At 44.0% G+C, this 71,622-nt stretch overlaps 4 protein-coding genes, 1 long non-coding RNA gene and 1 pseudogene across 5 annotated transcripts; 5 read left to right on the plus strand and 1 right to left on the minus strand.

The window, feature by feature from the left end:
* Positions 1-3,544: 3,544 nt before the first annotated feature.
* On the minus strand, positions 3,545-8,052 carry LOC120107746 (peroxidase 5-like). Its single transcript, XM_039121173.1, has 2 exons — positions 7,815-8,052; positions 3,545-4,523 (listed from the first exon to the last, which is right to left on the minus strand). The coding sequence occupies exons 1-2, from the start codon at positions 8,016-8,018 to the stop codon at positions 3,693-3,695; spliced, it is 1,035 nt and encodes a 344-aa protein (XP_038977101.1). The 5' UTR covers positions 8,019-8,052; the 3' UTR covers positions 3,545-3,692.
* Positions 8,053-18,675: 10,623 nt separating this feature from the next.
* Positions 18,676-20,637, plus strand: LOC120107748 (putative disease resistance RPP13-like protein 3). Its single transcript, XM_039121174.1, has one exon. The coding sequence runs from the start codon at positions 18,676-18,678 to the stop codon at positions 20,635-20,637; it is 1,962 nt and encodes a 653-aa protein (XP_038977102.1).
* An 8,036-nt stretch (positions 20,638-28,673) lies between these two features.
* LOC103699107 (disease resistance RPP8-like protein 3) lies at positions 28,674-32,711 on the plus strand. The gene is made up of 2 exons (XM_008781160.4): positions 28,674-31,271; positions 32,413-32,711. Exon 1 carries the CDS (start codon positions 28,699-28,701, stop codon positions 31,255-31,257), a length of 2,559 nt encoding a protein of 852 aa, XP_008779382.4. The 5' UTR covers positions 28,674-28,698; the 3' UTR covers positions 31,258-31,271; positions 32,413-32,711.
* Positions 32,712-34,661: 1,950 nt separating this feature from the next.
* On the plus strand, positions 34,662-37,429 carry LOC103721598 (annotated as a pseudogene).
* Positions 37,430-41,173: 3,744 nt separating this feature from the next.
* LOC120107747 lies at positions 41,174-41,696 on the plus strand. The gene is made up of 2 exons (XR_005509408.1): positions 41,174-41,345; positions 41,453-41,696. It is a non-coding gene; the product is annotated as an uncharacterized LOC120107747 (long non-coding RNA).
* Positions 41,697-63,783: 22,087 nt separating this feature from the next.
* LOC108511827 (putative disease resistance protein At1g50180) lies at positions 63,784-67,987 on the plus strand. The gene is made up of 2 exons (XM_026810308.2): positions 63,784-66,623; positions 67,771-67,987. The coding sequence occupies exon 1, from the start codon at positions 63,908-63,910 to the stop codon at positions 66,596-66,598; it is 2,691 nt and encodes an 896-aa protein (XP_026666109.2). The 5' UTR covers positions 63,784-63,907; the 3' UTR covers positions 66,599-66,623; positions 67,771-67,987.
* The last annotated feature ends 3,635 nt before the right edge of the window (positions 67,988-71,622 follow it).

Here is a 71,622-nt window from a genome sequence, read left to right on the forward strand (position 1 = left end):
CGTCAAGCTTCTCCTTCAATCGGGAGAAAGGAAGGAGAAGAGAGAGAGAGAGAGAAAGGAGAGCCTCTCTCCTCTCTCTTTCTCTTTCCTCTCTTGGTTTCTCTCTACTGAATTTTCTCTCTCTACTAGATTTTCTCTCTCTATGGGCTTTCTTTCTCTACTAGAATTGTTTCTCGCTCTAGATTTTCTCTCTAGTTGGGATTTCTCTCTCCAGCTTGATTCGGAGAGATCATTGTTTTTGGAGGATTGCTAGATAGTCCTAGGATGCTAGGTGCTGGTGGACCCTTTAGATGATCAATAGAGGATTCTAGGTTGTCGATACCCCGGATAGTTTTAATGTTGACTTGGTTCTGTAGGAGAACAATCTCTTGGACGAGAGGATGTTGAGCAGGGTTCTGTGCATCTTGCTTCATAGATCGTCGTATGAGCGGGTGATTAGTCTCCTTAAGTTTTTAGCAAAGAGGTAAGAATTCTTGTACACCGACCTGCATGATATAAATACTTTTATACCTATAAATGTATGATATGCTATGATCCAGATAAGTAAGAAGCAAAATCTTATATTAAATTATATTTTTCGTATGTGCTTGTGATTGGTATCATGATGGATGCATGTATGCACATAACCTACACTTGTATAATCAGATTTATGGATGTGGTGCTATATACTAACCTTGTTATTACTGGTTCGTCCTGTCACAGGCTAGAAACGTGACCATGGTTAGTCTAAAGCTAAAAATAAAAAGGGATTGATGTGTAGATGTAATTTTAATTAAATGAACATGGACTTTAGGTCGTCTCGTTATTATTGGTTTGCCCCATCACAGGCTCTAAATATAACACCATTGGTTTGCCCGTCATAGACTCTAAGTGTGACACTATTGGTTTGCCCGTTACAGGCTCTACGTGTGACAGTATTGGTTTGTCCGTCACAGGCTCTAAGTATGATACTATTGGTTTGTCCGTCATGGGCTGGAGATGTGACCGAGATTTGGCCTAAAGTTCGAAAGATAATCGATCTGGATCAAGTTAATAAGGAATGGAATGAAAGGCATTAAAAACACTAATGAAGATTTATGAGCTATCATATGCTATATCACTCTTAAGTGACTGGATTTTTATCAATGTTTGATGTACATACTTATATTGATTATTCGAGCCTTATTGGTAGCCGGTTTGTGATTTTATGATATGTGCATCGATTTCTTGCATATTTCAACTTATATTACTATGTTGGTATGGATGTGTGGAAATTCTTACTAGGCTGTAAAGCTTACCACCCCTTTTTTTTTTTCTTTTACAGAGTCGCAGGATGCATAGTTCCATATGGGTTGGACACGGAGCGCGAATATCAGAGTTATTAGCTAGCTAGTTAGTTTATTTTGATGTCGATGGACATTGCAGGCTCTTATAATTGAATCAATTTGATTATTTGGATATGCTGGATTTTTTTATATGAATTAATTAATTAATTGTAGAGTTATCGAAGTTTTGTTCATCTTAGACCTTGCATGATTTTTAGGGCACTGCTTTAGGGCTCATGCGGCTGGTCGCATACTGGACCCGGGTGTTGGATTCGGGGCGTGACATACAGAGAGACCAATAAAGTTGTGGATTAGGTATTAGGTGACCTCGTATGTGGCTGACCACTCTAGGGGGCCTTATGAGTTGGTGAGGGAGAGCTGCTTAGAGCGCTCCATGACTTGTTATCTTTTGATTTTTTTAAATGTATTAATACTAGAGGTGCATGAATCATCCGTTGTAGCAAAAAAAAAAAAAAAATATGTGATATTGAAGCTATTTGGGATTCAATGTATAGTAAAAGTTAGCAGAGGTATGTTCATGAGGGACATACATAAATTGGATCCAGATCTCTGTGATAAACAATTGTGCAGGAGGGTGCTCTTTTCACACTTCTGAGCTGCCTAAATAGTTGTTAGATAAAAAGGGAGAGACAGCAAACACATCCACATCCAAATGTGGTTGTGAGTCGTCGATCCAAAAAAAGGCTGCTGATGGGGTAGGTGTATGATCCTGTGATGGTGATTGAGCTGGAGATGGTGCCTGTTCAAAGCCTTTCTAATCCTCATAATATGCAGTATAATCATGTTTGCTAAGCCATACACCAAGTGAGAATCTATGCAGAATCATGATAGCTGAGCCATATATGAAATGAACAATCTGGTTTAATGCAAGATTGCTACAACTTGATATATATTCTCTTAGGGATATTGCAAAACTTCATAAGAGCTCATTCATTATAATTCTTAATTCTATTTTGACAATGTTCGAGTGCTTATATACTCGACATTGTGCCATGTAGATTTTGTGAGATGCAATCTAGTCTATGAAGCTAATGCTATTGTTGAAAGAAAAAGGGGATATTATACTTCTCGAAAACGAAGGCAAAAAGAGAGAGGAGATATTGGACTTCGTAATATAGCATCTGATCAGTTGTAATAGCTGAGGTACCAAAAGGAAAGAAAATTAAAACCTCATGTTGAGGCCCTTCACTCAATTATTCATGGCGGGGACCTCCAAATGAAGGAGATATTGTGTTTGTTCAGTTCCTAAAAGACACTTCATGCAGTAGCATTGACATTTCACCAGCCCATGATGGTTATTGGTGGGTGGCAGTTTCTCCATAAATGAATTCTTTTTCATGAGGCTGTGATCATTAAGTTATGAAGTTGAGTCTACAATCTGAGTTTATATGGCTAACTCAAAAGTCCATTAGGTGATTAATGCTAAAATTTTTCAAGTTATAATGACCAAGATAATCAAGTCTCAATCCAAATAGCATATTAAGTGCAACAATATCCAAATATTAGTCCCATGAAATAGTTTAAACCCACTTTGGATGCCGGCTTGCATTGGTTATCCACTGATGACTCTTCATACATTCCGTAAACTGACTTTTCTAGTTTTTACTTCGAGTAGATCAATCAAAGAGGTAAAATTATATAAAAGAAGTCACTTCACAAGACTCCACATACTATCTGTAAGTTTACAAAGGTGCAGATTATATAGCCAGATATATATTCATCTCTTTCTTCAGAAATTAACTTCAAAAAAAAGTCCTTTTTGGGATGATTTATTTTAAATTTTTTTTGCATAAATATCCTTCCTAAATTGATATTTGCATATATACTTTCGTAAAATACTTGTTTTGTTATTCTACTTATTTTTTATCCTTATTTTTGCATATATACCTATGCCATCTAACACCATTAAAAAATTAATAATTTTAAATTAAAATAATTAAAATATTTTTAATAGGTAGATGTAAAAAAGAAATATTTATAAGGCGATCAAAAAAAGTGATGTCAAATTTCTATTTTATTTTTAATTAAAATAAATATAGTTTTCAGTAACGGTGTTAGAAGAATCGTTATATTAGAGATATTTGCGCACAAATAGTATGTTATGAAGAAATAGAAATAAATATAAATTTTAAAAGAGTATTCATGCAAATTTAAATTTTTTAGAAAAGTATTCATGCAAAAAAAAAAAATATTTTATCTTCTAAAGAGAAAAGAAAAAAAAATCGCAAAGATATTAGATTTTTCTTACTTGTCTTTAAATAGCAAGCAGAACACGTCTTTTATTTATTCATATCCACGCACACAACACGCAGCATCCGAAACCCATTGCAAACGCAAGCAACACACGTCCGAGGGCGGGGAATCGCATCAACTAGTCGCCACCTCCGAGGGGTGACCAGATCCCATCCCAACGTATCCGAGACCCCCGCTATTCACCACGCTGCAATTCGTTCTTATCTCCCCCTGGGTCCCGGTCAACACCTGGATCTGCCCCATCTTCACCATCGCCAGCGCGAACTTGGAAGCCCACGCCGTCAGGTTATTCGCGTTATTGTTCACCGCGGCGCTCAGATTGGCCTGGGTCACCAAGGCCTGGTCCGAGGTCAGGAGGCCCAGGGTGAGCTGCACCCCGGTGTAGTACATGTTGTCTAAAACCGCGGGGGTGATGATATCCAGCGACGCCGTGATCGGCGTGAACCGGGTGCTGTTGGCGGGGCATTTGGCCTTGAGGAGATCCGCGTACGCCGAACTCAGCGTGGGGTCCACATCGCTGGTGTTGCTGAAATTGTAGATCCGGTTGAGGAAGGAGGCGCAGTGGGATATGCCGATGCTGTGGGCCCCGCTGAGGGTGACCATCTCGTCGGCGGTGAGGCTCTTGTTGGCGAAGCTGTTGATCAGCTGCGTGGCGTTGAAGGTCGGCGCCGGGATGTTGGCGAGCGCCTCGCTGGCGAGGGAGACCGTGCCGTCGCGGCGGCCGGAGGGGACCTGGTAGGTGATGTTGCCGGTGAGGTTGGCGCTGTCGCGGGCCGCGAAGGCGAGGATGTCGGCGCAGGAGACGGTCTGCGGGCACGCCGCCTCCACGGCGGACTTGGCGGCGTCGATGACTTCGAAGCCGCGGAGGCTGGGGTTGTTCGGGGCTGCATCCCTTTCGGCTGTGTTATTCGCAGTTGAGTTTAGGAGGACGGAAGCATCACAGCCCTGCAAGTGCATTCTAAATAGTTAAATTTCTTTTGTTGCAATTTAGGAGTTGGAAGCTTTTGAATACAATTATGACCAAGAAAATTTACTAATTAAATACTTCTTTTCCTTCTCCTTAAAACAGTCCAATGGAATAGAACCATAACCATCTCCTAGCCAATGTCTTTGACAGTAATAATCTTGTAAGCCACCTATTCTAGGCACTAGATAATGCCTACTAACAAACAAGTGACTTGTGGATATACGCAGTTGAAGATAATTGATCAGTAGCCTAGAAAATGGGAAGTTAAAAGAAAATCTGTATCTGATTGGCTCGAAAGCTGGCCCTTGTTCAACTACCAGTATTGAATCATTTTCAGTAAGCGGTGTGAAGTGGAACCAATGTCTTTGATGGTAATAATCTTGTAAGCCACCTATTCTGGGCACTAAATAATGCCTAATAACAAACAAGTGACTTGTGGATATACACAGTTGAAGATAGTTGATCAGTAGCCTAGAAAATGGGAAGTTAAAAGAAAATCTTCATCTAATTGGCTCGAAAGCTGGCCCTTGCTCAACTGCCAGTATTGAATCATTTCCAGTGAGCCGTGTGAAGCGGGACCACGTATATTCTTCGGGTTTCTTACCAACAGAAGAGTCTGATGTTGATGCATCTTCTTCATCAATCCAACTGCTATTTGAACATTGTGCTGTTCCTATTGAAAGGACAGCTCTCTACAAGACTGGAGCTAGCTACTAGTTCCGCTACTACAGCTCTTCTAAAATAAAAAAAATTACAGAACTAATGGACAACACTAGTATGTTTTTTAATTTTTTTTTAAAAGTAATATAGAACACTAATACTCAATAGGAGGATCATATAACAGCTATGTATACATGATTTATGTGTTACACGAGCACTAATGACACAAATTGCTCATTAGAAAAGGATCCCTAAAGATCCAATGTTTACTCAATTGGCTGGGACAGATATCCTTTTTGTGTTTTTATATATTTTATTTTACCAAAAAAAATGTTTACTCAACCTAATACTTTCAATATTATGCAGACTAAATCTCATAAAAAACAAAAAAGAGACTATATTGCGTGTTAGAAGAGCTTCTGAGAGAACATATCTTTCTGAGGAATTCTTGAGAGAGGATGTCACTGGACTAATTTAGACATTTTAACCTTAGGTTACACCAAATGGCAGCCACATCGATCTTGCAAAGTATGCTTTCTTTCATCTTTTATTTACCAAAGAGGTTCATGGACTTGTTCAAGGCACCAACCTTTGCTAATAGATTCGAATAATCAAGTAATATTCCACTGCAGCAAACCCATTCCATTACTGCTGCTTATGTAAATTAAAAGCTTATATTTTGTCATGTAGGGGAAATTAAACAAGTCAATTATGTCGGCCCTCCTGGAATCAGGTTGTTATCAAATCGATATCTAGTTATGGCTGTCACAATTTTTTCAGAAGCCGTGAGCTGGGATTCCGGGAATATCACTGTCGATGGCTGTAGCTACAGTGAAATTAAATTAAAGTCGAGACAAAGAGAGCAGAGGAAGGCCACTCTCCGTGCCAATGAGTGGAAGAGCAATAAAAAAAATGTCACACTTGTGAGCCCGAACTTCCAAGTCACACAAGCAGTGCCCTTGACTTCAGGCTGATGCAATTTCGTTTTATGATTTAGGTGTGACCTGTGGGTCATTGTGTCGTTTCCTCTCTCTTTTTTTTGCTACAGTTTTGTAGTTTCCTCTTGGCCTTGCATGAAAGTAATTTGATACCGACTAACAGACCTTCTGTTTTTATCTCTTTTTTTGTAAAAATTGGCAATCAAAGTAAACCTCCTGCCATTATCTTCTTTTTGAAGGCACACATATATACTTTAATACATACTTTATTAAAGCCTGCTGTAACAATGCAAAACAAATTCTTTATTACTCTCCTCCTTTATTCTGCCAATTATTATGATTCTTGCATACGTATTTTCTATTCAAGTTGGAGACTAATCCTATCCTTTGGTCTAAAAGGAAAAGACTGCTTTGTATTATAAATTCAGATTCTTATCTGATCCACCGTCCGACCATCAGTCTAATTTAAACATATTATTGTACATTTGAATGATAACAAACCAATCCTTCTTTGTGGTCCTTGAGTCAATGTAACTTTTAGAGAGAGAGAGAGAGAGAGAGAGAGAGAGAGAATAAGAAGCAGAGCAATGATTTTTTTTTAATTAAAGAAAGGTAAAGTGTATCAATCAAATTGGTTTGCTTTATATTTCAAACGTACTGTTTTGAATTAATAATGAACCAATCATCCTTTGCTACTTTGAGTCCTCGAGTCAATGCACTATTTCGAAAGGAGATAACAAGTGCAGTAATAAAAGGAAGAGCATCTATCAATTTGGCCTATTTTATCTTTCGAGACATATATTTTTTTGCATGCATCTGCAAATCTTTTTTTTTTTAAGTAATATCCAGGATTTGAACTCTGGACATCCTCCAAAGATGCCAACCAAGCTAATAGTTGGTAGGATATGTGAGCAATTTTGTTATGGAAAAACTTGGCATGGCATTCAACTTATTAAAAGGAAACTGCTAATGCACCTAAAAAAGAAAAAGAGAAATGCTAAAGGCACTCTTCTCTTGGTGTTAAACTCTCTCTCTCTCTCTCTCTCTCTCTCTCTCTCTCTCTCTCTCTCTCTCTCTATATATATATATATATATATATATATATATATATATATAAAATCAGTTTTCCTTACGGTGCCATCCTACGTACATATGTTTACATCATAGTATATGGCCATCATTATACAGTAGACAAACTCATTTTTTGATCAAAGAAGATGAGTTTATCTGCAACTAACGTGGGGAATGGTCTGTGAAGTAGCTATCTTCCTTCACAATTTATACCTATATTTAGTGGCTTATAAATGCTTGTCTTATATATCACGTGACCAGATTCAAGAATGGCCAGCTTCCCATCCACTAATACTCATGACCTTATCTTCTTTCATTGAAGAACCATGGGCACACCCCCTAACATCTCTAGCAACCAGGTCCCACCAGAGAGAATGGTAGACCCGTGAACTCCTCAAGATAAAGAAAGAAAGAAACAGAAGTGAAGATTCACAGCTTAAATGACTACAGTTTTTCAAGAACATGCATGTTTGTGTGGGGTGTTGGTGTGTACATGTGCGTGCGTGCGTGTGTCCATGCGTGCGTGTTAGTTTCATGGCCTTAAGATGATACTTGGCCCGGTCTTTTTAAACATATTATGTAGAGTAGAGAACCACTTACCCTCACAAAGCAGTCATGGAAGTGCATGCGAATGAGACCAGGGGCAATGCCTGAATTGTTGGCAAAAGCAGCAGCAACGGCCTGCTGCACCAGCGACTCCGCGGTTGGGCAGCTCTGGTTGTAGAACCCAATTTGTAGTTGGCCATGAACTTCTGCCAGAAGAGCAAGGAAGGCCAAGAAGAAGAGCTTCACTGGAGGGGACATGGTGGCCTTTCTTGCTGGAGATCTTTGGGTGCAAGAGGAAAGGGAGGGTTATTTATAGGAGAAACTTGGGAAAGGAAACTGGGGCCCATTCTTGTCACAAAATTTCATTAATGCCACGTGGTTGCGTGTGTGTTTGTGTGTGCATGTTTTTTTTGGGGGTCAGAGGTTACGCCTTGCTTCTGAATTTTCGCAGAGGAATGCTAAAAATTAGTAAGTGGTCCAAGGATGCTAGGCTTTATCTAAGACCGTTCCTATCCCACAGTCTAATAAGGTAAAGGTTTTATCCCATTAAGATAATGAGGTAAAGCATCATTATCACCGCTTTGGATTGTTCATGGGAAATATAAAAATTGAGAGCCATAAAGTTCGGGAGCAGTTGGACAGCTCACATCAGTGGAGTAATGCTTAAATGAGGATTTCAAATTATTCTGATATATTGCTCATTTTGAAAATTATTGATTGTATGAGTTCAGTAAATAAAGATTGCTGTGATAATCTATACAGACGTATGTTTAGTCTCACATCGGTTATATACTAGGTAGATCTTGGATATTTATATAGAACCAAAAAATCCAAATAATACCATTTGACTACTTTTTTTTTTGATGAGGTCCTGTATTATTACAATTGGTTTTCACAAATTAATCTTAAAATTAATAAAAGTAATTCACGGGTGTGCTATGATTCTATATGTGCATAGACACTGTTATCATGCATCCATGTTCAAGCATATCAATTATGTAGGACTATGCAATTTGATATTAGTGTTCCTTCTAGAAACTGCCCCTATCACCCTAAAATTTTAATTAAGTCTCTAGTTGTTGAAAACACAACGCAAAAAAACACACCACAGGAAAAGTTGGCTATCCTAACATTTACATGCCGACACTAGGTAGAAGTATTGGTAATTTTGGCTCCAGCGCTAATTTTGCTAATGCTTTTAAATTGTATCGGCATGTATGATATTACGATGATGCTTATTACACTACAAGAAACTTGAATATTAGCGACGCTTTTTTTGGCTATTAGCGACGCTTTTAAGCGTCGGTAGAAACCATCCCGACGCTTTACAAAGCGTCGGTAAAGTGTCGCCTATGCTACAGTGGAAAAAACATTTTCCGACGCTTTCAAAAGCGTCGCTAATTACAATTTAGCGACGCTTTTAAGCGTCGCTCTTTCACGACGCTTTAAAGCATCGCTCTTTACCGACGCTTTAAAGCGTCGCTAATTACCATTTGCCAAAAAATTACCATTGGCCTGCATCTTCTCCTCCATTCCATGGTGCTGATAGAACACAAAGAGAAATATACACAACCTTCCCGATCAGTACCTTCATTCCATCCATGCAGAGTGGTTGGGTTTGGTTATATAAACAGTTTTTTTTTCAGATCCGCCGATGTGGGATTAAAATGAGGTGGTTTTTTGGCTTCCGACGACGCCTTTAACGACGCTTAAAAGCGTCGTTATTTAACAACGCTAAAAAGTGTCGTTAAAAGCGTCGTCAATTACATATTAACTTTGACGACGCTTTTAAGCGTCGTCATTAGCCGACGCTTTTAAAAAGCGTCGGCAAATGTTGACGGGGGAAAAATTTTTGCCGACGCTTGGAATAAGCGTCGGCAAATAAGAGTCGGAAATTTACTTTTTTGGCGTAGTGTTAGCATCGTCAGAGGCCAAAGAGAGAGAGAAATAATTAGATGACGCTTTAGAAAGCGTCGTTGGAAACCAATTGTACCCCCATCCGGTTCCCCCTAACGACCCTTTAGAAAGCATCGGCCCCACCTTCCTGACACCCAATGATGCTTATAAACGTCGGCAAAGCTTCGGTTTTTATCGATGCTTTTTTAAAGATCGGCAAAAAAAATTTCCACTCTCACCTAGCCGACGCTTTTGAAAGCATCGGCCCCAAAATTACCGACGCTTATAAGCGTCCGTACAGGCTCTAAAAAGCGTCATAAAAGGCTATTTTTTTGCAGTGACATTTCAATAATATTTTATTATTTATTAGCAAAAAAATAAAACAAATTCCCAAACTTTAATAATCTATATTTTTTGATCGAAAACTAATGCAAGCATGAGCTCCCTTTTCTCCCATTTATTATCCTTAATTTCCTCTTTCATCAATCCACACACTATAAAAGGGCGATCCATATCTTAATTTGCACCAATACCTACATTCTTATTTACATAGGTACAATTTCTTGAATCTTCTATTTTTTCTTTCGGGACAAGCGGCCTCTCGTAATAATATATGCTGATATAAGCAGTAAGCAAAGAGATGCCAAGGATACAACGTTTGAGCACTTCCACAGGACGTTTCCTATATTATATTTATTTGAAATTGAAATGATATATTGAACAAATATCGTTTTTGCGAGACAAAGTCCATGCAACAATTGAAGAGTTTGTAGGTCAAAAGTTATAAGTTTAAAAGTAGAAAGTCAAAACCAACAGGCCTTAAAGTGGCATCACCGTTTTCTGGAAATTTAGTAATGAGAGGAAGACCAAAACATTGCTTGCATTCATCACCTATAGACAAATATCTTCCCCCATCCCCACATTTCAAATAGCAACTAAGAAAAACGAGTGTAAACTAAATGCATGCATGCAAGACTGTCTGTCGGCAGGAAGATCTTTGCATGAAAGATATCTTCCCAACTGCTACTTATTCTTTAAATTGGCCCTTCAAACAAGATTTGAAACCTAAACACAAACCTCCTAAGTCTCATCCAATCGTGTCCATTTTCTAGGAGTTTTGAAATTAGTTAGGGAACAAACGAGAAGTTCCAAAGCTGACGGAAAGGTAAAGTAACCTTGGAACTTGGCTGGCCCGCAGTACTACTTGGTGTTCTTCTAGAGGTGGCATCCTTCTCCATCTCCTCTTAACTTTCTTCATTTCACACCAAATTTTGACCCGTCAAACCCAAAGTTCGTGGTGGGCTCGTGCTTGAAGGAAGTTTCACATGGGACTTGAGGTACTAAAGGATGTTAGTTGAGATATTAAAGAGGCCTTATATTTCCTTGATCATATATATATAGAGATTAGAGAGAGTTCAAAACAAGGTAACGATATGATTTTTCTTTGTTTTGCATGGATGATCTAATTTAGATTTGATTGATACGGATAACCATTTGTCGACTAATTTGATCACTTTGGATGGGCTGGAGGAGGCGGTGGAACTGTGTAAATAGTACGACTTTATGGTACCTTGTTAATAATGATAGTACTTGTTCATTGTACCTAGAACGTGCCTTTCGAACTTTTAGAGAAAAAGCACAACTTAATGGTGCCATTTTACATCATTCCTGTTGAAAGTGGAAGGTCCTTGTTTCCAAGAGCTGAAAATGAATGTTTCTTCTCCTCTTCTTTTTTTTTTCCCCATATTTTGTTTTTTTTTCTCTCCTCTCTCTCTTGTTTTACGTTTTTTTTGTGACACTCTGTATAGAGCTCTATGTCTAAATACAATGTATGGTCTTGGCTTCTGTTCCTTCTTAAATATTAGAGATATATATATATTTCTATTTTGAGTTTAGGCTACAATATATATATATATATATATATATATATATATATATATATATATATATTGAGTTTAGGCTACAATATTTTTGAGAATATTTGACTTCAAATACTTTCTAGTGAAAATCAATAATAGATTTCTCAAAATCAAATCTAAATTGTTGATCATGATCTTTATTGTATCATATTCCTAGAGACTAAAAATTATTGATTTTGAAGCTTATGCATCAAACTAGGACAAGATAGATAGTAGATTATAGCTAATAAGCAAAATTATATCATAGACTATAAAATTTATAAAACTACATTATTGATCTGGATATAAAATTTTTAAGATATATATATAGATGCTTTTATACTATAGGTCAAACCAAAATATGGTATCACGTACACTATTAAAATCTTTATTTTGTATCCATTTGATGCCGAGGGAAACAATATCAAAAATGCATAATTTTTTATCTTTAGGCATTTTCTACAACATAGATTATAATCAATTGTGTAGATCTTTTAATCGCACAGGTTAACTAGGAAGTATTCGAGATCAAATGCTGTCATTAGCATTTTAATTTTTTTTTTGTTTTTTATACTAGTTTGTGTTTTTGACTAGTTGTTGATTGAATAGTATTTTAGGCGGTTAGGAGGGGCACAATTTCCCTATTTAGACAATAATTTTTCGTCGATCTTGACATGGGGCATGCATATTTGATAGCGTACCGCTGATATCGATTGAAGTAACATTAATGTATTAAAAATATCAAATTTTTTTCGATAGATATTCTTGATTTTATACGCAACCATTATGTACTTTCCACTATTTTCAATGTCTGATGTGCCCCACATGGCTTATTGGTCCCATCACAACAATTAATGAAGTTTAACACATTAGTTCATCATGGTGCAATTACGCAAATTTGATATCCTAGATTGTATTATAAAGTTGAACCTCAAAACTCCTCGATCTGATCTCGATGTATCCATCAGGCCGATCAATGATCTTTTGTCTCAATTCATAGTCATCAGCATCTGACTTGGTCGAAAAGTTAAATCTTAAGAGACAGCCCATGCAAGTATGGGTTACTTTTGCGTCAGGAAGTTAACTTTAGGCGTCCCAATGTAATCCAAACTAAAGCATGGTTTTGCGTGTTTCATATACTTTTGAAAAAAGGACCATTAGTGGCTCTTGAAATTTCCCACATTGCGTAGAGAGTTGGTTAATGAGATAATGATGCATGGTTTATGATAACACTGACGAGGACTGCCACTCTTATCTAATTTATAAGTGGAATTGCCCCCGCATTGCTTACAGAGTTGGTTAATGAGATAACTATTGTTTATGGTATAGTAGGGAGTGTAAATGGCTTCCTTGAAAACTTGTTGATAAGGTTGATGCTGCTCCAGGATGAGTCCGCCAAAAAATTTAGGTACACTAACCCCATATCCATTTCACTAGCAGGCCTCGACGGGAGTGATCATACTGACATCCAATAAAGTTGCTTTGGATTTCTGGATAGATTTTTTCTAGATTGCACAATGGAAAGAAGAGTTTTGATAGGAGCAGGACGCCATTTGTGGCAGATTTTTAGCATTGCAGATGGTAAAAGTGGTCGCCTTTACCTTTTTATTTTACTGCAATGCACGTGATTCCATGATGCTTTATTGAAGTTTTAAAACTCTTAGATTACTTTTTCTAATGATCATTCTCTGCTATCTAGAACTTATATCGAGAGGCTCTATCAAACTGTTTAGAGATTCAAAATTGTCAATTGAATGGTCGTCAATAAGAAGATCCTAAGTTGTCTCAGAGTCTGTTCATGGTCCTGGTCTAAGTAGTAGACAGATTTGTAATCCTTTTGGAACTAAATTAACAACAGAGCCATGGTGATTTTTTTACGAGGGCGGCTGGGGTCTTCTTCGTCCCTGAGTCCGGCAGAAAGGAGGACTCCTTGAGGGTAGTTCGAGTTCGAATTGAACTTGGAGATCTTGCCTATTTAATCTCTTCCTCTTTTTCTGATTTCTGCCACCAAAATCACTGAAAATCACCGCTGATTTCAAGTCTTGTTCTCTGAGTTCTTCTCTTGATTCCTCGCCGGAAACCTCGCTGGAAGCTTCGCCGGACCGAGATGAGAGCTCTTTCCCTTCTTCTCTTTCTTTTTCTGGTTTTAGAGTTGCTTCTATGTTGAATTAAGATGGCAAATCACCAGGCCTTCATCCAAAAATAGAGTACTCTGTCCCAGCCCCTTTTCTTCCTCATTTATCTTTGTCGGCCGTCGGAATTCGGCCAGTTTTGCCGCCGTCAAGGACCCCTGAACGTGTGGCTGTTGATCGGTGGAATCGGCCATGACACAGGCCGAGATCGACATCCCTTGCTTTTCTTTTTCTTTCTCTCTTCTTCTTTCTTGGTTTACCGGCCACCACCGACGATGGCTTGCTGCTCCGAGCCGTCACCGTTGCCAACACCGGAGATTATTGTAGGTCGCTGTCCACCGGCTCTCTCATGGCCCAATTTGACGAGGAGAGGGAGAGAGAGAGAGTCTGCCCTATTTTGAGATGAAGAAGAAAGCTTCTCTCGTCTCTCTCTACTCTTCTCTCTCTCTCTATTCTCTCTCTACCTAGATGTTTCTCTCTCTTATTTCTCTCTCTACCTGGAGTGTTTCTCTCTCTTATTTTTTTTCTTCTCATGGTTCTATGGACCAGCAGGAGGGTCCCAGTGTTCTTATTGTAGATCCGGGTTGAACCCCAGTAGAGGATTATGGATCAGTATCGTTCCGACCACTCGTCGCGCTAGCCATACCCTGACCATTGCCAAGTACCATTGGACTCTATCATCATGAATCTCTATTATGTTACCTGTACCACGGTCTAATTGTTGTTTCATGATTTAACTGATTGGACTGGCCAGAGTAGACCAACTTGGATCGTCGGATGCTGCTACATAGTCGACTTTGGCCGTCTTGCACCCGATTGTTGTCAGCCACCATTGGACCCATAATTGATAACTCCTGATATATTTTTTTGATTTGATATATATTTTTTGATCAGATGAATTGGATTATATTATGCTGATCGATTCGAATAATTGGGCATTGTGATCTAGTTGGCCTCGTATATCTTTCCATATGAATCTATTATCATGGTCGGTCCTGATTTTGCAAGGAGATACGATCATCCGGGCAAGAAAAAGCCCAATAAAATCTTATACTCTAGTTTCTCTCTCTTTCTTTTGGTACTTTCTCTCTCTTCCTTTTGGTACTTTCTCTCTCTACCTCGATTTGAAGAGATCATTGGTTGAGAGGGCTATTGAATAGTTCTGGATTGCTATGTGATGGTGGACCCTTCAGTAGAGGGTTCTTGGTTGTCGAATACCTCAGATAATTTTTGATATTGATTTGGTTATGTAGGAGAACAAATTTTTTGGACAAGAGGTCATTGAGCAGGGTTCTGCGCACCCCAGTTCGTAGTTTGCAGTGTGGGCAGTTGATTAGTCTATTTGGGATTATTAGCAAAGAGGTAAAAATCCTTGTATACCGATCTGCATGATATAGATGTTTTTGTACCTATATGTATGATATGCTCTGATTTAGATAAGTAAGAAGCAAAATAGTTTCATGATAGTTTTAGTATTAAATCGTATTTTGATCATATTTGCTTGTGATCGATAGTATGATTGATGTATATATGAGCATAAATTATACTTGCATAATCGGACTAATGGATGTGTTGCTTTGGACTAATTATGTTATATTGGTTGCCCTGTCACGAGCCAAAAATATGACCATGATTAGTCTAAAGATAGAAATAAAAGAAATTGATGTGTGGATATGAACTTGATTAAATGAACAAGGACTTTGGGCTTATCTTGTTGCTGGTTGTCCCGTCATAGGCTGAAAATATGATACTATTGATTGTCCCATCACAGGTAGAAAATGTGATACTAATGATTGCTCCATCACAGGTTGAAAATGTGAAACTACTGATTGCTCCGTCATAGGCTGAAAATGCGATACGATTGATTTTCCCGTTATAAGCTGAAAATGTGAAACTACTGGTTGCCCCATCACAGGATGGAAATGCGATACTATCGATTGCCCCATCACGGGCCGAAAACATGACCGGAATTTAGCCCAAAGTTAAAAAGATAATTGATCCGAATCAAGTTAAAAAGAAATGGAAAGAAAAGTATTGAAAATATTAATAAAGATTTATGAGATATCGTATGATATATCACTTTTGAGTAGATGGATTTCTATTGATATTTGATATTCATATTTATACTGATTATTCAAGCATTATTGATAGCCAGTTTGTGATTTCATGATGCATGCAACATTTTCTTGCAGTTTTCAAATCTATATTATTATTGTGTTGGTGTAGATGTGTAAAATTCTTACTAGGCTGTAAAGCTCACCACCTCTTTTTCTTTCTCTTTCAGTGTTGCAGGTTGCATAGTATATGACTATAGTTGAGATCACAGTTGGAGGGCTTTGCTCCAGGGAGTGTGCGGCCGTGTCGCGTGCCAGACTCGGGTGCTGGGTTCAAGGTGTGACAGAGTGGTATCAGAGCTTAGCTTAAGATCAGTAAGGATTGTAACAAGAGTTATATCAGAGCTTAAGTTTAAGATCATTGAGGATTATGAAAGAAAAAAACTATCAGAGCTTAGGTTTAAGATCATTGGTGATTATGAAAAAAAACTATTAGAGGTTAGGTTTAAGATCATTGGAGGTTATGACAGGAAATCTATCAGAGCCTACGTTTATAATCACTAGGGATTGTGATAGAAATGTATCGGATCTTGATGTTATGATCATTCCAGACATAACAAAAAATAGCAGAAATAAATTCTTTGGAGCTATCTATTTTTGTTCAAGTTGACAGTTGTGGACCTTAGAGGTAGCAATCGGGTCGGGTCGGATATAAACGGGTCAGGTCAGATGCAGGTCGGGTCAGAAAATCATAAATCTGAATCCGACCTGTTTATTAAATAGGTCGAAAATTACAACCTGAACCCGACTTGTTTATTAAACAGGTAACCTGATCCGACCCGTTTAACCTATTTAATAAAAAGAAATAAAGATTAATAAGGCAAAGAGGTCTCACTCAGATCGAAGGGCTAGGGGAGTTGGAGGAAGCGAGATCGACGACGTAGGGATCTTTACAGTGGCGGATATCCGGGATGGCGTCCGCGGAAGAGTTGGTGGTGGTGGAATTGGGCGTGAGCCGAAGGAGCCGAGCCACGAAGAGCGGCCTTGTTGCGGTCCTTGAAGGGGCCGAGGGAGGAACCCACGAAGGAGGTGGCCTCGTCCTCGACGACTGCTCGAGATGCGATCTTTATTCACGGACATGCTCGAGATCCGTGGCAGGAGGGGATCAGATATCGGATCCGAGCAAGAACAGGAAGGAGAGAAGCGGATCGGAGAAGAATAAGAAGAAGAATACCTTCGGGATGGAGAGGAGGGGCTGGGAGGAGCAGTCGCAAATGCAAGGGGAGCAGCCGGAGGAGCAGCCGAGGGCTTCGGCGAGGTGCCAATATAGAGGGGGTCCGACTTTGTATCCGGCAAGTCCCAGCCCCATCAACAAGAGGACGACCCTCACCAATCCAGGGCTCACTCCCCTCGATGACACCCCCGAGCCTCCCGCCATTAGCAACCAATCTACCTTGTCGCTCTCTCTCTCTAAGGGTTTCGTTTTTGCTGCTAATGGGGACGGAGAAGTTGGGTTGATGAACCGAGCGCCGCTAATGGGAGCATCGCAGGCAGCTGATTGTGCCCTACCCGACCCATATAATATTCAACAATATAGAGGGGTCCGACTATATATATATATATATATATATATATATATATATATATATATATATATATATATATATATATATATATATATATATATATATATATATATATATATATATATATATATATATATATATATATATATATTCTATAACATTTTGGGCCTTTGGCCTCACTTCTTTATGGGCCATATTACCATATATTAAATGGATTAAACGGGTTAAATAGGTTAGACATCTAAAACCTGTATCCGACCCAATTAATAAATAGGTTAAACGGGTCAACCTGTTTACGACCCAAACTTATTTAGGTTAAACCTAAACCTGTTTATGGCGGGTCGAACACAGGTCGAGTTGGCGGGTCGGGCCATATTTTGCCACCCTTAGTTGTGGTTGTAATTTTTTTCATTTGAGGTCTACGACCTCCCACATACAAAAAATAATGTTTATTTCACTAATTTCTTCATATTAGTCTGCACAATTTTTATATTTGTGTATTAATTTCTCAAAACTTTGCCACAATATCATGGACAATTCGTTGCATCTCATCAATTTGATCAACAACATATTTGTAATCTACCAAATAGTGGATCAGCCATCACATTCAAAATCATCCCATGAAGTATATAGTCATCTTCGTGCCAATTCAATTGTTCTACTGTGCAGCCCTAACTATTTTTTTGAGAAGACGGTCCTAACGAAGAGCAATATCGACCATTGGAACCATGCTGTGCATATTATTATTCTCCGCCAAAATGTTATCTCGATTATGAACCAAGTTTGCATCTGGATATGGAACTTGAAGAATATAGGCCACTCGATTAATGGTAAGATAATAGTGTATCTTCAATATCCATCATTAAAAAGATGCTCCTTCAATCTGTTGAAGTTTCCGTGTGTCAGCGAAAAACTTCACCCGTTAAGCTGTCATTGAAAAGTACTGTCTTTAGATTGTTATGGGATTGATAAAGAAATCAAAATAACAAATAGGCAAGGTGCATTAAAGATACGGTCTTAAAGATAGTATTTTCTCTGCCAAGATCGTAATCCAAAAATTTACATGCAGCTACTCGGAAAATCTGCCTCTAGGATAGGATGCCCGACTCTAATCTTTGACAGCCAAGAGAGTACGAACAAAGCACAACAAAACAAGAAAGAACGAATACATTTTACCTTTTTCTATTTTGCCAGGTTTACACAACAACACAAAAGGTTATTATGCAAGAGACATATCCCTTCGTATGACACCATTTTGGCGGGGAGAAACAAATCAAAGTTCTTTTTAGATTTCAGTTTCTCAGAAGTACCGAGTTATTGAGCTACTGAAGGATATCATGAAAAAGGTGATGGGACTCACAAAGAAGAAACAAAGAAATACAAGAATTACACTAGAAGAGTTAGAGCAGATGGGTGAAGAAGAAGTGAGAGAGCAGCTCCGTAACTTCCTAAGAGACAAAAGGCATTTGGTCGTGATGGATGATGTATGGAGTGTTGATGTTTGGAGACAAATGCATCACATCTTTTCTAATGGAAACAACGGGAGCAGAATACTGCTTACTACCCGTAAAATTGAAGTTGCAAGACATGCCGAGCCATGGATTCCTCCACATGAACTGCAGCTTTTGAACGACGCACAGAGTTTGGAACTCTTCCGCAGGAAGGCATTTCCACCAAATCAAGACGTCCCGACTGGGCTGGAGGCATTGGCCCAGAAGCTTGCAAAGAGGTGTGGTGGACTTCCTCTTGCACTTGTGGTGTTAGGGGGCCTTCTGTCGAGGAAAGATCGTAGCTACGACACCTGGTTGAGAGTAGCTCGGAGCATGAAATGGGAATCTAGTGGAGATGGGCAGGAATGCCTCCGTATATTGGGTTTGAGTTACGATGACTTGCCATATCCGTTAAAACCATGTTTCTTGTACATCGCTGCGTTCCCAGAAGACTCAACTATCTCCGCTTCCAAATTGGTTAGGTTGTGGATCGCCGAAGGTCTCATACCACAAGAGCAGACACAGACGATGGAAGACACCGCAAGGGACTGGCTGGATGAGTTGGTGCAGAGGTGCATGATCCAGGTTGTGGAGAGAAGCATGGCTCATGGGCGGGTTGAGAGCATACGCATCCATGATATGCTGCGCGACTTTGGCCTATCAGAAGCCAGAAAGGATGGATTTCTTCATATTTGCAGCAGCGACGACAAGGCAGTATCTGATGGTATATCGTGTCATCGTGCGGCTTTCCACAGTCGTATAAATGACGAGGTTGCTGTTTTCTCACCACATCTCCGCACTCTGCTGGGTTTCAATTTAGTTTTGAAAGACAGTACTGCTGCAGGAAAATTTCTGAATGGATTAAACTTAGTAAGGGTGCTGGAGTTGGAGGGTGCAAGAGATTTGAAGGAGTTACCGAAACAGATCGGCAGCATGATTCATCTACGATACCTGGGATTGAGAAACATTGGTTTGAAGAGATTGCCATCCTCCATCCGGCATCTTCTAAATCTGCAGACTCTGGATGTCAGAGACACAGACATTTATTGGCTTCCGAAATCATTTTGGAAAATCCGGACGCTGAGACACGTCTATATTAATATACTTGCATTTCTAAGCGCCCCAATAAGTGGTGATCACAACAACTTGCAGACTCTACAAATTGCGAACTATGTACGTAATATAAATGTCATCAGTCTTTTCAGCCATATTCTAGCCATAAGATTCATCAAAAATTGGGTTACTACACCTGGCTTTACTGAGGAGGCAATGGACAGAACATGCGGCAGAATGCTTGGAAAGTCGCTCGGAAAAGCAATCGAGAAAATGGACAGCCTCGTCTCCTTGACTCTGGAATTTTCTCTTATCCCTGGGGGCATCCTTTTCGCTCATGCACCAAACCTGCACCACCTCCGTTCGTTGAATCTATTTGGGCGGTTGTTACTCGGACCACAGCAGCAGCTCCCAAACAGCAATCAGTTCCCACCAAACCTCACCAAGCTTATATTATCTTACTCTGAGTTTGAGCAAGACCCAATGCAAGTTCTGGAGAATCTGCCGAACCTCAGACTTCTTGCCCTGAAAAGAAATGCATACGTGGGGAGGAGCATGTCGTGTTCTTCTGCTGGTGGCTTTCCTCGACTGCGGCACTTGATATTAACGACCCTCTATTATTTTAGAGGAGTGGAGCGTGGAGATTGGGGCGATGCCCAGCCTCACCCACTTAACCATCGATTGGTGCACGAAATTGAATATGCTTCCCGAGGGATTGCAGCACGTGACCACCCTTCGGGAGCTGAAGCTGATTGCTATGCATCGTGAGTTCAATGACAAGGTTAGAGATGAGGATGGGTACAAGGTCCGACACATTGACTCCATTACTTTTGAAAACGAGCGCCATTGACATGGTATCACCTGTACCTGAAAGTCATTCCCTCTCTCCTCCATTTTCTCCCCCTTTGTTGCGTGTTGTTTTCAATATCTCGAGGATTCTACTAATGGAATAAACCTCTTGCATGATAGAATACACTCAAAGCTTGTAATTGTAGCAATTCACATGTTTGACATATTTCAATGCAGAGTGTTATGATTCACAGAGCTTTATAAAATCTTAATAGCTCAAAATGGCATTCTATGCAATTATGGTGAATAAGACATTTTATTTCTTTTTGATCTTTGAACGTCCAAATTGCTGAAAATCTGGTTGAGTTGCAGCACTTTTGATGCAGAAGTTAAGAAACTGACTCTAAAAAAGTTCTTTCCCTTCCTACCTTAAGAAAACAAAGCATATTTGAACTCAACCAAGTACTGCCGATCTTACTGGAGATTGATCTTTACTATTTCTGGTTGTTTTTTGTCAAATAAGAACAGTTGGATGACAGGATGCGATAACCCGGTCCATCTCTTATAACACCATATGCACTAAAATGCTGATAAGACGATTAATAAACCTGGGAATTACATATAAAATATCATGATGCAAACTCTAGCTTTATCAGATCCTCTGGCAAGTGTCACAGAAAACTACAAAACTGAAGAAGTTCTTTGTTGTCTTCCTTGTTTGAAGCTTCCTTTCAGCATCACATTAATTGCACATGTGATAGCTCATTTAAACAAATGCTATGATATGAGTTCCTATCATAGACATCTCCAAAGAATAGCATTCATGTGGCAGACACTAAAATGGGTTTTAAAACATGGATGCATTTCTGAGTCCCAATATCAGACATAAGCAGTTCTTGTAACTGTTATTTAACCATTAATGCCTGCCCAAAGGCTTTTGATGGAAGGTGGGACTGTATCATTAACCTTCCTGAGCCATAATATTTGTTTCTTTTCTCCTTGCCATATGAGAACAACTGTCATCCAGTTCACAAGAGAAATTTAATGAATACAAAGGAAGGAGTCGGCCAAGAACACTACGAAAATGAAAAAAACTAAAATGGAGAAACTCAGGATATGTACTTCGAACAACTGGTGACGATCAATGTCATTACTGCTGGTTGTGATCCTATGACTTCTTTGAAATCAAGAACCTCAAGGATCCAGACAATTGGCCCCTCCTCTCTGTCTTGATTTTTTCTTTTTTAATTTTTGATTGAAGTGCTCTGTTAAACAGAGCTAAATCTCTCTCTGGACTGAATTCTTTCATTTTTGTTCTTGCTTATTGTTGTAGCCTATGGACAAATTACAGGCTGTTAGGTTTAGTTTCAAGGGAAGAAAGAGAAAGAAATGCAAGCAGAAGAAGAACTAGCAAAAAAAAAGTGAAGAAGAGAGTTATTTGATGTTCAACAATTTATTTTTCTATTTTAAACCCAATTTTCAAGTTAAAAAATTCTAGTTTCTCCAAGCCCTTTTTTAGAAAATGAAATGACAGTGAAACATAAAAAATCCAAACTTTCCTTATTCAACTTTTGCCAAACTATGATCATATTGACACAAATTTGCTCGGAAGAGAACTTCATATATGAAACGTAGATTATGGCATAACCAGTTTATTTTCTAACCGGCTAAAATTCAAACTTCTTGTTTTAGGGACTTTTAAAAGACTCTAAGAATCTTCCTAAATTTTAACCCTTACAAAATCTGAAAATGTGCTAAAATTGTGTATGGGTGTTAAGTAGTTTAGGATTTGAACATATAGGTGGTATAGAAATGTAATAAATACCTGTTTTTGATGGATCCATGTAATGGTATTGTTCCTGTTGCTGGTGGTCCAAACCGAGAACGATTGGCACAGCGGTGTGAACGGGGTTCCATTTGAGTTGCCTTGGTTGGTGTTGATTGCGCTCCACCTTCCACCGGAAAACCTGCAAGCAAGCCTCGCACCACCACTGGGGTAGTGAGGGCCCTCCGACGATCAAGTCAGAGGAGATTGGAGGAGAAGGAGAGATAATAGTAGCAAGTAAGAGAATGCTCTGGAAGTTCTTGCTTACCCCCCCCTCTCCTCCCCCCAGCCGCATATATACCAGGCTGGGGGGTCTTTCAGGGGGGTTCGTCATCGTGGGGCACGATGGAGCTGTCACTGACACGGCCGTTACAGGGCATCGTGGGGCAGCGCTGGGTACGGCCATGACAGGGCGTAGTGGAGCTCCGCCTTGTACGGCTGTTACAGGGGATCGTGGAGCAGCGCCAGATACAACCGTTGCAGGGAGTAGTGGAGCAGGAGGCTGCGGCGTGCCTCTGGGGAATAGCCTGTCGTTGTCGAGAGATGTCCGACTCGGGGTCGGGCTGCGGAGACGAAGATGTCCGACTCGGGGTCGGATTGCTGGATCAAGGGGCAGCCGACTCGGGGTCGGGCTGCGGAGACGAAGATGTCCGACTCGGGGTTGGATTGCTGGATCAAGGGGCAGCCGACTCGGGGTCGGGCTGCGGAGACGAAGATGTCCGACTCGGGGTCGGATTGCTGGATCAAGGGGCAGCCGACTCGGGGTCGGGCTGCGGAGCCGAAGATGTCCAACTCGGGGTCGGATTGCTGGATCAAGGGGCAGCCGACTCGGGGTCGGGCTGCGGAGCCGAAGATGTCCGACTCGGGGTCGGATTGCTGGATCAAGGGGCAGCCGACTCGGGGTCGGACTGCGGAGCCGAAGATGTCCGACTCGGGGTCGGATTGCTGGATCAAGGAGCTGCCGTAGTCTTCCTGGGCGCGCGTGCCGGTCACGTGGGGCATGGTGGCTAAGTTCCCCCGTAACAGTTCCTAAGTCACGATGTTTTATTTTGCTGCGAAAACTTATCCTATGGATTTTTGTAGGTCTCTATGAGTCACTGATGGAAGAGATGAATGCCATGGATTCCAATTTGAATGCCAAGTACTTCTAAAATACAGTTATATCCTTTTACTTCCAGAATTTAGCGGTGGTGGAAAATGTTCATTACGTTCCTACTAGTGAACTCTATAAACTACATATGCTCAAAAAATCCTCTTAATACTCAGTAAAATCTGATGATATGCCTTGCATATTTCTTCAACCATTGGTACTTGTTCTATTTCTCTTTGATCAGTTGATGCCTAAAGAGGAATGATTGCTTATGTAAATAAGCGTCAACAAACAGATTTTGCTAATACAGGCCCAATTATTCCTTGATTTTGCTAATTTTGTTGTTTCAAACCTTGCTTATAAATAATCATTGTCAGGTGGAGGTGGAAGCACGTGAGATTCATGGACCCAAGCTGGCCACTGTCTCCACTCTATAGGTAAGAAAAATGAGACTGTCCCACTAAATTCGCGCGCGCATGCATGCGCATGCACGCGGAGAGAGAGAGAGAGAGAGAGAGAGAGAGATGCATAAAGCTAAAGTAATCCTTAACGAACTCTAATGACTTCAATTGGACATTTGTCAAAGGTGCTATTGAGTGAATTTGTAAGGACCCGTGCGGGCGTGTGTCCCACATTGGTTATTCGCTGGGTAGATCTTGGGTACTTATACAGGATCAAGGAACTCAAATATTACCTTCCGGCTAGCCATTTTGGGTGACGTCCTGGGTTGTTACAAATGGTATCAGAGCAGACCCGGCCCATAACCTATGTGGACTAGGGAACACTCCAGCACGGATCTATTGGGGCTGACCACGGGCCAATCGTGTTGTTTGTGATTAGATTTGAATAGATTTGAACCCTTAGCCTGACGAGAACGTTAGGGCTTGAACGAGAGGAGTATGTGAGGATCCGTGCGGGCGTGTGTTTAGTCCCACATCGGTTATTTGCTGAGGAGATCTTGGGTACTTATACAGGATCGAGGAACCCAAATAATACCTTCCGGCTAGCCATTTTGGGTAAGGTCCTGGGTTGTTACAAATGGTATCAGAGCCGGTTCGGCCTATAACCTATGTGGATTAGGGGACACTGCAGCACGGATCTATTAGGGCTGACCATGGGCCTATCGTGGTGTTTGTGATTAGATTTGAATGGATTTGAACCCTTAGCCTGATGCGAACGTCAGGACTTGAACGGGGGGAGTATGTGAGGACCCGTGCGGGCGTGTGTTTAGTCCCACATGGTTATTTGCTAGGTAGATCTTGGGTACTTATACAAGATCAAGGAACCCAAATAATACCTTCCGGCTAGCCATTTTGGATGAGATCCTGGGTTGTTACAAATGGTATCAGAGCGGACCCGGCCCATAACCTATGTGGACTAGGGGACTCTGCAGCACGGATCTATTGGGGCTGACCACGGGCCAATCGTGGTGTTTGTGGTTAGATTTGAATAGATTTGAACCCTTAGCCTGACGAGGACGTTAGGACTTGAACGGGGGGAGTATGTGAGGACCCGTGCGGGCATGTGTTTAGTCCCACATCGGTTATTCGCTGGGTAGATCTTGGGTACTTATACAGGATCAAGGAACCCAAATAATACCTTCCGGCTAGCCATTTTGGATGAAGTCCTGGGTTGTTACAAATGGTATCAGAGCGGATCCGACCCATAACCTATGTGGACTAGGGGATACTGCAACACGGATCTATTGGGGCTGACCACGGGCCAATCGTGGTGTTTGTGATTAGATTTGAATAGATTTGAACCCTTAGCCTGACGAGGACGTCAGGGCTTGAACGAGGGGAGTATGTGAGGATCCGTGCGGGCGTGTGTTTAGTCCCACATTGGTTATTCGCTAGGTAGATCTTGGGTACTTATACAGGATCAAGGAACCCAAATAATACCTTCCAGCTAGCCATTTTGGGTGAGGTCCTGGGTTGTTACAAATGGGGTGTGAAGTCCAATAGTCCCACATCGGAAAGACTCGTTCCAGAGCCTGGGCATATGAGGTGGGTGTCTCTAAATCCTGTAGACGCGATTTGGGTGGAAAACAAAATCGGGGAGGGGTCTGAGCGGTGTGTGCGACGCGCATGCGGGCCCCGGAACCGGACAATTTCTGGTAGGGGAGCCCCGTGTTCCCCCCACATGTGGCTCCCACGTGGGCACTGGGTGTCGCACGTGCCCCGCGCTAGCGGAGGCGTGACATTTGGTATCAGAGCTGATGACGGCTCTTGTCCGATGGTGGAAAGGGTGTGAGGCCCAATAGTCCCACATCGGAAAAATTCGTTCCAGAGCCCGATCATATGAGGCAGGTGTCTCCAAATCCTGCAGACGCATTTTGGGTGGAAAACAAAATCGGAGAGGGGTCTGAGCGGTGCGTGCGACGCGCATGCGGGCCCCGGAACTGGACAATTTCTGGCAGGGGAGGCCCGTGTTTCCGCCTCATGTGGCCCCCACATGGGCACTGGGTGCCTCACGTGCCCCACGCTGGTGGGGGCGTGACATTAGGTGTGAGGCCCAATAGTCCCACATCGGAAAGACTCGTTCCAGAGCCTGGACATATGAGGCGGGTGTCTCCAAATCCTGCAGACGCGTTTTGGGTGGAAAACAAAACCGGAGAGGGGTGAAGGACGCTTGCGTGAAGCTCCGAAACCGAACAATATCTGGCAGGGGAGCCCTGTGTTCCCCCCTCATGTGGCCCCCACGTGGGCACTGGGTGCCTCACGTGCCCCGTAGAGGCGGGGGCGTGACATTTGGTATCAGAGCGGACCCGGCCCATAACCTATGTGGACTAGGGGATACTGCAGCACGGATCCATTTTCGCTGACCACAGGCCAATCTTGGTGTTTGTGATTAGATTTGAACCCTTAGCCTGACGAGGACGTCAGGGCTTGAACGGGGAGAGTATGTGAGGACTTGTGCGGGCGTGTGTTTAGTCCCACATCGGTTATTCGCTGGGTAGATCTTGGGTACTTATACAGGATCAAGTTCAACTGTTTCCTCCTACTTGATATCTTTTGCTATCTTTTGCAGCAGAGAGGATTTTGTGGAGCAGCGTTCTAAGAAAACCGACTGTTGGACAGTGGCTGTGAAGAAACAGAGCAAGGGCGTGGAAGGCTATCTCTTCAGCACTTGATGGCAGAAGAGCTTCTGGCTCTGGGCCTAAATAACTACGGTTTTGTGATAATTTGTCCACTGTTCAGTTTCTGATGCGATCAGACAAGGGTAAGTAAATTAGAGAAAAGGTGAGGAAAAGGAACATTTGAGACTAGCCTGAGAATTCTTTAGAAAGAAGCTTGCCTGATAGCCTTTTAGAAGTTAAACAACAATTGCCTTGCCGTTTTACATGGTTGCACTCACTCGTAGTTATCTGTTTCTTTCGATAAACAAATTATAAATTAGCTCAAAACAAATCATTTCATGAATCGGTTCGTTCTCTTGCCTTTTTCTGGGGAAAAATTCTAGAATTCGAAATATATCTCAATTAAACACATGAATCAATAAAAATAAATTTTGTCATCGTATTTCAAGTAAATGCAATTTATTAAGAGAAAGGCAAAGGCTAGGAATTGTAAGGCAAAAGATTGCGATGGAAGGGACAAGCAAAAGGCGCTTACACCTAAAATGGTATAAATTAGTTTATTTTCTACAATTGCAGAAGCTTTTCCAACTATGTTGCAACCTGTAACTTTTCCTGCGCAGAATTTGGCTAATGACCTCCAATCTAACGAACAGCGACACGTATTCAGCTCATTATACACTACTGCTTAAGCAAAAGTTAAAAAGATAATTTACAGGATCAACTTTGATGCAATACAAAATACAAGTTTTACTGATTCCCTAGGAAAACAATGGTTAGTTATGCAATTAAGAGTTACGGCATGTATTTTAACTCATCAAACTCTATTTAAGCAAAAGCTGAAAACCTAGATAATCATACATGAATAAGGGAAATAATTTTTATTAATATTCTACACTTCCCATCAAACTCAGTCATGCGTTATTTTTTAATATTACACTGAGACATCCTGTGCAATTTCTCGATCAGGTTGGAGGCATGGAAAACCCCATTTTGGTTGTCATCGGTTCAACCATGGATCGCTACAGATGTTAGATAAAGATGCTTCTTCTTTCAGCTGCCATCCACAAATGGAATTTTTGTTGCAGGCTTTAAAAGAAAATTTTAAATTCTTGATCCAAATCGTAATAAAGTCCACGGGGTTCAGATTTCTGTGAATCTGAAAGCGGCTTCCGCCTAAAGGCTGAACCATTTATTCCGTGCAACCGCTAAGTGAGTTTTTTGGCCGCTCAAAATAAATCTGCAGCTGCTCACCCGTTCCGACTAACTGAAAATTCTTACACCATACTGATGAGCTATAGTTTGATTTTCATCCGATGTGCTTTTAAAGATAAAAGTTCCATCACGATATTTTTGATTCAAGCTTTTTCCATTAACCCAAAAGAAGTCATTTGCATTTATCCAATTTGCTTATAGTATCTATGAGCAAATGATGATGATCATCATCAGTTGCTTTTGGCATCTAAATGTTATTCTTTAGTGGGAAAAGGAATAAAAAGTCTCGAAATGTTCTTGCTATTGATTTTCTCTTTTGAATCTGATGCTGTCCCAAAGGTGAGATGTTGTTCCCGAATTCCCTAAGAACTTCGGATAAACTTATCCCAAAGTTTAGATGCTGTCCTGCAGTTGAATTTTAATTAATAAATTTTGGGGAAAGTTCCTCACTTCCTGCATTCTTGCCTCAAAAAATGAAAATTCCATGGCTATTGCTGAAGGAAAGCATCAGATTCTCTTAATTATTATTTCTGATGATGGAAAGCATCAGAATTGAGCTCTTGTTCGGGAGAGATAAAGGCCTCTTCCTCTTCCACTAGGCTCCTCCATTTGACCGTATTGTCTGAAACCTTATTCCTGTGAGGAGTGAGGGAAGGAGAGATGGCTGAGTCTCTCGTTTCCAATGTTGTGTCTCAGCTTGCCAACCTTCTCATCCAAGAAGCTGTTTCCTTGGGTGGTGTGCGTGATCAGATCGAATGGGTGAAAACACAACTCGAGCTATTGCAAGGTTTCCTCGAAGATGCAGACTCCAGAAGAGAGCGAGGAGATGCAAGAATGGAGATCTGGATAAGGCAGATGAGAGGTGTAGCATATGAAATAGAAGACGTCATAGGCACCATCAAGTACATGGGCGAGAGGCGACACCAAAGGAGAGGCTGCATGGGCTCCATTTCAAGGTACTCTCACAAACTTTGTGAATTGATTACCCTCCATAAAATTAGTTCCAGAATCAAGCAGATAAAGATCAAGATCCAGAGTATTTCCCAGAGCACAGTAAGCTATGCCCTTGCCAATCCAGGTCAAAGTAGTGCAGTGTATGAAAGTTCGCAATCACTCAGACAATCCTCTCCTCACTCTGATGATGATGACATTGATGTTATAGGCTTCGAGAATGATAAGAAAGAATTAGTGAGCCAATTGCTTGATGGGAATGAGAAAACACGTGGTCTAATTTCTATAGTGGGTATGGGTGGGCTAGGCAAGACCACCCTGGCAAGAAAAGTGTATAATGACCCTGCAATTAGAGAACATTTCGATACCTTTGCTTGGGTTTCAGTTTCTCAGAGCTACCGAGGTATCGAGCTACTGAAGGACATCATGGAAAAAGTAATGGAAATCAAAAAGAAAGAAGACTTAGAGCAGATGGGTGAAGAAGACGTGAGACAGACACTCCGTGATTTCCTAAGAGACAAAAAGTATTTGGTCGTGATGGATGATGTATGGAGAGTTGATGTTTGGAGAGAAATGCAGCGAGTCTTTCCTGATGAGAACAAAGGCAGCAGAATACTGCTTACTACCCGTGAGATGGAAGTTGCAAACCGTGCCAGGTCACGCTTTCCTCCATATGAACTGCACACTTTGAACGACGCACAGAGTTTGGAACTCTTGTGTAGGAAGGCATCTCCATCAAAACAAGAAGTCCCCACTGATTTGAAGGAATTGGCCCAGACGCTTGCAAAGAGGTGTGGGGGACTTCCTCTTGCACTGGTGGCGTTAGGGGGCCTTCTGTCCGGGAAAGATCCTAACTATGATGCGTGGTCGAGTGTAGCTCAGAGCATGGATTGGGAAGACAGTGGAGATAGGCAGCAGTGCTTCAATATAGTGGGTTTAAGTTACAATGAGTTGCCATATCCGTTAAAACCATGTTTTCTATACATCGCTGCGTTTTCAGAGGACTCCATTATCTCTGCTTCCAAATTAGTTAGGTTGTGGGTCGCCGAAGGATTCATATCCCAAGAGCAGACAAGGACAATGGAAGAAACTGCTAGGGACTGGTTGCAGAAGTTGGTCCAGAGGTGCATGATCCAGGTTGTCCAGAGAAGCAAGGCTCGTGGGCGGGTTAAGAGCATACGCATCCATGATATGTTACGTGACTTTGGCCTATCAGAAGCCAGAAAGGATGAATTTCTTCATGTTTGCAGTAGTGGCGACATGGCAGTATCTAATGGTATATCGAGTCATCGTGCAGCTTTCTACAATCGTATAAATGATGAGGTTGCTGTTTCCTCACCACATCTCCGCACGTTGCTTGGCTTCAATTTAATTTTGACTAGTGCGGAAAGATTTTTGAATGGGTTAAACTTATTGAGGGTGCTGGATCTGGAGGGCGCAAGAGATTTGAAGGAATTACCAGAACAGATCGGCAGCATGATTCATCTACGATACCTGGGATTGGGAAGGACTGGTTTGAAGAGACTGCCATCCTCCATCCGACATCTTCTAAATCTGCAGACTCTAGATGTGAGAAGAACAGATATTTTGTGGCTTCCAAAATCATTTTGGAAAATCCGGACACTGAGGCACGTATATAATAATATACATATGTTTCTAAGCGCACCGATAAGTGGTGATCAGAAGAACTTGCAAACTCTGGAAATCGAGGACTCTCGATTTGGTATGGATGATATGTATATCGTTCGTCTACTAGGCGTAAATTTCATCAAAAATTTGGTTACTACACCAGGCTTTACTAAGGAGGCGATTGAGAAAGCATGTCGGAGAATGTTTGCTGAATCACTCAGAAAAGCACTTGACAAAATGGACAGCCTCGTCTCGTTGGCTCTGATTTTCCCCGAACGTATAATCCCTGGGGGCGTCCTTTTCGCACGGGCACCAAACCTGCACCAGCTTCGTTCGTTGACACTGTATGGACAGTTGTTACTCAAACAACAGCAGCAGCTCCCAGACAGCAGTCAATTCTCGCCAAACCTCACCAAGCTCAAATTATCTTATTCTCTTTTGGAGCAAGACCCAATGCCGGTGCTGGAGAAGCTACCAAACCTCAGTTTTCTTGGACTGGTAGTAGATGCATACGTAGGGAAGAGCATGTTGTGTTCTTCTGCTGGTGGCTTTCCTCGACTGCACCACTTGATATTATACCATCTCACTAATTTAGAGGAATGGAGATTGGAGGCTGGGACAATGCCCAGCCTCACCCACTTAACTATCATAGGATGCAAAAAGTTGAAGAAGCTTCCTGACGGATTGCAGCATGTGACCACACTTCGAGAACTGAAGCTGATTCGAATGCCCCGTGAGTTCAATGACAGGATCAGACATGAGGTCGGACACATCCCCTCCATTATTTTTCAAGACGAGCTTGATGAGACATAATATCACCAGCATCTGTAAGTCACTCCCTCTCTCCTCTATTTCCTCTATTATATCCATCCCTAGAGATCCTACTAATGGAATAAATTTCTTGCATGATTGAATGCACTCAAAGCTTGTAATTGTAGCATGCTACATGTTTGACATAATATCGTGCAGAATATTGTGATTTATTTCTCTCTGATCTTTGAACATTCTAATTGCTGAAATTCTTAATCTAAAATTCTTTCCCTTATCTAGCTTAAGAAGATAAAGCATTGAACTCAACCAAGTACTGCTGATCTTACTGGAGATTGATCTTCACTATTTCTGGTTGTTTTTTATCAAATACAAATAGTTGGATGACAGGATGTGATAACTCAATCCACCTCTTATAACACCTCAGGCATTAAGACACTGATAACACCATTCATAAACCTGGGACGGCCAAGAATAGTTAGAAAAAGTAGAAAGTAAACATTGAAAAACTCAGAATATGTACTCTAAACATCAGGGAAAAATGATTGTTATTACGGTCGGTTGTGATACTATGACTCCTTTAACGTTATCTTTTTTATTTAGTCAAAAGGTGGTAACCCACCAATCCAACAATTGATTGTTAATATGTGCTTATGTAAATGACACAGTAACATGCACTAATTCTCTTATTGCTTTCATTTTTTAAAGCTCCAATCATGACTTTATCTACCTAGATGTGTTAAAAAAAATTGAATTCATTGGTAGAGAAAATCAAAAATTTGGAATATTCTATTTAATGTAGACATTTCCGGTTAAATGATTGCAACAGATTTGGCACGACTCTTCTTTGACAAATCATTGATAACTTTGTAATTTCAAATATAATGCCAACTACTAGTATATTGTCGGTACTTTAGTAAATCAAAATGCACCCTTCATTTAGAATCCACAATGTGGGTAAAGATGGATATCATTGAAAGAATCTTGGTTCTCGCTAGTTTTGAGTTTTTTCTCAATTCAATGCATCAAGGAATTTATTTCTAGTTCCTTCTAAAAGGCTGGGTTTTTTATTTATTTGCTAAATTTCTACTGTGCCAAAGGTTGCCTATGCTTTATGAACTATCTAAAAAAGAATCGAGCAAATAACTTTATCATTTCCATCTAAGTTAAGTAACAACTGTGGTGTTTCTTGTCTTGCAGGGTGATTACTTTAATTGGCGTTAGCTGAAGTGATGATCGAGTGAATAAGGTTCTCTGGCTTTCTTTAATATGTACAAGGCAACACTTCTAGCTATTTCTTATGCAACCATGGAACTCTTGATTGTATTAGTTCTTATTTTTCATTTCCACATAATATGTTTCTTTAGATTTGATGGAATTTTTAATTTTCTGTAATATATTTCAAATGCTTTTTCCTAGCGTCGGCAAAAAAGAGTCGGCTTTTTCTAATTTTACTGTAGTGATCTTCAATATCCGTCATTAAAAAGATGTTCGTTCAATCTGTTGAAGTTTCTCTGTGTCAGCGAAAAACTTCACCCCTTAAGCTGTCGTTGAAAAGCACTATCTTTAGATTGTTATGGGATTGATAAAAAAATCAAAATAACAAATAGGCAAGCTGCATTAAAGATACTGTCTTAAAGATAGTATTTTCTCTGCTAAGATCGTAATCCAAAAATTTACATGCAGCTACTTGGAAAATCTGCCTCTAGGATAGGATGCCCGACTCTAATCTTTGATAGCCAAGAGAATACAAACAAAGCACAACAAAACAAGAAAGAACGAATACATTTTACTTTTTTCTATTTTGCCAGGTTTACACAGCAACTTAAAGGTTATTATGCAAGAGACATATCCCCTTTTTCTTTTCTTTTTTTCTTTTTTTTTTTTGGTGGAAACGACAGTTTTATATAGCTCTAACCTGAGTACATCCTGCCAGATTAAAAGAAAGTAAAGAGTACAACGGAGGAGGTAAATCTCCTATGGAGGTCTAGATGATCTTCCCGGAGTGCCGGGCAACAAAGAAGGCGACCCAGTCGGCAGCACTGTTCGCCTTCCGAAACATATGTAGTGCCTAAAAATAGCTCATCTCCTGCGCCAATCTGGGAATCTAATGAATAAGAGGGTAACCATCCCCATAGCTATCCACTCCCCGAACCCATTCAATCACCGCAGAGGAGTCTCCTTCGAGGCATATACTCTTAGCACCCAGTATCCGCCTCGCATAAGAGATATTCTCCCAGGCTGCTCGTAGCTCGACCCCAACCACCGTGAGTTCGGGCGTGCGACGGCCACCAGCTGCTATCAATCTGCCGAGATGGTCCCTGATCACAAAGCCAACACCTCCAGACATCCCGTCCACCGATATACTACTATCAAAGTTCACCTTAAGATGACCAAGGGGTGGGGGCTCCCATAAAACAAGAGCGAACCTAGACGCTGTGACAGCAAAAAAAGAGCCCCAGATGTCCCTGGCCATCCCAGAAGAGAACATAGCGGTAGCAACGGTGACTTCCCCCATATGAAGCAAAGCTCTATCCACCACCATTCTTGGAGGTAACCTTCTGCCCTTGAACAAGCTTGCATTCATGTCCAACAATATATAGTAAGTCAAGTATACCCATAAAATCCCCGCCTCGATAGTCGGGCTCTGCATAAAAACTCTCAGCTGATGAATCAGGTCCTGCGCCGACTCCACCGATTGGGGCAGAGGAACATGTGACTTGCTCCATATCTCCTTAGCCATAGGACACCACAGAAGTACATGATCAGCAGTATCTCCTTGCTCGGTATCTGTGCACACCGCACAACACTGAGAGATCCTCATCCCTCGTCGGGCTAACAAACATCTAGTCGGTAGGCAGGTCCATGCCACCTTCCATATGAAGAGTGCCACATGCAGGTGAAACCGCATCCTCCAAATCCATCCTCCTTCTATCTGCCGGACTGGCTCTGTAGTCAGCAACACCTGAAGATCCCCTTCGTATGACGCCCTTTTGGCGGAGAGAAACAAATCAAGGTTCTTTTTAGATTGTTGAGTGTAGAAGACCAGCAGTTATTAACTTCTAGGCAAGATGACCACCTATAAAAACCTGCCCGAAAGAAAAGAAAAGAAAAAAAAAAACGAGCAGCATGAGAAAAAGATGCCTGCGGATACCTTGGTTCCACGAATGAGGCATCTACTAAGGAAGATGCCCATTACCCTTCTTTTATTTTATTCTTTTTAGAGAATACTACAACACATAGGAGGGGGTGGCGCGATTGCCCCGAAGTGTTTGGCGATGATCTCTGATCGATCGTGCTGCCACAACCCCGTGTAGGGGTCGGTGAGAATGAGAGAGAGAGAAGGTTATGTATTTTAAAAAAAATCTTGTAGAGAGAAGATAGATTCCACGGCCATTGGTGACAGACAGCATCCAGACCGAACTTCTTTCAGGAAGATCCGAGGAGAGATGGCTGAGATTATTGTTGCTCATGTGGTGTCTCAGCTTGCCAAGCTTCTTATCCAGGAAGTTGTTTCCTTGGGTGGTGTGCGTGATCAGATCGAATGGGTGAAAACACAACTCCAGCTATTGCAAGGTTTCCTCAAAGATGCAGATTCCAGAAGGAAGAGAGGAGATGCAACGATGGAGAGCTGGATAAGTGGGATAAGAGGTGTAGCCTATGAAATGGAAGATGTTATAGACGCCATCAAGTACATGCGCGAGAGCCGACACCAAAGGAGAGGCTGCATGGGCTCCATTTCAAGGTACTCTCACAAACCTTGTGAATTGATCACCCACCGTAAAATTAGTTCCAGAATTGAGCAGATAAAGATCAAGATCCAGAGTATTTCCGATAGCAGAGATAGATATGGCATTGCTAATCTAGGTGAAAGTAGTGGAGTGGACGACAGTTTGCAAGCACTGAGACAATTCCCTCCTCATTTCTCCGACGACACTGATGTCGTAGGCTTTGAGGATGATAAAGAACAATTAGTGAAACAATTAGTTGATCCGGAGAACAAAAACTGCAGTGTAGTTTCTATAGTGGGTATGGGTGGGCTTGGCAAGACCACCCTCGCAAGAAAACTACATAATGACCCAGCGATTAGAGAACATTTTGACACCTTTGCTTGGATTTCAGTTTCTCAGAAGTACCGAGTTATTGAGCTACTGAAGGATATCATGAAAAAGGTGATGGGACTCACAAAGAAGAAACAAAGAAATACAAGAATTACACTAGAAGAGTTAGAGCAGATGGGTGAAGAAGAAGTGAGAGAGCAGCTCCGTAACTTCCTAAGAGACAAAAGGTTTTTGGTCGTGATGGATGATGTATGGAGTGTTGATGTTTGGAGACAAATGCATCACATCTTTTCTAATGGAAACAACGGGAGCAGAATACTGCTTACTACCCGTAAAATTGAAGTTGCAAGACATGCCGAGCCATGGATTCCTCCACATGAACTGCAGCTTTTGAACGACGCACAGAGTTTGGAACTCTTCCGCAGGAAGGCATTTCCACCAAATCAAGACGTCAAGACTGAGCTGGAGGCATTGGCCCAGAAGCTTGCAAAGAGGTGTGGTGGACTTTCTCTTGCACTTGTGGTGTTAGGGGGCCTTCTGTCGAGGAAAGATCGTAGCTACGACACCTGGTTGAGAGTAGCTCGGAGCATGAAATGGGAATCTAGTGGAGATGGCAGGAATGCCTCCGTATATTGGGCTTGAGTTACGATGACCTGCCATATCCGTTAAAACCATGTTTCTTGTACATCGCTGCGTTCCCAGAGGACTCAACTATCTCCGCTTCCAAATTGGTTAGGTTGTGGATCGCCGAAGGTCTCATACCACAAGAGCAGACACAGACGATGGAAGACACCGCAAGGGACTGGCTGGATGAGTTGGTGCAGAGGTGCATGATCCAGGTTGTGGAGAGAAGCATGGCTCATGGGCGGGTTGAGAGCATACACATCCATGATATGCTGTGCGACTTTGGCCTATCAGAAGCCAGAAAGGATGGATTTCTTCATATTTGCAGCAGCGACGACAAGGCAGTATCTGATGGTATATCGTGTCATCGTGCGGCTTTCCACAGTCGTATAGATGACGAGGTTGCTGTTTTCTCACCACATCTCCTCACTCTGCTGGGCTTCAATTTAGTTTTGAAAGACAGTACTGCTGCGGAAAAATTTCTGAATGGGTTAAACTTAGTAAGAGTGCTGGAGTTGGAGGGCACAAGAGATTTGAAGGAGTTACCGAAACAGATCGGCAGCATGATTCATCTACGATACCTGGGATTGAGAAACACTGGTTTGAAGAGACTGCCATCCTCCATCCGGCATCTCCTAAATTTGCAGACTCTGGATGTCAGAGACACAGACATTTATTGGCTTCCAAAATCATTTTGGAAAATCCGGACGCTGAGACACGTCTATATTAATATACTTGCATTTCTAAGCGCCCCAATAAGTGGTGATCACAACAACTTGCAGGCTCTGCAAATTGCAAACTATGTACGTAATATAAATGTCATCAGTCTTTTCAGCCATATTCTAGCCATAAGATTTATCAAAAATTGGGTTACTACACCTGGCTTTACTGAGGAGGCAATGGACAGAACATGCGGCAGAATGCTTGGAAAGTCGCTCGGAAAAGCAATCGAGAAAATGGACAGCCTCGTCTCCTTGACTCTGGAATTTTCACTTATCCCTGGGGGAATCCTTTTTGCTCATGCACCAAACCTGCACCACCTCCGTTCGTTGAATTTGTTTGGGCGATTGTTACTCAGACCACAGCAGCAGCTCCCAAACAGCAATCAGTTCCCACCAAACCTCACCAAGCTCATATTATCTTACTCTGAGTTTGAGCAAGACCCAATGCAAGTTCTGGAGAATCTGCCGAACCTCAGACTTCTTGCCCTAAAAAGAAATGCATACGTGGGGAGGAGCATGTCGTGTTCTTCTGCTGGTGGCTTTCCTCGACTGCGGCACTTGATATTAACGACCCTCTATTATCTAGAGGAGTGGAGCGTGGAGGCTGGGGCGATGCCCAGCCTCACCCACTTAACCATCGATTGGTGCACGAAATTGAATATGCTTTCCGAGGGATTGCAGCGCATGACCACCCTTCGGGAGCTGAAGCTGATTGCTATGCCTCGTGAGTTCAATGACAGGGTCAGAGATGAAGATGGGTACAAGGTCCGACACATTGGCTCCGTTACTTTTGAAAATGAGCGTCATTGACATGATATCACCCATACATGAAAGTCACTCCCCCTCTCCTCCATTTTCTCCCCGTGTTGCGTGTTGTTTCAATATCTCGAGGATTCTACTAATGGAATAAACCTCTTGCAAGATAGAATACACTCAAAGCCTGTAATTGTAGCAATTCACATGTTTGACATATTTCAATGCAGAGTGTTATGATTTGCAGAGCTTTATAAAATCTTAATAGCTCAAAATGGCATTCTATGCAATTATGGTGAATAAGGCATTTTATTTCTTTCTGATCCTTGAACATTCTAGGTGCCGAAATTGTGGTTGACTTGCAGAACTTTTGATGCAGAAGTTAAGAAACTGATTCTAAAAAAATTCTTTCCCTTCTCTAGCTTAAGAAAACAGAGCATTAAACTCAATGAAGTACTGCTGATCTTCCCGGAGATTGATCTTTACTATTTTTGGTTGTTTTTTGTCAAATAAGAACAGTTTGATGACAGGGGCAATAACTCAATCCGTATGCACTAAAACGCGGATAAGACCATTAATAAACCTGGAAATTACATATAAAATATCATGCTGCACACGCTAGCTTTATCAGCTCCTCTGGCAAGTGTCACAGAAAACTACAAAACTGAAGAAGTTCTTTGTTGTCTTCCTTGTTTAAAGCTTCCATTCAGCATCACATTAATTGCACGTGTGATAGCTCATTTGGTGGGCTTGTGATTGGATGAAACAAATGCTTTGATGTGAGTTCCTATCATAAACATCTCGAAAGAATAGCGTTCATGCGGCAGACACTAAAATGGGTTTTAAAACATGGCTGCATTTCTTAGACCCAATTTCAGACATAAGCAGTTCTTGTAACTGCTATTTAACCATTACTGCCTGCCAAAAGGCTTTTGATGGAAGGTGAGACTGTATCATTAACCTGTTAGAATAATTTCAAAATATGGGCTTACACTGATTGCATATTTTGTTTTATAAAACGGGTTAGACGTATGGCTCAGAATGGTACTATGGTTAAGCCCAATATGATGTGTGATCATTTTGTTTTATGGGCTTTGGTGCACCTTGGATGTATAGGATTGAGTCCTATTTATTGTGGTACTTTTGGTATGTAGGCCAGGAAACCCAATTAGGGTTATGGAGCCTTTAATGGGAAGGCTCCTCTATGTTTCCTATATATAGGCTAGGTCCCCCTCTCCTCTCCATATGGTTGATAGCTTGCCCCATTGACGGCTATCTTTTGTGAGGAGCAAGGAAGGGAAGATCCAGCCGCTATTATTCCAGGTGATTGAGGAACGTATTCAATATGTCTTCCGCAGGTATATCTCTTAAACTTGAATACGGTATTATTTGTGATTCTAAATCTTAGCATGTTATTATTTATGTCTGACAATTGGTATCAGAGCCTCCATGCTAGGATTAGAATCCTTCATATATAATTATTATTTTATCTGGATTTATAGATTTTATGCATTGGTGAATGGATCTTCTGCATAAATCGATCTTCCATTGATAATTAAATATCTAGTTTTATTTTATTTTAGATTTGAATGAAATATGATTATATATGATTTTCGGATTTAAAAAAAAAAAATCACTGTTCATCTTCTTCCCTTTCCTTCCCGTAAGCTTTTCTTCCATGAATCAAAAAAAAAAAAAAAAAAGGGAAGGGGAGGCAAGGCCTCCCTGGACTCGCGTCCGGCCTCCCCGAGAGGCGGACGGCCGCCCCACGGCGCCACAGCAGGCGGACGCCGCCGCCGCTGCGGGCCGCGGGCGCGTCCCAAGCCACCCCACGGCCGGCCGCAGGCCGTGGGGGCTTTCTTCCGGCCACCCCACGGCCGGCCGCAGGCCGTGGGGGCCTCGCGGAATCGGGGGTTTTCTCCCGGCCACCCCACAGCCGGCCGCGCGGTGGCCCGGGAGCCTCGCCGGCCGCTCGCAGTGGCCGGCGTGGGTGGCGGCCATGGATGGCAGCCGCGGGCTGCCACCATGGGACAGCCACGGGTAGCAGCCACGGGCTGCTTCCCACACACAAAAAAAAAAAAGGAGGGGAACAGCGGCGGCCAGAGGAAGAAGAAAGGTCAAAAAAAAAAGAAAAAAAAAAAAAGGGGATTTAGGGCTTTTTCCTTCTGATTGGGCTTGGTCCTACTAAGCCTAACCTGAATAGGTCCATAATTGCAAGTTGGGCCCTTTTATTTAGTCAGCCCATGTTTATTTCATTTGGCATTTTAATGGACCAGAATGGGTCCATGTTGTAGGTTAGGCTCTTTTATAAACCAGCCCAATTTTATTTAATGGACCATAATGGATTTTGGACCCGGGCTAAGAGTTAGTAGCCCATTTAATTTTTTTTTTTTAATACTGAATAATTTGAATTAGGCCCTCATGCATATTAATTATTAAATTGTTTTGGACATTTCTTGCTGTCATATATGCCTTGAATTTTGTGATTAACATTTTTTGTTTAAATCACATGTGATTTTGATTATGATTATAGCATGTTTAATGGTTATGATTTTGTCACATAACTATTATTTTGTGATTAAAATTTGTTGGGCATAAAGACTATCCTTATTTTTCCATTAAGAGAATATTTTGAAATTGAAGTGGGTGGTAGTCACCAAAGTGGCACACTCACTGATATTTATTTGATTTTCTTAAAAAAAAAAAGGAGGGTAGCATTGCATTTTGCCAAATCATTGAATGCAATATCTTGCCCGAAGGTGTTATTGTGTATGATGATTTGGAAAAAAAATGACATGAAGTGATTAATGGGATTGCATTAGCCTAGAATCATTCTTCTGCCCAAAGGTGATGGTGTTTCGAAAGCTGATGTGATTTTGTTAATTAGCTTCATGATATGTTTTAAGAGTACCTTATAGCGTGTTGTGTTGTTAGCCCAAAGGCGACTCTACAATGATGCACCGAGGCTCTTACCGTAATTAGACTTATATGTTTTTTCAAGTTGATTACGGACTATCTAATTAATAGCCCAAGTTGATTAGATAGATATGTTATCATCCATTGATTGCATGCATCACTTTTGGATGATATTAAATAAAATATGTTGTTTCCGCAGTCTTGAATGCCTCTTCCCTATCAAGCCAATTGTCTGCCGTTCAAATCTTGACTGGAAATAATTATGTGAGATGGAAACGAGACATAGAAATAGCACTGAAATCTCTTGGATTTAGATTTTGCTTTAGAGGAGCAGCCTTCAAAACCAACAGATAAGAGCATTATCGAATATAAGGCTGAGTATGTCAAATGGGAAAGAGCTAACAGGCTATGTTTGAAGATTATCAAGCGTTCCATATCTGATTCCATTATGGGTGCTATACCGGACCACGACAATGCTAAGAATTTTTGGATGCTATAGGACAGCGATTTGTTGAGTCCGATAAGGCTGAGACTGGGGACCTAATGGATAAATTTATGAATATGAAATATGATGGTGTTTGTGGAGTTAGGGAGTACATCATGAAAATGCTGCACATAAGTTCTAAATTGGAAGCCCTCAAAGTTCCCATTGCAGAGCCTTTTCTTATCTATCATATTCTTAATAGCCTTCCTAGCCAGTTTAATCAGCTTAAAGTTGCTTATAACGCCCAGCGTGATAAATGGGATTTGAATGATTTGATTGCTGTGTGTGCCCAAGAGGAGTATAGAATACGTCGTGAGACTGTTGAAACTGTGCAACTGACCCATTAGCCTTCTCAAAACAAGAGGTCTTCTCATAATCGTAAGGGCAAGTTCCATAAGGGCAACAAACCTCAGTACAATCAGCAGAACAAAGGATCTGATGGGCAGACTTCTGGTGGTCCTAAAGGAATTATGAAAAAGAATGACAAATGTAAATTCTGTAAAAAGAAGGGTCATTGGCAGAAGGATTGCTTTAAGTTTAAGGCTTGGTTGGAGAAGAAGAAGATTTCATCAGGTATCTCCTTGGTTTTGTTTTGTTTTGAGTCTTATTTGATAGATGTACCTTTAAATTCTTGGTGGATAGACTCTGGTGCAAGTATTCATATCACTAATTCCTTACAGGGATTAATAAGGAGACGGAGGCCAAGTGAGAATGAAGTGAACCTATGCGTTGGAAATGGAGTTCAAGTTAAAGTTGAGTTTATAGGAGCAGTGAAGTTATCCTTGGAGTCTGGTTTTTCTTTTATTTTGGAAAATATATTTTTTGTACCGACGATGAGACGGAATTTAATTTCTGTGTCAAAGCTTGATCAGTCTGGATTTTCTTTTAAATTTAGTAATGGAATGATTGAACTATTTTATGACTCTCGTATGGTTGGATATGGCATTTTGTGTGATGGTTTATACAAATTGATTTTGGCTCCAGTTAATGAAATCTCTTGTGTTACTAAAGTTGGAAAGAAAAGGGCTTTAATTAGTGAATCATCCTCTATATTATGGCATAAGCGTTTAGGGCACATTTCAAGAGAGCGAATGGAGAGATTGATGAAAGTTGAGATTCTACCCTCTCTGAATTTTTTTTTTTGGATTTTGACACTTCAATAGATTGCATAAGGAAAAAGTTGACCAAAAACTATAAGAAAGGGATCCACTAGGAGCGATTGTCTTTTGGATCTTATTCAGTCCAATATTAGTAGACTGTTACCTTCTACTATATGTAGGAATAAATACATCATAACCTTCATTAATGATTTCTCGTGTTATGATTATGTTTACTTGATTAATGATAAATCTCTCGCTCTTTAAAAAAAAAATTCAAGATATATTTAAAATGAAAATAGAAAAGCAATGTGGGAAGAGTATTAAAATTGTAAAATCTGATCGTTGTGATGAATACTATGGTAAGTATGACGAGTCCGATCAGAACATGGGTGATTTTGCGAGATTTTTACAAGAATATGGGATAGTTCCTCAATACACAATGCCAGGAATACCTAAGCAAAATAGTTTTTCTAAAAGGCGTAATCGGACTCTGAAGGATATGGTCAGGAGTATGATGAGTAGAACAAAATTTGCCAAAATTCTTATGGGGTGAAGCATTGAAATCTATTATGTACATTCTGAACAGGGTTCCTAGTAAAGCTATTGAGAAAACTCCTTTTGAATTGTGGACAGGTCGTAAACCCAGTTTAGCCCATTTTAAAGTTTGGGGCTGCCCAGCTGAGATTAGGATTTATAATCCTTATGAAAAGAAATTAGACCCCAAATCCACACCTGATTTTTTCATTGGGTATCCAGATAGATCAAAAGGCTACAAGTTCTATTGTCCTAATCATGGCACCAGAATTGTTGAGTCCATTACAGCAAAATTTTTAGAAAATGATGTTGGTAATAGTGAGAGCTCCGTGTTAAATAAAATTTTTGCTGAACCGGATCAAGTTGTGGTTCCGATTCCTGTTGTACAAGAAAAAGTTATTTCTCAGCCAATTACAATAGTTAATGAAGAACCTGAGCATCAAGAAGAACTTCACGTTCCTCCTCCAACACCAGTAGAGTCATTTTCTGAACCACAAGTTAGGAGATCACAAAGGAAAAGAAGGTCTGCCTTGCCTAATGACTATATTGTCTACTTACTGGAGAGTGATTTTAATATTGGGCATAATATTTGTTGCTGGTGGTCCAAACCGAGAACGATTGGCACAGCGGTGTGAACGGGGTTCCGTTTGAGTTGCCTTGGTTGGTGTTGATTGCGCTCCACCTTCCACCGGGAAACCTGCAAGCAAGCCAACTGTTGCTGGTGGTCCAAACCGAGAACGATTGGCACAGCGGTGTGAACGGGGTTCCGTTTGAGTTGCCTTGGTTGGTGTTGATTGCGCTCCACCTTCCACCGGGAAACCTGCAAGCAAGCCTCGCACCACCACTGGGGCAGTGGGGGCCCTCCGACGATCAAGTCAGAGGAGATTGGAGGAGAAGGAGAGATAATAGTAGCAAGTAAGAGAATGCACTGGAAGTTCTTGCTTACCCCCCCCTCCTCCCCCCAGCTGCATATATACCAGGCTGGGGGGTCTTTCAGGGGGGTTCGTCATCGTGGGGCACGATGGAGCTGCCACTGACACGGCCGTTACAGGGCGTCGTGGGGCAGCGCTGGGTACGGCCATGACAGGGTGTAGTGGAGCTCCGCCTTGTACGGCTGTTACAGGAGATCGTGGAGCAGGAGGCTGCGGCGTGCCTCTGGGGAATAGCCTGTCATTGTCGAGAGATGTCCGACTTGGGGTCGGGCTGCGGAGACGAAGATGTCCGACTCGGGGTCGGATTGCTGGATCAAGGGGCAGCCGACTCGGGGTCGGGCTGCGGAGCCGAAGATGTCCGACTCGGGGTCGGATTGCTGGATCAAGGGGCAGCCGACTCGGGGTCGGGCTGCGGAGCCGAAGATGTCCGACTCGGGGTCGGATTGCTGGATCAAGGGGTAGCCGACTCGGGGTCGGGCTGCGGAGCCGAAGATGTCCGACTCGGGGTCGAATTGCTGGATCAAGGGGCTGCCGTAGTCTTCCTGGGCGCGCGTGCCGGTCACGTGGGGCATGGTGGCTAAGTTCCCCCGTAACAGTAGCCCCCCACTTCCGAGCCCGGAACCAGAAGGGGAACGGGTGAAGGGAGTGATGCTTCGAGATCACCGCCATCCCTCGGAGAGGCGCGCGCGCTTCGAGCTCCCCGCCTTCTTTATAGCGTATGGCGGTTGTTGCTGACCTGGCAGTCTGAGGATTTCGGCGGACATCCTTCCTTGATGGCGTCGATTCGCCTTTGGGGCGCGAGCGACCCTTCGGCAGCCAGGCGTCCTCTGGCGTCACCGAGGCGTCACCCACCTTTCCGCCTATTTAACCGGGGGCCCTTCTCCGTCCGCCTTTCTCTTTACAGACATCTTCGAGTTTCTCCTTTACGCTGCCGTCATTGTCGTCGGACTGTTCGCTTGCTCCTCCTTTGACGCTCTCGGAGCCGTTCTTCCTTCTTTTCCGGTGAGTTGCCCCATTCTTCAATTTAAGGCTCTCCATACTTTCTCCTTTTGTATTAGTGTACTCCAGTCGTTCCGGTCCTTTCCTCCTTCTTGACCCCGTCCTGACCGTAGATTCACTGGCCATTAGGGATGGGCGAAGTGAGAGCAGACCGCATTAAGTCGGAGCTGGTCGTCGAAGACCTAGATAGGTTCGTGGCTCGATACCACCTTTCCGAGGCCTGCAATGTTACGCTCCCGGGGCCTGAGGAGAGGATGTCCCATCCTCCTCCAGGGAAGGTTGCCATCAATGAGGGCATTCTTCAGGCCGGGTTCCGCTTTCCCCCCTCGGACTTAGTTGTGCAGGTGCTTCGGGGTTTAAGAGTGGCGCCGACGCAACTGGTGCCGAACTCATGGCGCGCCCTGACGGCCTTCCAGGTTCTCTGCCGCATGCACGAGGTTCCCGCCACCCTGAATGTCTTTTGGGAATGCTACGGCCTGAACGGCCACCCCCAGGACAGAGGGTGGTGGTGCTTTGCGGCGCGGCGAGGGTGCGGCCTCGTCAAGGAGGCTCCTTCCTCCATTCACGGCTGGAAGGACCGTTTCTTTTTCATTGACGTAGATCCCTCTTGGGGAATCAGGACAACCTGGGAGACGCCGATGAAGTCCCCGATTGGCCTATCGAGGTTGTCGAGGGAGGAATCCGATGGCGTCGCCGTCTTGAAGGGGTTGGTTGCCGAGGGCCGGCTCCCCCCGGTGGCTCGCCTTATTTCCGAGGATACCTTGGTGAACGTCGGTCTGAGCTCGGTCCCCGCTGACCGTGAGCCCGCCACCATTTCTTTTTTAGCTCTTTTCTCCTCTTTCGTCTCGTTCTTTCCTTTAGTTTCTCAACCTCCGACCACCTCGTCCTTTTTGCAGAGATCGACGACGTCATGCGGTCGGACAAGGCAACGGCTGTTGGTAGGACGTCCCTACTGGAAGCAGTCCGGAGGAAGAAACGAGCTCCTCCGAGCGGGGCCCCACCGGCGAAGAAGTCCCGCCAGCCGGCGACTCCGACGCCGACAAACGGGTCCGGACCCACCGATCAGGGGGACGCCGTGGGCGCGGACCGGGAGTTGACGCTGTGTCGGCCCTCCGATGCCGAGACTACCGTTTCTCCGGAGGCATCACCCGGGCGCGCCCGAGATGGACGGGTCGGACGTGATCGGTCCCCAGCCCAGCCTTCGACTCGGTCGGCTCCGGATGATACGAGGAGGGACGCGTCGAGGCCCCGGCCGAGCGGGACCCTGTCAATTCCAGGGGCGGTCCCCGCCCCGAGCATGGTCAGCATGACTCTTCCCCAAGCGATGGGTAAGGGTAAGGCTGCAGAACCACCGTCCGACTCCGGGAAGAAGTCGGGGTCGGCCTTCACTTTCGCCGGCGCCCGAAACCTCATCGAGACGGTGCTGCTGGAGAAGGACCGCAGGCGGGTCCGGGAGATGAGGGTCCCTGACGTTGGGGCTGCCAGCTGCGTCTGTCTCATGTCGGTGAGTGTTCTTTTGGTCGCTTTCATCATTTATAGGCTCTGTTGATCCCCGCCTGACGCCCTCGTTTTTCTTATCTCTTAGCTCGCCCAGTACATGATCCGCCTGGAGGAGTGCTACGAGGAACAGGCGAGGCTTTTGGCGAGGGCCGAGAGCCAACTGAAGGCAGTAGAGGAGGGAGGTCAGGCTGCGGCGGGGAGGACGACCAGGGACCTCGAGACGAGGCTCCAGGTGGCCGAAGAGCGGGCACTCGGCTTCGTCACCCTCGAGAAGCAACTGTTGGAGGCTCAGGAGCAACTCAAGGTTGCCTCGGGTCTCGAGGGCGAGATCAAGAAGGCGGAGGAGCGGGCCGAGAAGCAGTCCCGGAAGGCTGCCGACTACCGGGAGAGGTGGGAGAAGGCCCAGCGGTCAGCCGACAACGCCCGCAACCGAACCCGGTCTCTTGAAGCCAAGCTGGGCGAATTGGAGTCGGCCTTGGAGGAGTTCCGCGAGAGCGACCAGGAGCTTCATTCGCGCCTGGAGGAGGCTGAGGCTGCTCGCATTGCTGCCGAGGCGAAGCACAAGGAGGCTCAGGCTGATCTGCTGAGGGTCTCCTCCGAGGCGGATGACCGGATTGTGGCGAAGGTCTTGGAGGCGAAGGCTCAGATTATGGAGCGGGCAGAGGCGGCGCTGGCCGAGAAGAGTGCGGAGATCGGGCGTCAGGCGGTACAGGCTTATCGTCAGTCCGCCGAGTTCACCCGTGATATGTCGGAGGCGGTACAGGCCTATCGTCAGTCTGACGAGTTCGTCCGTGACATGTCGGACGCGGGGTCTGACTCCTTTGTCTTAGGCTTCGAGGAAGGCCTGGCAAGGGTGTCGGCTAAGTACCCCGAAATTGACCTGAGTGGGATCTCCCTTCTCGACTCCCCTCCGTCGCTTCGCCTTTGGGGCGCGAGCGACCCTTTGGCAACCAGGCGTCCTCTGGCGTCGCCGAGGCGTCATTGCCTGCTGATTCTCCAACCGCCTCCCTACCCCCTGCGGACGTGCCCGGCGTTCCCGACCCGGGGGTTCCTCCAAGCTGACCTTCTGTATTTTTGTTCTTTTCTTTGTGTGTTGGCGTTTTGCCAAGTTGTATGGGTCTCGGCCCTGAAACAATGAAAGTTAATGCAAATAGAGTTTCTTCATTTCACTTTCGTCCTTCTTCTTTTTAACTCTTGGTAGCGTCTCGCTGACTCCCGACTCTTGAAATTCTTCTGGCGCTAGGCCAGGTACCTGAGGGTTAGGCCTCAGGAAATTCTTCCGGCGCTAAGCCAGGCATCCGAGGGTTAGGCCTCAGGAACTTCTTCCGGCGCTAAGCCGGGCATCCGAGGGTTAGGCCTCAGAAAATTCTTCCGGCGCTAGGCCAGGCATCCGAGGGTTAGGCCTCAGAAAATTCTTCCGGCGCTAAGCCGGGCATCCGAGGGTTAGGCCTCAGGAACTTCTTCCGGCGCTAAGCCAGGCATCCGAGGGTTAGGCCTCAGAAAATTCATCTGGCGCTAAGCCAGGCATCCGAGGGTTGGGCCTCAGGAAATTCTTCCGGCACTAAGCCAGGCATCCGAGGGTTAGGCCTCAGGAACTTCTTCCGGCGCTAAGCCGGGCATCCGAGGGTTAGGCCTCAGAAACTTCTTCCGGCGCTAAGCCAGGCATCCGAGGGTTAGGCCTCAGGAAATTCCGCTCGTTGGTCGGCCAAGGCTGGCGCAAGCCGAGGCGACCGGTCGGGGCTTCAGGCTAGTCTGCTCCCGGGATGATCATCGGGTTAGCCTGGCATCCGAGGGCCGAGCCTCAGAAAATTTCGCTCGTTGGTCGGCCAAGGCTGGCGCAAGCCGAGGCGACCGGTCGGGGCTTCAGGCTAGTCTGCTCCCGGGATGATCATCGGGTTAGCCTGGCATCCGAGGGCCGAGCCTCGGGAAATTCCGCTCGTTGGTCGGCCAAGGCTGGCGCAAGCCGAGGCGACCGGTCGGGGCTTCAGGCTAGTCTGCTCCCGGGATGATCATCGGGTTAGCCTGGCATCCGAGGGCCGAGCCTCGGAAAATTCCGCTTGTTGGTCGGCCAAGGCTGGCGCAAGCCGAGGCGACCGGTCGAGGCTTCAGGCTAGTCTGCTCCCGGAATGATCATCGGGTTAGCCTGGCATCCGAGGGCCGAGCCTCGAAAAATTCCGCTCGTTGGTCGGCCAAGGCTGGCGCAAGCCGAGGCGACCGGTCGGGGCTTCAGGCTAGTCTGCTCCCGGGATGATCATCAGGTTAGCCTGGCATCCGAGGGTTGTCAGGCCTCAGGAAATTCCGCTCGTTGGTCGGCCAAGGCTGGCGCAAGCCGAGGCGACCGGTCGGGGCTTCAGGCTAGTCTGCTCCCGGGATGATCATCGGGTTAGCCTGGCATCCGAGGGCCGAGCCTCGGGAAATTCCGCTCGTTGGTCGGCCAAGGCTGGCGCAAGCCGAGGCGACCGGTCGGGGCTTCAGGCTAGTCTGCTCCCGGGATGATCATCGGGTTAGCCTGGCATCCGAGGGTTGTCAGGCCTCAGGAAATTCCGCTCGTTGGTCGGCCAAGGCTGGCGCAAGCCGAGGCGACCGGTCGGGGCTTCAGGCTAGTCTGCTCCCGGGATGATCATCGGGTTAGCCTAGCATCCGAGGGCCGAGCCTCGGAAAATTCCGCTCGTTGGTCGGCCAAGGCTGGCGCAAGCCGAGGCGACCGGTCGGGGCTTCAGGCTAGTCTGCTCCCGGGATGATCATCGGGTTAGCCTGGCATCCGAGGGACGAGCCTCGGGAAATTCCGCTCGTTGGTCGGCCAAGGCTGGCGCAAGCCGAGGCGACCGGTCGGGGCTTCAGGCTAGTCTGCTCCCGGGATGATCATCGGGTTAGCCTGGCATCCGAGGGCCGAGCCTCGGGAAATTCCGCTCGTTGGTCGGCCAAGGCTGGCGCAAGCCGAGGCGACCGGTCGGGGCTTCAGGCTAGTCTGCTCCCGGGATGATCATCGGGTTAGCCTGGCATCCGAGGGCCGAGCCTCGGGAAATTCCGCTCGCTGATCGCGCGCCTGTCGCTTGCCGCCCGACGGAATTTCTCCGTGGCCAGCTGCGATCGTGTTTCTCCTCCTCTCCAAGCGTCGCCTGGGGAACACCAGATGGGCATTAAATGCTAATTGAGGGGTTACCTGGGAAATCGGATCGCCAGTTGCTGCTTGCGAGGAGTGTCAGTTAAGCGGCTGCGATACGCGCGTTCTTCGAGGCGGATGCGGCCTGGGCGCGAGCGGAGATATGTGGACCTAGGGGTACAGGCCACCCGGAGTGTCCTGCACAAAGAATGCGATTAAGGAGAATAACGCTTAGAAAATTGCGGGAAGATACGCCTCGAGAGCCGGATCGGCTCCGGATTCAATGCGCCCGCATTTATTGGAGCCACCCGCATCGGAACGACCGGGGGGCCGTAGTTTGGCTATAAATATTGGTGCAGGTGCGATGGAGCCTGCCAAGCCGGAGCTGTTCAGGTTGCCATGGATCGTGGGCCTCCTCTCCGGCGCATGGTTGAGAGACCCCTACCGAAGGAACGGGAGGCGCGCCCTTCGCGACTTCCGCCAACTAGCCGTTTCATCTGGGATCAACAAGGAGGTTCTTCCCGGCGGAACTCCGCTCTAGGCGTTTCATCCGGGATCACGTCTCCCCTCCTTGAAGTTCAGCCTCCCGATTGAGCTCCGCTCCAGACGCTTGATCCGGGATCGCGCCTCCATATGCTCTTCTCCCTTGTATCCCTTCTCTCCCCTAACACTGGGGAGGACCGGAATATCCCTTGGAGGTGGCGTTCCCCTGGAGGCGGCGGGAGCTTCTTCTGCGGCGGCTCCTCGTCTTTTTCGTGAGGCGTGGATGGCGCCTCTGGGTAGGAGCAGTGTGGACTTCTCCTTCATCCACTTCTTCTTCATCCGCACCGGCTCTTCGTCTTTTTCGTGAGACGTCGATGGCGCCTCCGGTTGGAAGCACCCACTTCCGGTGGGATTGCAGCCGCTTCGGATGGAGGTTTCGGGATCCCAAATCTTCAGCTCCTCGGAGTCTCCACCTCTTCTTTACTTTCTTTACACCCTAATTTCCCTCTGGGAATTCCTTGTAATCACACGAGCACGCCATTGTAACCAGAAATTATTGAAATGAAAAGTGTTATACATTTTTGAACTGTCTTTCTGGCATTATCGTTCTACTGGTAATACATCCGCAGGTTAGCGGAATTCCAGCTCCTTGGAATTTCTCGACCATCTAGGGCCTCCAACTGGTAGGAGCCAGGTCGGTTTACCCAGCGAACCCTATACGGGCCTTCCCAATTTGGCGCTAGCTTCCCACCTTCCGCAGGTTGAGATGCTTTAGCTCGCCTTAGCACCAGATCTCCGATTCTGAAAAGCTTCGGTCGGACCTTGGAGTTGTAATATCGGGCCACCCTCCGCTGATACATCGCCATCCGAACCTGCGCCATTTCCCTCGCTTCTTCCAAGAGATCCAGGTTCCCTCGAAGTTGCTCCGAATTGGCCTCGGGTCGGTGCGCGGCCACCCGAGGTGAGGGGAGTCCGAGCTCCACGGGGACAACGGCTTCCGTGCCATAGGTTAGGCTGAAAGGCGTCTCCCCGGTAGGGGTCCGATGCGTGGTCCGATACGCCCAAAGGACATTCTCGAGTTCTTCGACCCAAGCTTGCCCCGTCCGACCGATTCGCGCTTTGATTCCTTGGAGGATTGTCCGATTTATGACCTCGGCCTCGCCGTTGGTTTGGGGATGCGACACAGATGTGAACCGATGCTCGATCCCGAACTCCTCGCAGAAGTCACGGAAATGCTTGTTGTCGAACTGTCGGCCATTATCCGAGATGAGGACCCGAGGTACCCCAAATCGGACAATGATGTTCTTCTTCATGAACTTCCGGACTTGCGCCTCCGTGATAGTGGCCAGCGGCTCTGCCTCCACCCACTTGGTGAAGTAGTCGATTGCAACAATCAAAAATTTCCGCTGAGCTGAAGCGACGGGGAATGGTCCGAGGATATCCATTCCCCACTGGGCGAAGGGCCAGGGTGCAGTGATTGGTGCCAAGGGGACAGAAGGGACTCTCTGGACGTTGGCGTGGCGCTGGCAGGCGTCGCATTTCCGTACATGATCCTTTGAGTCCTCCAACAAGGTAGGCCAATAATAGCCTTGCCTCATGATCTTGTGCGCCAAGGACCTAGCCCCCAAGTGTGATCCGCAAACGCCTTCGTGGACTTCGCCGAGGACGTAGGCCGCTTCCGAGGGGCGGAGGCACTTTAAGAGGGGGGCGGTGAACGAGGTCCGATACAGCCTCCCTTCATAGAGTACGTAGTGGGCGGACTTCATAACAAGTCGCCGAGCTTGATCTTCGTCTTCAGGGAGGATCCCTTCGGCGAGGTAGGCGACAAGCGGGTCCATCCAAGACGGCTCCGGATCAATCGCCATCACCGCTCCAGCCTCGCCGATGCTCGGGGCATCCAGGGTCTCCAGGTAGATCGCCCTCGACAAGTTGTGCGCGTCTGCGCCCACTAAGCAGGACAACCTGTCGGCCCTGGCATTTTCACTTCTTGGGACCTGCTGGATGTCGACACTACCGAGGTCGGGAATGAGTGCTTGCACCTTCCGGACGTAATTCTGCATGGTCGGGTTCCGGGCTTCGAACTCCCCACGGACCTGCCCGACCACCAGCTGGGAGTCGGTGAAGACCTTCAGGCGCCGGATGCCGAGCTCCTTGGTGAGTTTGAGTCCCGTGACTAGGGCCTCGTACTCCGCCTCGTTGTTGGTCACGGGAAATCCGAACCTCAAGGCATACTCGGCTATCACTCCATCAGGACTGGTAAGGACCAGCCCGGCCCCTCCACCTTCGGGGTTCGACGACCCATCGATGTGAAGCGTCCAAATCGGGAGGTCGAGGCTGGGTGTTTCCGGCGACCTAGGTTCCGCCTCCTGCACCGTGCACTCAGCGAGGAAATCCGCAAGCGCCTGGGCCTTGATGGCGGGTCGGGGCTGGTAGCGGATGTCGAACTCACCAAGTTCTACTGCCCACTTCACCAGCCGTCCCGTATTCTCAGGATTGCTGAGGATCTGCCGCAGCGGTTGATCGGTCAAGAGGGTGACAGAATGGGCCTGGAAATAGGGGCGAAGCCTCCTGGTCGCGGTTAGCAGCGCGAAGGCGATCTTTTCAGCCTTCGTATACCGCGTCTCGGCATCCCGTAGGACCCGGCTGATGTAGTACACAGGCTTCTGGAGCTTTGCCTCTTCCCGAACCAGTACCGCACTGACTGCGGTTGGGGAGACCGCCAGATAGAGGTAGAGCATCTCCCCTTCTTGCGGCTTGGACAGCAGGGGAGGAGACGCCAAGTATTCCTTGAGCTGGTCGAATGCTGCTTGACATTCGGCCGTCCAGAGGAAGTCTTTCGGGCGTTTCAACACCTTGAAGAAAGGTTGGCAGCGTTCGGCCGATTTTGCCACAAATCGTCCGAGCGCGGCGACCCTCCCAACGAGCTCCTGAACCTCCTTTACTTTGGTCGGAGGGGACATATCTTAGATGGCCTTGATTTTGTCCGGGTTGGCTTCGATCCTCCGCTGGTTGACAATGAAACCGAGGAACCTCCCGGCCGAAGCGCCAAAGGCGCACTTCGCTGGGTTCAGCTTCATGTGAAACTTCCGCAAGGTGGCGAAAGTCTCCTCCAGATCCGCGATGTGCTGGTCTGCATGGCGGCTCTTCACGAGCATATCGTCCACGTACACCTCCATGTTCCGGCCGATTTGTTCTTTGAAGATTTTGTTGACGAGGCGCTGGTAAGTGGCGCCAGCATTCTTCAGACCGAAGGGCATTACCTTGTAACAGTACAGCCCCCGGTCTGTTATAAAGGCAGTTTTCTCCTCGTCCTGTGGAGCCATCATTATCTGGTTGTAGCCGGATAAGGCGTCCATGAAAGACAGCAGCTGATATCCGGAAGTCGCGTCGACCAGTTGGTCTATCCGCGGAAGCGGAAAGCTATCCTTGGGGCATGCCTTGTTCAGGTCGGTGTAGTCGACGCACATCCTCCACTTTCCGCTCGCCTTCCGGACAAGTACGACATTTGCCAGCCATTCGGGGTAGCTGACCTCCCTTATGAATCCTGCCTCCAAGAGCTTGTCTACCTCCTGGTCGACCACTCGGATCCGATCCGGGGCACAGTGTCTCTTCTTCTGTTTTACCGGTCGGTGGGTCGGGTCGACGTTGAGGGCGTGAGAAATGACCTCCGGGTCGATTCCAGGTACATCGGCCGCCGACCAGGCAAACACATCGACATTGGCTCGGAGGAATTCCACCAACCGGGCCCGAGCTCCCAGGTCGAGATTGGCGCCGACCCGGATCGTCCTGTCCGGGCGACCTTCCTCGAGGGGAACTTCGATCACACCCTCGGCCGGCTCCCCGTGCCGCAAGGCCACCTCGTCTCTGGCGTCGAGGGACTCGACGCTTAAGGCTTCTATGGGCTTCTTCCCTTTGAGAGTTGCTAGGAAATATTGCCTTGCGGTCGGTTGGTCACCTCGGACCTCTCCAATCCCGGCCGCCGCGGAGAACCGCATGAGCAAGTGGTACGTAGAGACCACCGCGCGAAGGGCGTTCAGTCCGGGTCGTCCAAGGATAGCGTTGTAGGCCGAGGGAACACGGACGACCAAGAACCCGAGCCGCACCGTGGCTTCTGCGGGTGCAACGCCCGCAGTCACAGGCAGCTCAACGACACCTTCGGCCGAGATAGCGTCACCAGTGAATCCTATGAGGGGGGTGGATGTTTTGTGCAACAATTGTCTGGACAAGCTCATCTTTTGGAAGGCCTCGTAAAACAAAATATCAGCTGAGCTTCCACTATCCACAAGAACACGCCTTACATCATAGTTTGCCATAGTGAGGGAGATCACCATGGCGTCATCGCGGGGGGTCTGAACCCCCTTTACATCTTCATCACAAAAAGTGATTACATTACCGACCCTCTGCCTCTTTGCGACGGCTGCCCCTGACGCTTCAGTCGAGCCCCCTGCGTTCCTCTCGGACCGGGGGCAGCCCCCAGTGATAGTGTGGATCACGCCCGCGACGGGTCGATTCTGCTCCCGAGGCTCCTGAGGGGCCGGGTCGGCCGGACGGGAGTCTGCGGGGGGACGTCGGTCGTTCACATATCGACCGAGACGCCCTCGGCGGATGAGAGCCTCGATCTCGTCCCGAAGCTGGAAGCAGTCTTCGGTGTCGTGGCCGTGGTCCCGGTGGTACTCACAGTACGCCCGAGAGGGCCTCCTCCCGGGAATCTTCTTCATCTGTCTCGGGACCGGGAGGTCCTCCCGCCCCTTGATTTCCATGAGGATCTGGGCCCGGGGAGTCAGGAGAGGAGTGTACCGGTTGAAACGTCGGGGCGGAGAACGAGGGCGTAGGGCGCCGTGGTTCCTCGCCGGCGACAGGCTTCTGCGCCGACGTAGAGGCGTCGGGCTCCTCCTCTGGCGTGCCTCTTTTCGCCTTTTCTTCCCGAGCTTTGGAGGGATCTCGGCGGCCTCCTTGCTCCGGTGGGCGGCCGCCTCCTCGGCGTCCGCATACTGGTTCGCCCGGGACAACGGCTCCGGGAAGCTCCGCGGCAGGCGTTTGTCCAGGGAGAAGGTGAGTCTGCCCTTTCGGAAGCCACGCTTCAGGGCTGAAAGAGCCACCTCCTGGCTCAGGTTCCGGACTTCCAGCGTAGCCTTGTTGAAGCGGATAAGATAATCCCGCAAGCTTTCTCCCTCGTTTTGCCGGACATCAAAGAGGGAGTCGGAGACCAGTCGCCGCCGGCTACTGACGGCGAAATGGGTGATGAAGAGGCGAGTAAACTGGTCGAAGGACTGGATTGAGTTAGCCTCCAAGCCGGCGAACCACGCCCTTGCCGGGCCACGGAGGGTCGCCGGGAAGGCCTTGCAGAGGAGAGGATCTGATGCTCCGTGGAGGAGCATAAGGGTCCTGAAACTCTCGACGTGATCCCGCGGGTCCGCCGCCCCGTCATAGGGCTCGATCGCCGGCATTTTAAACCCCGGCGGATTCGGGGTCCGCAGGATCCTCGAGGCAAGCGCCGGCTGGGAGGAGATCTCCAAGTCGGCGAAAGAATCTTTGGAGTGGCCCTTCAGGACCTGGAGTTGTCGGTGGAGATCGTCCACCCGCCGGTCCAGGGAGCGCGACCGATGGGTGGGAGACAAGGAGCACCGAGAGGGGGACCGACTGGAGCGCGGGTTCCTTGAGGACTGGGGGGTCTAGGAATGCGCCCGGGCCCGCCTCTCGTACCCCGCGCAGCTCCGATGGGAAGGTCCCGGCAGAATGGACCGTGCTCGAGAATCTTCCTCGCGCCGGCGCTCCTCCCCATGGGAGAGGAAGGAGCGCGGGTTGAGGAGGACAGGTGAGCGCTCAGGGAGCAGCGGCTCCTGGGCCCGCTGCGGCGCTCGAGACATCACACCCTGCAGGTTCTGCACTGCCTCCGCGAGGGTGCGAACCTGCTGGGCTAACTGGTCGAACTGAGCGGCTTCGACCATCTGAATGGGAGGTGGAGCGGTGGGAGTGTTGCTGAGAATGTGTTGGAGACGCAGCGGCCTCCCGGCCGGAGGCGCGAGAGGCCCCGCACCGGAGGCATTGGAAGCTCCACGACCACCTCGCCGTGCCATTACGATCGCTCTGAGATTCGGGCCCTTCCTCTAGCGCCAACTGTTGCTGGTGGTCCAAACCGAGAATGATTGGCACAGCGGTGTGAACGGGGTTCCGTTTGAGTTGCCTTGGTTGGTGTTGATTGCGCTCCACCTTCCACCGGGAAACCTGCAAGCAAGCCAACTATTGCTGGTGGTCCAAACCGAGAACGATTGGCACAGCGGTGTGAACGGGGTTCCGTTTGAGTTGCCTTGGTTGGTGTTGATTGCGCTCCACCTTCCACCGGAAAACCTGCAAGCAAGCCTCGCACCACCACTGGGGCAGTGGGGGCCCTCCGACGATCAAGTCAGAGGAGATTGGAGGAGAAGGAGAGATAATAGTAGCAAGTAAGAGAATGCACTGGAAGTTCTTGCTTACCCCCCCTCCTCCCCCCAGCTGCATATATACCAGGCTGGGGGGTCTTTCAGGGGGGTTCGTCATCGTGGGGCACGATGGAGCTGCCACTGACACGGCCGTTACAGGGCGTCGTGGGGCAGCGCTGGGTACGGCCATGACAGGGTGTAGTGGAGCTCCGCCTTGTACGGCTGTTACAGGGGATCGTGGAGCAGGAGGCTGCGGCGTGCCTCTGGGGAATAGCCTGTCGTTGTCGAGAGATGTCCGACTCGGGGTCGGGCTGCGGAGACGAAGATGTCCGACTCGGGGTCGGATTGCTGGATCAAGGGGCAGCCGACTCGGGGTCGGGCTGCGGAGCCGAAGATGTCCGACTCGGGGTCGGATTGCTGGATCAAGGGGCAGCCGACTTGGGGTCGGGCTGCGGAGCCGAAGATGTCCGACTCGGGGTCGGATTGCTGGATCAAGGGGCTGCCGTAGTCTTCCTGGGCGCGCGTGCCGGTCACGTGGGGCATGGTGGCTAAGTTCCCCCGTAACAATATTGATCCTGTTTCTTTTAATGAAGCATTAACAAGACCTGACTCAGATAAATGGCTGAATGCTATGGAAGATGAAATGCTTTCTATGAAGAGAAATAAAGTTTGGGAACTTGTTGTACTTCCACCACATGTTAAGGCCATAGGTTGCAAATGGGTTTACAAATCCAAGTTAGACTCAAAAGGGGATGTTGAACGACAAAAGGCTAGACTGGTTGCCAAAGGGTTCACTCAGCGAGAGGGCATTGACTATAATGAGACTTTTTCACCGGTTTCATCCAAGGATTTCTTTAGAATTATCATGGCACTTGTAGCACACTATAATTTGGAGTTTCATTAAATGGATGTTAAGACAATGTTTTTAAATGGAGATCTCTATGAAGAAGTTTACATGAGGCAACCTGAAGGTTTTGTCGTAGAGGAAAAGAAAAATTTGGTGTGTAAGTTGAACAAATCCATATATGGGCTCAAGCAAGCATCCCGATAATAGTATTTGAAATTTGATGAAGTTGTGCTTCTCTTGTTTTTGTTGAAAATACAGTGGACCAATGCATTTATCTCAAGATCAGTGGGAGAAAATTTATTTTTCTTATTTGGTACGTGGATGATATTTTACTTGCCAGTAGTGACTTAAGGTTACTTCATGAGACAAAGAAAATATTATCTGCTAATTTTGAAATGAAAGATCTTGGGGAAGCTTATTTTGTACTTGGAATTGAAATACAGTGTGATAGAGACCGTAGCTTGTTTGGTTTTCACAGAAGACATACATACGACGCATCCTAGAGAGTTTCAATATGCAAAAGTGTGCACTTAGTGATGTACCTATTGTAAAAGGGGATAAGTTTAGCAAATCCCAATGTCCAAAGAATAAACTTGAAAGGAAATCTTTGAAGAACATACTGTATGCAAGTGTTGTAGGGAGCCTGATGTATGCTCAAGTTTGCATGAATAGGCCTTTATCTTACTCTTCGAGATCTGGGCCAAGAGCCATAGTTAGTTGCTGTTTCCATTTGGTTGTTCTTTCTCGTTGTTAGCAGACATAGCCTATGCAGTGAGTGTCCTTAGTAGATTTCAATCGAATTCAGGATAAGAGCATTGGAAAGCAGCTAAGAAAGTTATGAGATATTTGAAAAAAAGGACTGAAGGTTATATGCTTACCTTTCAGCGTCAGATCATCTTGAGGTGGTAGACTACTTGGATTCTGATTTTGCAAGATGTCAAGATGATCTGAAGTCAACTTTTTGTTATATTTTTATGATGGCTGGTGGTGCTATTTTTTGGAAAAGCATTAAGCAAACTCTAGTGGCTTCCTCTACTATGTTGGATGAATTTGCGGCATGTTATGGAGCTACAGTTCAAGCCATTTAGTTAAAGAATTTTATTTCGGAACTGAAAGTTGTTGATTCCATCTCGAGACTAATTACCATCTACTGTGATAATAGCGCAGCGTTGTTCTTTTCAAAGAATAATAAGAGTTCTGGTGGCTCTAAGCATATAGACATCAAGTACTTGATAGACAGAGATAAAGTTAAAGAAGGGCAGACAAAATAGAGCATATAAATACAGAGGCAATGATTGTAGACCCATTGACTAAAGGACTCATACCGAAAGTCTTTAAGACACATATTGCCAATATGGGCATTGTGGAAACCTTTGATATTTTTGGTTAGTGGGAGTTATTTATGTAAAAGAATTATGTTTTGGCTTGATCCCCTTTACAGGGTACGTAGGCAACCCATATGCTTCGGGTACAGCCTCTTCCAATTATAAAAAAATATTTATCTTCCTATTTATAATTCTGTATTTTGTGCACAGAAATTATAATTATATTTGAGCATGCATTGCACATATGTCTTTTATTATGATATCATTTTGATCTCGAGATATAATGCATAAAGACATGATGTGAGTCTCTTTTGAGACATATGGCTTCTTTTGAAGCATTTATGAGGACCGATATGAATTAGCACACCTTTGATCACATTTTGGTGCTAATTTCATACTACATACTACCACATTGGTTGGAGGATGGGAATCCATGTCGATAAGGATGTTAGCATTTGTAGCTGTGGAGTGGTCTTACATCGATTAAATGGTGTAACGACTTCCATGCTCAATGTTGATGTTCTTGTTGGACCGGATCATGTATCCAAAGTGATTATCATTTGAGCTATATGTGTGGCCACTTTTGTAGTCTAACCCGAGAGTCGTTTTCAAAACAAAGTTTTTAAATTAATATGACAATCCGTGTTCGCCCAAGTGGGAGAATGTTAGAATAATTTCAAAATATGGGCTTACACTGATTGCATATTTTGTTTTATAAAACGGGTTAGACGTATGGCTCAGAATGGTACTATGGTTAAGCCCAATATGATGTGTGATCATTTTGTTTTATGGGCTTTGGTGCACCTTGGATGTATAGGATTGAGTCCTATTTATTGTGGTACTTTTGGTATGTAGGCCAGGAAACCCAATTAGGGTTATGGAGCCTTTAATGGGAAGGCTCCTCTATGTTTCCTATATATAGGCTAGGTCCCCCTCTCCTCTCCATATGGTTGATTGCTTGCCCCATTGACGGCTATCTTTTGTGAGGAGCAAGGAAGGAAAGATCCAGCCGCTATTATTTCAGGTGATTAAGGAACGTATTCAATATGTCTTCCGCAGGTATATCTCTTAAACTTGAATACGGTATTATTTGTGATTCTAAATCTTAGCATGTTATTATTTATGTCTGACATAACCTTCCTGAGCCATAATATTTGTTTCTTTTCTCTTTGCCATATGAGAAAAACTGTCATCCAGTTCACAAAAGAAATTTAATGAATACAAAGGAAGGAGTCGACCAAGAACACTTCGGAAATGAAAAAACCAAAAATGGAGAAAATCAGGGTATGTATTTGGAACAACCGGTGACGATCAATGTCATTACTGCTGGCTGTGATCCTATGACTTCTTTGAAATCAACAACCTCAAGGATCCAGACAATTGGCCCCTCTCTCTCTGTCTTGATTTTTTCTTTTTAAATTTTTGATTGAAGTGCTCTGTTAAACAGAGCTAAATCTCTCTCTGGACTGAATTCTTTCATTTTTGTTCTTGCTTATTGTTGTAGCCTATGGACAAATTACAGGCTGTTGGGTTTAGTTTCAAGGGAAGAAAGAGAAAGAAATGCAAGCAGAAGAAGAACTAGAAAAAAAAAGTGAAGAAGAGAGTTATTTGATGTTCAACAATTTCTTTTTCTATTTAAAAACCAATTTTCAAGTTAAAAAATTCTAGTTTCTCCAAGCCCTTTTTTAGAAAATGAAATGACAGTGAAACATAAAAAATCCAAACTTTCCTTATTCAACTTTTGCCAAACTATGATCATATTGACACAAATTTACTCGATAGAGAACTTCATATAAGAAACATAGATTATGGCATAACTAGTTTATTTTCTAACCGGCCAAAATTCAAACTTCTTGTTTTAGGGACTTTTAAAAGACTCTAAGAATCTTCCCAAATTTTAACCTTTAAAAAATCTGAAAATGTGTTAAAATTGTGTATGGGTGTTAAGGAGTTTAGGATTTGAATATATAGGTGCTATAGAAATGTAATAAATATCTGTTTTTGATGGATTCATGTAATGATATTGTTCCTGAGCCACGATATTTTATTCTGGTGCGAAAACTTTTCCTATGGAGTTTTGTAGGTCTCTATGAGTCACTGATGGAAGAGATGAATGCCATGGATTCCAATTTGAATGCCAAGTACTTCCAAAATACAGTTATATCCTTTTACTTGCAGAATTTAGCTGTGGTGGAAAATGTTCATTACGTTCCTACTAGTGAACTCTATAAACTACATATGCTCAAGAAATCCTCTTAATACTCAGTATAATCTGATGATATGCCTTGCATATTTCTTCAACCATTGGTACTAGTTCTATTTCTCTTTGATCAGTTGATGCCTAAAGAGGAATCAACAAACAGATTTTGCTAATACAGGCCCAATTATTCCTTGCTTTTGCTAATTTTGTTGTTTCGAATCTTTGCTTATAAAGAATCATTGTCAGCTGGAGGTGGAAGCACGTGAGATTCATGGACCCAAGCTGGCTTCAGAAACTGGATGCTTCTGTTTTAGTGCTCTCCACTCTGAAGGTAAGAAAAATGAGACTGTCCCACTAAATTCGCAGAGAGAGAGAGAGAGAGAGAGAGAGAGAGAGAGAGAGCTGCATAAAGCTAAAGTAATCCTTAATGAACTCTAATGACCTCAACTGTTTCCTCCTACTTGATATCTTTTGCTATCTTTTGCAGCAGAGAGGATTTTGTGGAGCGGCGTTCTAAGAAAGCCAACTGTTGGACAGGGGCTGTGAAGAAACAGAGCAAGCGAGTGGAAGGCTATCTCTTCAGCACTTGATGGCAGAAGAGCTTCTGGCTCTGGGCCTAAATAACTACGGTTTTGTGATAATTTGTCCAGTGTTCAGTTTCTGATGCGATCAGACAAGGGTAAGTAAATTAGAGAAAAGGTGAGGAAAAGGAACATTTGAGACTAGCCTGAGAATTCTTTAGAAAGAAGCTTGCCTGATAGCCTTTTAGAAGTTAAACAACAATTGCCTTGCCGTTTTACATGGTTGCACTCACTCATAGTTATCTGTTTCTTTCGATAAACAAATTATAAATTAGCTCAAAACAAATCATTTCATGAATCGGTTCGTTCTCTTGCCTTTTTCTGGGGAAAAATTCTAGAATTCGAAATATATCTCAATTAAATTACACATGAATCAATAAAAATAAATTTTGTCATTGTATTTCAAGTAAATGCAATTTATTAAGAGAAAGGCAAAGGCTAGGAATTGTAAGGCAAAAGATTGCGATGGAAGGGACAAGCAAAAAGCGCTTACACCTAAAATGGTATAAATTAGTTTATTTTCTACAATTGCAGAAGCTTTTCCAACTATGTTGCAACCTGTAACTTTTCCTGCGCAGAATTTAGCTAATGACCTCCAATCTAACGAACAGCGACACGTATTCAGCTCATTATACACTACTGCTTAAGCAAAAGTTAAAAAGATAATTTACAGGATCAACTTTGATGCAATACAAAATGCAAGTTTTACTGATCCCCTAGGAAAACAATGGCTACTTATGCAATTAAGAGTTACGGCATGTTTTGTAACTCATCAAACTCTATTTAAGCAAAAGCTGAAAACCTAGATAATCATACATGAATACAGGAAATAATTTTTATTAATATTCTACACAAACAACAGCAGAACATCAGATTGATGAGTTTGAACACAAACAGGAAAAAAGATAAAGACAAAATTCACCTTCCTTCACTCCAATCCATCCCTGCATCACATGCTGGTTGCATTGAGATCTGTGCAGGCAGATGAATGATGGCATTTGGAGTATGGATATATATATGTGGTGGGCGATCCATCAGTGGATCCTCAGAAGGTGAATCCTTCTGCGCGAAAAAAATACAACCCCTATGAAGTAGAGAGAAGGTAAAAAGATGTTTTAAAACATAAAGAAAGGGAAAAGCACCATGTCGTGGGTCAAAAACTTTTTTTTTTTGAAAAAAAAAAATTCTCAGAAAAAAAAGGAGAGCATCACGTGTGCATTGCATACACGCCATGCAAGTGCACGCCAATGGTCGCTGAAACACGTTAGCATGGCCACCAAGGTGGTAGCCTAGTGGTACTGGGCAGCAATTCTAACCACAAGGTCCCAAGTTCGAATCGTTGCGGCGACGATTAAATTGTGGACCGGAGCTCACTACTTTGGCCACTGCTTGGACTTGTGGTATAGGACCGCTCTTGAACCGCTAGTAGCCGGGGTGGTGCCGGGTGTGACGTACTCACACGTGGGACTCGAGCCAGAGCTCAGAGGAGTAGCTGAGCCGGGCCCACGGGTGGGGAGGGTATGAGTAAAACCGGTCGGGGTGCCCAACACACGGCCATTTCTGCCCGCATCGAACATTTTCCTGGCGGGGCGGGGGCCCAGTGGGGGCTGCTACGCGGGGGTGGGCCTGTCCCTTCCTCCCCCCTACCCCTTTTCTTAAGCAAAAAAAAAAAAAAAAAACACGTTAGCATGGGCTCCATTTATCGTGCATTCGCCCTAGTTATTGGCCCACTGTAACATACCTCGGCCATTGATAGTGTGCACAACCACAGTGGTGCATATAGTACATGCTCTAATTTTTTGCTGACATAAGGCAAAAAAATTATTTTTTTCCCACGAAAGAAGAAAGGCAGAAAAAGAAAAACAAGGATATGAGTAAACTATTTTTGTATATTTAAGTTTTGCTTGGATAATATTTATTCATAAAAGACGGATTTTGGGGTAAATTCCATGCCTTCTAAAAAACGTGCTCTAAATATAAAATAATAGTTACAAGCTTTCAATGAAAATCTTAAATCCTTGATGCAACTCGTAGTAAAGTCCACTGGGTTCAGATTTCTGTGAATCTGAAAGCGGCTTCCGCCCAAAGGCTGAGCCATTTACTCCGTGCAACCGTTAAGTAAGTTTTTTGGCCGCTCAAAATAATTCTGCAACTGCTCTCCCATTCCGACTAACCGAAATTTCTTACACCAATTTGATGGGGTAGAGTTCGATTCAAGCTTTTTCCATTAATCCTAAAGAAGTCATTTGCATTTATCCAATTTGCTTATAGTATCTATGAGCAAATGATGACGATCATCATCACTTGCTTATGGTATCTAAATGTTATTCTTTCGTGGGAAAAAGAATAAAAAGTTAGAAGAAATGTTCTTGCTATTGATTTTCTCTTTTTTTTTTCTTTTTTTTTTGGTAGAAAACGGCATTCAAATTGCTCTTACAATTGATTTTCTCTTTTGAATCTGCCATTCCGCATCCTATCTAATGTATGCTCGGACTGCAGACAAACTATGATTCGAGGAGGAGGATGACAACTGGGGATAAAGTGTATCATAGGCTTGGTGTATCTGACGTAGGCTGGGCCTCATGCCGTGTTTCTTCTTGTATACGAGTTCGTGACAACTTCGGAACAGCATCTTAAACTTTGGGATGAAGTTCGTCTGCAGTTCCTTGGCAAGGAGGGCTTCCAAAGTTAAATCTTAGGATTCCATGGCTAGCTATTGCGAGCCATGGAAATGGAATCCTCTTTCTTGAAAGATTTATCTTTGGAAGCCCCCCTTGCTAAGGCACTTCTGGTGAACTTTATCCCCAAGGTGAGAGGCTGTCCCAAAGGTGAGATGTTGTTCCCAAAGTTGAGATGCTGTCCTGAAGTTGAATTTTAATTAATAAATTTTGGGGAAGGTTTCTCACTTCCTGCATGCTTGCCTCAAAAAAGGAAAATTCCATGGCCATTGCTCAAGGAAAGCACCAGATTTTTTTTATTATTATGTTTGATGACGGAAAGCATCAGCTCTTGCTCCGGAGAGATTAAGGCCTCTTCCTCTTCCTCTTGGCTCCTCCATTTGACCGTATTGTCTGGAACCTTATTCCTGTGAGTAAGAGAGAGGGAAGGAGAGATGGCTGAGTCTGTGGTTTCCAATGTCATGTCTCAGCTTGCCGACCTCCTCGTACAAGAAGCTGCTTTCGTGCGTGGTGTGCGTGATCGGATCGAATGGGTGAAAACACAACTCCAGCTACTGCAAGGTTTCCTCGAAGATGCAGACTCCAGAAGGAAGAGAGGAGATGCAAGAATGGAGAGCTGGATAAGGCAGATGAGAGGTGTAGCATATGAAATAGAAGACGTCATAGGCAGCATCAAGTACATGGGCGAGAGGCGACACCAAAGGAGAGGCTTCATGGGCTCCATTTCAAGGTACTCTCACAAACCTTGTGAATTGATTACCCTACATAAAATTGGTTCTGAAATCGGAAAAATAGTGAAGAAGATCGATGGTATCACTGAGAGCAGAGCCGCATATCGCATTGCTAATCTAGGTGAAAGTAGTGCAGTAGGCGAAAGTAGTGCCGTAGATGAAAGTTGGCAATCACTCAGAGAATCCTCTCCTCGCTCTGATGATGATGACATTGATGTTATAGGCTTCGAGAATGATCAGAAAGAATTAGTGAGTCGATTGCTTGATGGGAATGAGAAAGCACGACGTGTAATTTCTATAGTGGGTATGGGTGGGCTAGGCAAGACCACCCTGGCAAGAAAAGTGTATAAAGAAATTACAAAACATTTCGATACCTTTGCTTGGGTTTCAGTTTCTCAGAGCTACCGAGGTATTGAGCTCGTCAAGGACATCATGGAAAAAGTAATGAGAATCAAAAAGAAGAAAGAAGACTTAGAGCAGATGGGTGAAAAAGAAGTGAGAGAGAAGCTCTGTGATTTCCTAAGAGACGGCAAGTATTTGGTCGTGATGGATGATGTATGGAGTGTTGATGTTTGGAGAGAAATGCATCCATTCTTTCCTAATGGAAACAACGGTAGCAGAATACTGCTTACTACACGTAACATTGAGGTTGCAAGACATGCCGAGCCATGGATTCCTCCACATGAACTGCACCTTTTAGACGACACGGAGAGCTGGAATCTCTTCCGTAGGAAGGCATTTCCACCAAAACAAGATGTCCCAACTGATTTGGAGGCATTGGCCCAGAAGCTTGCAAAGAAGTGTGGTGGACTTCCTCTTGCACTGGTGGTGTTAGGGGCCCTTCTGTCAAAGGAAGATCGCAGCTACCATGAGTGGTCGAGAGTAGCTCAGACTTGCCACCAAATATTGGGTTTAAGTTACCATGACTTGCCGTCTCGGTTAAAACCATGTTTTCTATACATTGCTGCGTTTCCAGCGGACTCTATTATCTCTGTTTCCAAATTAGTTAGGTTGTGGGTCGCCGAAGGTTTCATGCTGCAAGAGAAGCGACAGACAATGGAAGACACCGCATGGGATTGGTTGGATGAGTTGGTGCAGAGGTGCATGATCCAAGTTGTCCGGAGAAGCAAGGCTCGTGGGCGGGTTAGCCACATACGCATCCATGATCTGTTGCGTGACTTTGGCCTTGAAGAAGCCAAAAAGGATGAATTTCTTCAAGTTTGCAGCAGTGACAACATGGCAGTATCTGATAGTATATCAAGTCATCGTGCAGCTTTCTATCGTATAAATGAGGAGGCTGTTGTTTTCTCACGGCAACTCCGGACTTTGCTGGGCTTCAGTTTAATTTTGACTAATGAGGGAAGATTTTTGAATGGGTTAAACTTATTAAGGGTGCTGGATCTGGAGGGCGCAAGAGATCTTGAGGAGTTACCGAAACAGATCGGCAGCATGATTCATCTACAATACCTGGGATTGAGAGGAACTGGTTTGACAAGACTGCCATCCTCCATCCGACATCTCCTGAATCTGCAGACTATGGATGTGAGAGAGACCCAAATTTTATGGATTCCGAAATCATTTTGGAAAATCCGGACGCTGAGGCATGTCTATATTAATATAAATATGTTTCTAAGTGCACCGATAAGTGGTGATCACAAGAACTTGCAGACTCTGCAAATCGAGAAGTTTGAATTTGGTCTGGATGCTATGGATATGGTCCGTTTACTAGGCATAAGATTCATCAAAAAATGGGTTACTACACCAGGCTTTACTAGGGAGGCGATTTACAAAGCATGTTGTAGAACTTATGGAGAATCACTCAGAAAAGCACTCGAGAAAATGGGCAGTCTCCTCTCCTGGAATCTGAAATTTTCTCCAATCCCTGGGGACGTCCTTTTTGCTCGGGCACCAAACCTGCACCAGCTCCGTTCATTGAAGCTGGATGGAAAGTTGGTACTCGAACAACAGGAGCAGCTCCCAGACTGCAGTCAATTCCTACCAAACCTTACCAAGCTCAAATTAAGCATAACCCAATTGAAGCAAGACCCAATGCCGGTGCTGGAGAAGCTTCCGAGCCTCAGTTTTCTTGAAGTGGAAATAAATGCATTCGTAGGGAAGAGCATGTTGTGTTCTGCAGGTGGCTTTCCTCGACTGCAACACTTGATATTAGAAAGTCTCCCCAATTTAGAGGAATGGAGAGTGGAGGCTGGGGCGATGCTCAGCCTTACCCACTTAACTATTTGGAACTGCAAAAAGTTGAAGATGCTTCCTGAGGGATTGCAGCATGTGACCACACTTCGAGAACTGAAGTTGAATCTCATGCCCCGTGAGTTCAATGACAGGGTCAGATGTAAGGTCCGACACATCCCCTCCATTATTTTCGAAGATGAGTGACCATGATATAATATCACCAGTACCTGTAAGTCGTTCCCTCTCTCCTCTATTTCCTCTTTTATTTGCATCCCATGAGATCCTACTAACGAAATAAATTTCTTGCATGATTGAATACGCTTAAAGCTTGTAATTGTAGCACGCTACATGTTTGACATAATATCATGCGGAATATTCTAATTTATTTCTCTCTAATCTTCGAACGTTCTAATTGCTAAAATTCTTATTCTAAAATTTCTTCCCTTATCTAGCTTAAGAAAACAGAGCATTGAACTCAACCAAGTACTTCTAACCTTACTGGAGATTGATCTTCACTATTTTTAGTTGTTTTTTGTAAAATACAAATAGTTGGATGACAGGATGTGATAACTCCATCCACCTCTTACAACACCTCATGCATTAAGACACTGATAACACCATTCATAAACCTCGGACCGGCCAAGAACAGTTAGAAAAAGTAGAAAGTAAACATTGAAAAACTCAGAATATGTACTCTAAACATTAGGGAAAAATGATTGTTATTACGGTCGCTGTGATACTATGACTCCTTTAACGTGATCTCTTTTATTTAGTCAAAAGGTGGTAAGCCACCAATCCAACAATTGATTGTCATTACTATGTTTCTTCTGCTTACATAAATGACACAGCAACATGCACTAATTCTCTCGTCGCTTTCATTTTTTAAAGCTCCAATCATGACTTTATCTACCTAGATTTGTTAAAAAAATTGAATTCATTGGTAGAGAAAATCAAAAATTTGAAATATTCTATTCAATGTAGACAGTTCCGGTTAAATGATTGCAAAGAATCTGGCACCACTCTTCCTTAACAAATTATAGATAACTTTGCAATTTCAATTTTAATGCCAACTACTAATATATTGTCGGTACCTTAGTAAATCTAAATGCACCCTTCATTTAGAATCCACAATGTGGGTAAAGATGAATATCATTGAAAGAATCTTGGTCCTCGGTAGTTTTGAGTTTTTTCTTCATTCAATGCATCAAGGAATTTATTTTTAATTCCTTCTAAAAGGCTGGGTTTTTATTTATTTGCTAAATTTCCACTGTGCCAAAAGTTGCGCATGCTTTATGAACTATCTAAAAAAGAATCAACGAATAACTTTATCATTTCCATCTAAGTAAGTAACAACTGTGGTGTTTCTTGTCTTGCAGGGTGATTACTTTAATTGGCGTTTACTGAAGTGATGATTTAGTCAATAAGGTTCTTTGGCTTTCTTTAATATACACAAGGCAACATTTCTAGCTATTTCTTATGGAACCATGGAACTCTTAGTTGTATTAGTTTTTTATTTTTCATTTCCACATCATATGTTTCTTTAGATTTGATGGAATTATTAATTTTCTGTAACGTATTTAATAATGCTTTTGACATGTGAACTTCTACTTCAACTTGCAAATATTCTGATGCAATCTTCTTTCCTGCTGTTTCTTCGGTAGCATCCTTAAAACAATAGCTTCGTACATTCCTCGATTCAATATTAGCATATTCACTGAACTGTATCTCAACCTCTCATAAAGTTCATGTTTCTCTTTTCTTTTTTTTTTCCAAGAAAAGCAAGAGCAAAGCTCCACACAGCTTCAAAAAGATCTCAACATAAAGTTCATTTTTCTCAATGATACTTATTGCCAATGGCTTGTTAAAAAGGATCTATGACATTTCAATAGAAGATACATGAGAAAACTAAGTTCTTCTTTTACTTTGGAGTTCTTTATAAATAGGCTCAAAAAAGAAGGTCATTTTCGGAGAGAACCAAAAGGAACTTTTACTTCCATTCCCCAAATTGTTAAAAAAATAAAAATTTTATTTTTTCCTCTTTTTCATTGAATCTCTATGATCAGATGATATTTATATCTTTGCTAAGCTTTAAAACAGAAAAGAAATAGAAACTTTATATAAATACTATCTGTTAACCAATTTTTAGAAATTCTGTTTCCAACAATTGAATACCATTATAGGTGCATTTGACATAGATTTCTCTATTCCATTCCTTCAAATTTATGCAAACTGCATATGCTAATTTGACAAGGTTATTTTAAATTAATTGGTAAGATTTTTTACTCAAACCAATCACTCGCGATTAAGTGAAGTTGCAGACCCTACGAATCCTAGAAACTGACTCCATAGCATCTCAAATGCACAACTTTGGTTAGCATGTGACATGGCTGCACTTTGTATGAGGTAAAACTCTAAGAAATATGCGGGGTTTATTGAATGAACAAACATCAATGAAATCAATGGTACTAGCTCCAAAGCATAAAAAAAATGTATGAGCTCCAATTCTCCAAAGCACCAAGGTACTGCATGTCGTGCCTTTCTCTAGTCCTATCTGGGCTCAGTGAGAAGGAAAGCGGACCGTGGCTGCGACGCTGCTTGGAGGAAATCGACTTGCATGCCAACTTTCTAAATTTTTTGTTTATTTTTTGCGCAGAGAAAATGAAAACATGGGGGCGCTTATCAAAAGCCTTCAACGAAAATATATTATATGTTAACATATTGATTAATAATAATTATAAATATTCATTATTTAATATATTAATTAATAAATATTAATTACTGGTAAATGATTAACAAATATTTATTAGTTATCAAAAAAATCTAACATAGGATTTATTAATAATAATATATTCTTTATAGTACAAATAAAATTTATTTCTAATAAGAAATATATTTTCTAATATATGCATAATTAATTTAAAAATATTTACTAAATCGTGTAAATATATTTCAATATTCTAAATATCCAATGTTAACCGTATTTATGTAAGTGGGCCATAAATAATAAATGAATGGACTGAAAAAAAATTATTACTTGAATGATTTATTTAAAGGTATTATTGAAAATTTAACAATATTTCTATATAAGGTTACCTTGAACCAAACATAGTAATTTTTTTTAGTACTAATTTTGAAAGTAATTTTTCTACCAACCCAATATGATAAAATATTTTTTTTTGTAACTACTTTTTCAGATAAATAATTTTTAGAAATTATCAAATTATCCTATAATATGATATATCCCGACCAACAAACTCGTAGAAAATTCTACTCGTGGCCTCACAAGTAGAGGGGAAAGGGGAAGTAGTTAGGGCACAGGCTTGGCGCCAAAAGTTTACACTATGAGAGAGGTTTTGTTAGAGATTTGCGGTAGGACGGTGAGAAAAGACCTATCAAAATGTAGTTTTTTTTATAGTGAAAACGGCAATTTATATAGCTCTAACATGGGTACATCCTACCAAATCAGAAGAAAATAATTTTTGGAGGAAGCCTTGGGGCCTAATTTTCAAGATTGCCTGCTAGGATTCGGAACATCCCTTCTAGATCGGGAAAGAAGCTTAACTTGAAACTCTAGCTAGGACCAATCAGAAATTAGATGGTGATCCACGTGGACAAACACTAGGCCCTAACGATCCCAAATATTAACACTCTTTTCATAATTAGCCCACTCAACGTCTGATAAAGATATTGTGGTTAACCATTTAACCAAGCTTCCGAGCCGCAAGCCATGGCTCTCTCTACCCATCTTTAGCGGGCAAGCCACAGCCTTTGAGCTCTCAATCCCACGGCAATGCCCATATCCCAATGAAATACATAGCCGCCATAAAGAAGAAATTAGTCTCAGACTCACCATATAAATGTAAACTGTCGAAATGATATTCTGTACAACTCCTGAAGGCAAGCAACAGTTCCAAAGAGAAAATATACTGGTAATAGAAGGTCAATTCTAGTAGCCTGAATGACATGATATAGAGCAAAAAATAAAAAAATAAAAAATGTGGGCAAAAACATGAAAGAGGACATTCTCAACAACTATAGCCTTATGGATTTGTTTTTTTAAAATGAAATGACCAAATTAAATGATGATACTATGTACAATATCACAAGACTCGAATTTTAAATAAAGAAGTGTCAGGATAAATTCTCTTGTAAAGCTGAAGTTACTTTTAACAAAGAATGAGGCATGCACCGTATTTTCTTTTGCTGTTTATGTTTGCATATGTTACATGAAAATTCTGCAGCTATCCCAAATAATTATTGTTACAGGGGTAAGTTGGGACACAACTTTGGTTACAAAGACCAACTCAACCGTGAGCTCTCAGATTTTGGAAACAAGGCCTGACTTCAAACCTGCATCTGCGTTTAAGTTGGCTTTAAAAATTTTCACAATATGATGAATAGTTATCATCAGCATCTACAAGTTCCCTTTTAAAGTTGCAGTGAGTACTCGCATTGCTGGGCATGGCGAAAGTGGAAGGACTCCATGAGTCGGTGAAAAAAGCACCAAAACAGGAACAATGAGCACCTACCTTTCACTGCTGAGCTGTGAGCCGATGCAACTCTATCTTGATTGACTATTTTAAGCTTAGTTTCATTATTCAAACGGAGATCAGAACGCTTCCTGGTGAAGTCGGATCCTGCAAGAAATTAATTTTCATTTACTGAACTGCCAAGGGATGTAAGAAATATGAAAAATAAATACACAGTGCAATACCCAATGGCTGCTGAACTGTCCCATCCTGCTTTCCAAGGTCACCTGGTTTTGAAACCAGGTCTGTCGAGTGCACTTCCAACTTAAAGCAAACACAGTGGACTGCCTGATCATCTCCACCACTCAGATCTTGAATGAAAGCAATCCCTCATCTCTGAAATATGCAGACAATTGACACCTGATTGGTTAACAGAATTTAAGACATAGAAGGGTCGTACTTCACGTATTTCAGAAGCCAACATATTGGAAACTCTTTCTGGCATATAGCAGCTCCCCATTGTTTTTGTTTGACTGTTTGCAGCATCAGTTTCTTGCACCGATGGACCCTACTTGCAGTTTTATCTGGGCTTGGGCCATTGACATCATTGCCAACTTTAATTCTACTCGAAGCATGTTGCACAGCTTTTTTTGAATATTGAGTTGTCATTGATCTCCACCATCACCCACCTTGGCTGCCTCTTCCTGTTTGAGGTCGTCTTTGACAATCAACAAGCATTTGTGGTTGAATCTCCAAAAC

Source organism: Phoenix dactylifera, unplaced genomic scaffold (genome assembly GCF_009389715.1).
Source record: "Phoenix dactylifera cultivar Barhee BC4 unplaced genomic scaffold, palm_55x_up_171113_PBpolish2nd_filt_p 001000F, whole genome shotgun sequence".
Taxonomy (NCBI): domain Eukaryota; kingdom Viridiplantae; phylum Streptophyta; class Magnoliopsida; order Arecales; family Arecaceae; genus Phoenix; species Phoenix dactylifera.

Excerpts from the sequence above, each read along its gene's own strand:
- LOC120107746 (XM_039121173.1), bottom strand. The coding sequence starts at position 8,018 with ATGTCCCCTCCAGTGAAGCTCTTCTTCTTGGCCTTCCTTGCTCTTCTG. Across the intron at positions 4,524-7,814 it reads TCCATGACTGCTTTGTGAGG|GGCTGTGATGCTTCCGTCCT; the intron begins GTAAGTGGTTCT and ends ATGCACTTGCAG.
- LOC120107748 (XM_039121174.1), top strand. The coding sequence starts at position 18,676 with ATGGGACTCACAAAGAAGAAACAAAGAAATACAAGAATTACACTAGAA.
- LOC103699107 (XM_008781160.4), top strand. The coding sequence starts at position 28,699 with ATGGAGATCTGGATAAGGCAGATGAGAGGTGTAGCATATGAAATAGAA.
- LOC108511827 (XM_026810308.2), top strand. The coding sequence starts at position 63,908 with ATGGCTGAGTCTGTGGTTTCCAATGTCATGTCTCAGCTTGCCGACCTC.